At 48.9% G+C, this 72,089-nt stretch overlaps 1 protein-coding gene across 1 annotated transcript; it reads left to right on the top strand.

Annotated features, from left to right (window-relative positions):
* The first annotated feature begins 37,564 nt into the window (after positions 1 to 37,564).
* On the top strand, positions 37,565 to 38,831 carry LOC119279384 ((S)-8-oxocitronellyl enol synthase ISY1-like). The gene has a single exon (XM_037560630.1). It carries the CDS (start codon positions 37,565 to 37,567, stop codon positions 38,726 to 38,728), a length of 1,164 nt encoding a protein of 387 aa, XP_037416527.1. The 3' UTR covers positions 38,729 to 38,831.
* Positions 38,832 to 72,089: the final 33,258 nt, after the last annotated feature.

Consider the following 72,089-nt stretch of genomic DNA (forward strand, 5'->3'; position numbering starts at 1 on the left):
TATGACGCTATGAAAATGGCCCAACGTATTAATGGACCACAAACGGGCCGACTGTAACCATGGGCTGAATTTGGCCCACAAGCAGAAAATGATAGTAATGGGCCGTAAGTAAACGAATGCTGGAAATGAGCCCAAGAATAAATGGGCTCTGAGAAGGCCGAAAGATAACATGGGCTGGAAACGGCCCAATGGAATAACGGGTCGTTAATGGGTATAAAGTGATACGCTGTTCTTTACGGGCCAGTTTCACCACGGGCCGTTAATGGGTGTAAAGTGATACACTATTCATTATGGGCCAGTTTCACCATAGGCCGTTAATAGGCCAAGAGTTACATAGGGCCTCATATGGGCCGAAAGACGTCATGGGCCATACATGGGCCAGAAGTGAAAACAGGATGGAATCATATTGGATGGCCAAGATGACGCTACTGGGCCTAATTCAAATAGGGCGTAACGGGTCTTGGGTTAGCGGGTTGTAAATGGGCTATATGTGAACAGGTCGTTAACAGGCTTTCCATGGGCCAGCCCGCCACCTTTTGACCAAGTCAAACAGGCCGGCCTTTTCACAGGAATGGGCCTCTGTTGGGTCGTGCCACGTGTCGACGTATCATAGTCGCCTTCTATCCAATGAGTGGATGACATCTGTCCCAGCGATGAGCCGACATGTGTTTCCTCCATCCAATGATGATTTTACACGTGGAAAATCCCCATTGGTCGGGGCTGTTAACGGGTTATCGGATCCAAAACCTGACCCGATAGCTTAACGGCGTTCCGTTACGGTGGATGCCACGTGTCGGTCACCCTTGACGAAAGCACTTCTGTGACGCGCGATTTATCGTCATGGAAGTGGACACTTCCGTGATGATAATTTTGGTAATTTCATTGAACACTTCTACGACAGCATAGGTATGACTATCTTGATTCTGTCATAAAATCGTCATGGATGTACATGCATGACAGAAATCGTGACCTACTGTGACAAACACGTATCATCACGGAAGTGTATTTTTTTGTAGTGTAAGTTTTGCGAAGGTAATGAAGGAGGGATTTTTCTAAGTGTTGAAGATTGATGTGAACAAGTTCATATCAACCTGGGGCCTAATGTTGGGGATATAACTGTTGAGTATAAACCGCCCAGGACGGGCCGGATTATACTCATGATGATTACCAGTATTGAAGCATAGAAGATGGCGACTTATGAAGGAGACTTAATAATAAGGCCCAAAGCCCAGAGGCGGGTTAGGGCCCATAGACGTAAACCGCCATAGGCGTATGACTTGTATTGTAAGATAGGAAAGAGTAGATACCGAGCTGGATATGTTTATGAGACGGCCAGGATTCTATGAACCGTGGGACGTCAAGCTGTGTATATAAAGGGACGACCCAGAGGCGGTTTAGGGACAAGAAACAACAGATCGAGCGCCAGGTTAAGCGTATTCGCTCACTGGTCATCAAAACCTTAGCAATACCACCTCAAACTGGATTAGAACTTTACCTTCACCGCAAGGGGACGAACCAGTATAAACTCCTCGTGTCATTTGTCATGTTTAACCCCTTTAAGCTAATCTCATTGTGATGGCTCCACGACTAAGTCCTCACACTAGGACATCTGCCGTGACAATTCCACGACAGTAGTGGTGAGAGGCCATGTAGGAGTACATGGTGGGTTGTCTCATTCAAACTGTCCTCAGGAACTGAGTTCTGTGTTTATGATCCATGAACAGCTACTACCACACATTGCGATCCTTAATTGACTCTCTCGACTTATTAACCGCCCCTGTCCTCTGCCCAGGAGTTGCAAGTAGTTTCTGGTGTTTGTAGTATATTGGAGGCCGTGCGCAGTGCTGACCCGAGGGGTGGGCTGTGATGCGGTAGGCACATGGCACGTTGTACCAGGATGCCCGTTTGGTGCCTCGGGAACCCTGCACACATCATTCGGGGCCGTATGTGGAAACCTCGGCCGGACTCCCTGCGGATGGAACCTAAATAGGTGATAAACCTAGACTATGGACTTGTGTGGTTAGTCAGGTCGTGGCCGACACCCTCGCCAGGCTTCCGCTTGAAGGTTTCTGAGATACATAACGTGTACATGGCGGTAAGTGGCGAGAGCGTGTGTGAAGAAGTACACCCCTGCAGGGTTAACATCATCTATTCAAATAGCTGCGTCCGCAGTAAAGGACTTCTGGGTTGCCTGTACAGTTCATAGACAAGTGAAAGTGGATACTCTAAAATGCGCAAGATAAGCATGAGTGCTATGGATGGCGTTCTCGTAGGGAGACGGGAGCGGATCCATAGTGGTGTATTGATTGGTGAATATGTGGACTCGTGTGTGCCACCTCAAAAGAGTTACTTGCAGTCGTAGCTTAAGATGCATAGCGGACGGCTAAATCACGTGGAGAATGTCAAGAGAGGGCGGGGTAGACCGAATTTGACATGGGAGGAGTCCGTTAAGAGAGACCTGAAGGACAGGGGTGTGTAGAAGCTTGCTATCCATGTGCGAGAGCCATGAGTTGGTTGTGAGATCTTATGGGTTTCACCTCTAGCCTACCCCAACTTGTTTGGGACTAAAGGCTTTGTTGTTGTTGTTGTTGTTGTAGTCGTGGCTTAGGATAGCCACTGAGTCAAAGCTGGCTTGCTGTAGTTAAACTCCACCACCCCCTTTGTTGATACTGATGCATATGTAGCTAGTTCTGATGTAAGTCTTGCTGGGTACATTTGTACTCACGTTTGCTTAATTTATGTTTTTCAGAGAGACTTCAGTCTCACTAGTAGTTCCGCGTGGACTTTGACGTTTAGCTTGTTACCTTATCTACGATCTTGTACCCTCGGCAGGGTCTTTAGATAGTCAGGCTTCTCAGCCTTTTCATTTGTAGTTGTCTATACTCAGACAAGTTAAGCTTCCACTTGTGCTTATTGCTTGTATGACTTGAATGTTGGGTCATCAGACCCATGTTTGTAATATCTGGCTCTTCGAAGCCCAATGAATAAATACTTTGAGTTATAGAGAGCATCCCCAAGCTTAATTCCTGCTCATCCTCGAGTAGGTAAATGATAAAAACAGAATTTTTGATGTGGAATGCTACCTAACATATTTATCAATGTAATCTTTTAATGTGGCAAGAATATTCAGATCCATAAGATTCAAAACAAAAGTTTAATATTGACATGAAAACCATAATACTTCAAGCATACTAACAAAACAATCATGTCTTCTCGAAATAACATGGCCAAAGAAAGCTATCCCTACAAAATCATATAGTCTGGCTATGCTCTATCTTCATCACACAAAATATTAAAATCATGCACAACCCCGATGAAAAGCCAAGCAATTGTTTCATACTTTTGATGTTCTCAAACTTTTTCAATCTTCATGCAATACATGAGCGTGAGCCATGGACATAGCACTATAGGTGGAACAGAATGGTGGTTGTGGAGAAGAATAAAAGGAGAAGACAGTCTCACACCAACTAGGCGTATCAATGGGCTATGGAGATGCCCATCATTAGATATCAATGTGAGTGAGTAGGGATTGCCATGCAACGGATGCACTAGAGCTATAAGTGTATGAAAGCTCAAAAAGAAACTAAGTGGGTGTACATCCAACTCGCTTGCTCACGAAGACCTAGGGCATTTTGAGGAAGTCCATCATTGGAATATACAAGCCAAGTTCAATAATGAAAGATTCCCACTAGTATATGAAAGTGACAACATAGGAGACTCTTTATCATGAAGATCATGGTGCTACTTTGAAGCACAAGTGTGGTAAGAGGATAGTAGCATTGCCCCTTCTCTATTTTTCTCTCATTTTTTTTGTTTTTTTGGGCCTTCTCTCTTTTCTTTTTATGGCCTCTTTTTTCTCTTTTTTTTCATCCGGAGTCTCATCCCGACTTGTGGGGGAATCATAGTCTCCATCATCCTTTCCTCACATGGCACAATGCTCTAATAATGATGACCATCACACTTTTATTTACTTACAACTCAAGAATTACAACTCGATAGTTAGATCAAAATATGACTCTATATGAATGCCTCCGGTGGTGTATCGGGATGTGCAATGAATCAAGAGTGACATGTATAAAAGAATTATGAATGGTGGCTTTGCCACAAATACGATGTCAACTACATGATCATGCAATGCAATATGACAATGATGAAGCGTGTCATAATAAACAGAACGGTGGAAAGTTGCATGGCAATATATCTCGGAATTGCTATGGAAATGCCATAATAGATAGGTATGGTGGCTGTTTTGAGGAAGGTAATGGTGGGTGTATGGTACCGGCGAAAGTTGCGTGGCACAAGAGATGCTAGCAGTGGTGGAAGGGTGAGAGTGCATATAATCCATGGACTCAACATTAGTCATAAAGAACTCACATACTTATTGCAAAAATCTGTTAGTTATCGAAAAGAAGTACTATGCGCATGCTCCTAGGGGGATAGATTGGTAGGAAAAGACCATCGCTCGTCCCCGACCGCCACTCATAAGGAAGACAATCAAAAAATAAATCATGCTCCGACTTCGTCACATAACGGATCACCATACGTGCATGCTACGGGAATCACAAACTTTAACACAAGTATCTCTCAAATTCACAACTACTCAACTAGAATTACTCTAATATCACCATCTTCATATCTCAAAATAATCATAAGGAATCAAACTTCTCATAGTATTCAATGCACTTTATATGAAAGTTTATCCCTCTTGGATGCCCATCATATTAGGACTAAATTCATAACCAAAGCAAATTACCATGTTGTTCTAAAGACTCTCAAAACAATATAAGTGAAGCATGAGAGTTCATCTATTTCTTCAAAATAAAACTACTGTCGTGCTCTAAAAGATATAAGTGAAGCACTAGAGCAAACAACAAACTACTCCAAAAGATATAAGCGAGATCAATGAGTAGTCGAATAATTATGTAACTATGTGAAGACTCTCTAACATTTAAGAATTTCAGATCTTGGGATATTATTCAAACAGCAAGAAAAACTAAATAAAATAAAATGACGCTCCAAGCAAAACACATATCATGTGGTGAATAAAAATATAGCTCCAAGTAAAGTTACCGATGAACGAAGACTAAAGAGGGGATGCCATCCGGGGCATCCCCAAGCTTAGGATATTGGTTGTCCTTGAATATTACCTTGGGATGCCTTGGGCATCCCCAAGCTTAGTCTCTTGCCACTCCTTATTCCATAATCCATCGAATCTTTACCCAAAACTTGAAAACTTCACAACACAAAACTTAACAGAAAACTCGTAAGCTCCGTTAGTATAAGAAAATAAATCACCACTTTTGGTGCTGTTGTGAACTCATTATAAATTCATATTGGTTTATTATCTATTATATTCCAATTTCTCTATGGTTCATACCCTCCGATAATACTCATAGATTCATCAAAATAAGCAAACAACACATAGAAAACAGAATCTGTCAAAAACAGAATAGTCTGTAGTAATCTGTATCATTCGAATACTTTTGTAACTCCAAAAATTCTTAAATACATTGGTGGACGTGAGGAATTTGTCTATTAATCATCTGTAAATAAATCAACCTAAAATCACTCTCCATTAAAAAATGACAGCTAATCTTGTGAGCGCAAAAGTTCTGTTTTTTACAGCAAGATCGCAAAGACTTCACCCAAGTCTTCCCAAAGGTTCTACTTGGCACAAACACTACTTAAAACATAAAACCACATCTAACCAGAGGCTATATGAATTATTTATTACTAAAGATGAGCAAAAGGCAAAGAACAAAAATAAAATTGGGTTGCCTCCCAACAAGAGCTAACGTTTAACGGCCCTAGCTAGGCATGATGATTTCAATGATGCTCACATAAAAGATAAGAATTGAAACATAAAGAGAGCATCATGAAGATTATGACTAGCACGTTTAAGTCTAACCCACTTCCTATGCATAGGGATTTTGTGAGCAAACAATTTATGGTAACAAGGATCAACTAGCATAGGAAAGCAAAACAAGCATAACTTCAAGATTTTAAACACATAGGAAGGAAACTTGATATTGTTGCAATTCCTACAAGCATATATTCCTCCCTCACAATAATTTTCAGTAGCATCATGAATGAATTCAACAATATAACCATCACATAAAGCATTCTTTTCATGATCTACAAGCATAAAAATTTTATTACTCTCCACATAAGCAAATTTCTTCTCATGAATAGTTGTGGGAGCAAACTCAACAAAATAACTATCACGTGAAGCATAATCCAATTGAAAATTAAAATCATGATGACAAGTTTCATGGTTATCTTTATTATTTATATCATACATGTCATCACAATAATCATCATAAATAGGAGGCATGCTTTCATCATAACCAATTTTCTCATCAAAGCTTGGGGGACAAAAAATATCATCTTCATCAAACATAGCTTCCCCAAGCTTGTGGCTTTGCATATCATTAGCATCATGGGTATTCAAAGAATTCATACTAACAACATTGCAATCATGCTCATCATTCACATATTTTATGCCAAGCATTCTATGTAATTCGTCTTCTAGTACTTGAGCACAATTTTCCTTCCCATCATTTTCATGAAAGACATTAAAAAGATGAAGCATATGAGGTAACCTTAATTCCATTTTTTAGTTTTCTTTTATAGACTAAACTAGTGATAAGACAAGAAACAAAAAGATTCGATTGCAAGATATAAAGATATACCTTCAAGCACTCACCTCCCCGGCAACGGCGCCAGAAATTGCTTGATGTCTACTACACAACCTTCTTCTTGAAGACGTTGTTGGGCCTCCAAGTGCAGAGGTTTGTAGGACAGTAGAAAATTTCCCTCAAGTGGATTACCTAAGGTTTATCAATCCGTGGGAGGCGTAGGATGAAGATGGTCTCTCTCAAACAACCCTGCAACCAAATAAAAAAGAGTCTCTTATCTCCCCAAAACACCCAATACAATGGTAAATTGTATAGGTGCACTAGTTCGGCGAAGAGATGGTGATACAAGTGCAATATGGATGGTAGATATATGTTTTTGTAATCTGAAATTATAAAACAACAAGGTAACAAGTAATAAAAGTGAGCGTAAACGGTATTGCAATGCTAGGGAACAAGGCCTAGGTTTCATACTTTCACTAGTGCAAGTTCTCTCAACAATAATAACATAACTGGATCATATAACTATCCCTCAACATGCAACAAAGAGTCACTCCAAAATCACTAACAGCGGAGAACAAACGAAGAGATTATTGTAGGGTACGAAACCACCTAAAAGTTCTTCTTTCTGATCGATCTATTCAAGAGTCTGTAGTAAAATAACATGAAGTTATTCTTTCCGTTCATCTATCCTAGAGTTCGTACTAGAATAACACCTTAAGATACAAATCAACCAAAACCCTAATGTCACCTAGATACTCCAATGTCACCTCAAGTATCCGTGGGTATGATTATACGATATGCATCACACAATCTCATATTCATCTATTCAACCAACACAAAGAACTTCAAAGAGTGCCCCAAAGTTTCTATCGGAGAGTCAAGATGAAAACGTGTGCCAACCCCTATGCATAAGTTCACAAGGTAACTGAACCCTCAAGTTGATCACCAGAACATACATCAAGTAGATCACATGAATATCCCATTGTCACCACTGATAAGCACATGCAAGACATACATCAAGTGTTCTCAAATCCTTAAAGACTCAATCCGATAAGATAACTTCAAAGGGAAAACTCAATCCATTACAAGAGAGTAGAGGGGGAGAAACATCATAAGATCCAACTATAATAGCAAAGCTCATGATACATCAAGATCATGCCAAATCAAGAACACGAGAGAGAGAGAGAGATCAAACATATAGCTACTGGTACATACCCTCAGCCCCAAGGGTGAACTACTCCCTCCTTGTCATGGAGAGCGTCGGGATGATGAAGATGGCCACCGGTGATGGATCCCCCCTACGGCAGGGTGCCGGAACAGGGTCCCGATTGGTGTGTCCGGATAGGGTGACGACGAGTCCGGCGTGCATGTTATCTTCGGCAAGGCGGGTTCCTCCTCCGAATAATTTATAGAAGATTGTGAACACCAGGATAGTGTCCGGCTCTGCAAAAATAAATTCCACGTACCACCGTAGGGAGAATAATATTACACCAGTTCAATCTGCTGACGCGTTTTGTGGCGTGACATCACACCACTACCAAGCCTTTACTTGAATTGTTTTTATTGTACCACCTCAGCGCGTTTAGCGAAGCGGTTTCCTTGGCACGTCTTGTCAAAGCAGAGATCGTGTTCCCCTTATTCCGGGATTCCCATCAATACGGACGTGGGTAACCCAACCGCGCCCGTTGCCACGCCCCCTCCATCGAAGGCGGGTCCCATACGGTCACGGGGACGGCTCTTGGTATTCTTCCTCTTTATAATGAGACCAAGGCCCGTTCTTTTCCTTCAATCCTCTATCGAATCCACCCCTCGCCCCGAGTTCCAACACCCAGGGCTCCAGATTCGGGTACCTTCGATCTTCGACAATGTCCGTCCCTGACCTACGAGGCCGGTGGATGCCCTCCTCCGTCACGGAAGAGGACGTGCTAAAGCTGAGAGACGCCAGGTAACTAACCTACGAGATTTCGCATAGGCTGCCTGCCCGAGGGCAAGTTATTCCGACTCCCGAGCTTGGCGAGAGCGTCGTGTTCGTGTCTCACCTCCGTCGGGGTTTAGGCTTCCCGGCGGATCCCTTCGTGAGGGGGCTCATGTTTTACTATGGGCTGGAATTCCATGACTTGGCTCCGGAGTCCATCCTCCACATCTCATCATTCATTGTCGTCTGCGAAGCCTTCCTCCGCACTACCCCTCACTTCAGCTTGTGGCTCAAAACCTTCAACGTGGAGCCGAAGATGATTGAGGGGCGTCAGGCAGAGTGCAGCGGGGCGGTTATAAGCAAGAGGGTCGATGCTCCATGGCCTGAGGGCTCTTTTCAGGAGGAGCTCGCCTTGTGGCAACATGAGTGGTTCTATATCACCGCTCCCAGGGGCAGCAGACAGAGGCCGCCGCCCGTCTTCCGCTCGGGCCCTCCACAACAGCTGACGTCATGGGTCAACAGGGGGCATGACTAGGGGCCGTCCAAAGACGTACCCCTGTTGCAGGACCGGATTCGAGGCCTCCAAGAAAGGGAGATCAATCAGGTCGCAGTGGTACAGGTTAGGTTGATCCAGCGCCTACTGCCCTGCAAACATCGCCCCTCCGCCTGTGGGAATTTAATCCGGAGGGGCCACGAGCTCTTCAACACTTCATGGGTTTGACACCCGCGGAGATGTACAAACTGTTCTTCGGATCGCAAGAGATGCGTCCGGAATTGACCGAGGATGCTGGCCTAAGCTGCAATCGCCCGGATACCCAAGTAAGTAGCCCCGTGTCCGGACACATCGTCCATTTATTTACCGTGGGTTTGCCTTTTAACCAGCTATCCTTTGGACAGGAGTGGATAGCGCAAGCAAAACTGATACGGTGTCCGCCCCCCCTCCCTGAGACCATGCAGGATCCCGTGTTAATCAAAATGTTGGAGGTTGCACCTTTGGAGGAGGGTGAAGGGGGGCACAGGGGAACTACCACCTCCACCAAGGAGGCTTTCAGTAAGGGAGGAATCAAGAGTCCCTCCTTCCAGGGGGAGAAGAGGACCGCTTCCGAAGACCCGGAGGTCGAGGCCTCAAAGCGGGGAAAGAAATCTGTACCGGAAGGTCCTGTGCCGGGAAGAGCCCCGGCCGTACTGTCTCCTCGGAGGAATCAGCCCTCTAGCGAGCCGTAAGTAAAAAGGGGGGATTTTTTAATAGTGGACACCCCTGCTTAATTTCTAAGGGTAATCAAAGTTTTCACCTTGTAGTTCGGATCTCGGCCCATCTCAGCACAGCTCATCTTCGGGAGACCTTCGTCCGGAGATGATGGAGAGCGAAACGCCTCCATCTGCCGCCCCGTCGTGCGGGGCGGGCGACCCTGAGGTGTCGTCACGGAGGGTCTCCCTGATTCCGGCGGGGCCGGAGAGTTCGGCACCCATTGGAGTACAGCCGGTGGAGCTGCAGGATTTGCTCAAGAGGGCGTCTATCTCAGAAGATCACCGCACATTAATGAGTAGGGTGATCGAGAGGATCTCGTCCGCCGAAAGCGGGTTGTGTGAGGCCGTCGGAAGTTTGCTGACGGGGTTTGAGGTACGCAAAAAATGACATACCTTTTGACAGTTTTGCACATGAAGTGCGCCCTGTATAGATAGTAGCCCCTGAGACTTGGTATGCTGTCGAAAGCGACAGCGTGCCGAGGATCATAATCTCAGTTATAGATTGTCACCTTTCCTATGCAGGTGGTGGAACGTTTGGTGGCCAGCCAGACTGATGGATTTGCCGAGCTGAAGAGGCAACTCGAAGTTGCGGATGCGGACATCTCGCTGGTCAATAAACGACTTGATGAGTCACAAGGTATGTGGTTGCTACGCGATCGCCTAGTAAGGGAGCTAACGCCCATTCCTTACAATTTGTATGCTTGATGCAGATGGTGCTGCTCCTGTGGAAGACCTTCGAGCAGAACTTGCTCGGGCCAAGGAGTAAGCCAGAAAAAGCGAGGCGGCTGCCTCGAAGGCAGCGGAAGAGCTAGAAGCCGAGAAGGCTGCTCACTGCCGAAGTAGGGAGGAGATGGCCGGAATGGCCGCGAAATTAAAAGTTGCTACCGACCACCAGGAGGTTCTTGAAAGAGAATGTCGAGCGGAGCAAGAGGACCTGAAGAAGGCTGACGCCGAAGCCAAGGATGCCTGTAGTGCGATGCGGGCTATGAAGGAGGAACTGCGTCAGGTCGGAGACATTATGGCTGGAAAGCCCTTTATGCTGCGTAGGAAGTTCACGGATCCGAAGTATGCTCAGCTGGGCCGATTGTATGGTGTGGAGGATCCTTATCTGGACTTGGCAGCGAGTGCGGCGGACGCAGTCGTGCACTTCCGAAGCCAGAAGGATCACGAAATGGAAGAGCTTTTCTGGTCTCAATTCCATAGTCCGGAGCGTCCACTTCCGTTGAGTGATCGGCTGGTTGAGTGGGCTGAGCTGAATAGATTGTCCGGACTTGCCATGACGGATGTGGTCGCTCATCTGTGGCCGGGAAGGCCCAAGCCGAAGAGTTATTTTGGCTTGTTGCAGCAATTCCTTCGGGCGGTGCCGCATATTGGGGCGATGAAGCGGTCGGCATGTATAGAAGGTGCATGGATGGCTCTCGCCCGTGGTAAGACATACTGGGCGGAGATGGATGCCACCGCTGTTGCATCTCGGGGTTCGGACAAAAGCCGATTCCCCACCGAGCACTATTTTGAGGAAGTCCTGCAGGGCGCTCGTTCAATAGAGTCGCAGTGCTCGAAAAATGTTATGTTTGAATGACATGTATGATTTCTGAGATCATGTTTATAATGCAATAGCTTTTTATACTTGTGTGTTCAAGTATTGAACTATCTCCTATGCGGCTGTATATATATGTATAATCTGAAAGATGGCAGTCTTTGGCTTCAGCCCCCACGCACATGGTGCGGGGGTGTTTGCAAAAAGAAAAGCGCTTTTTCACACTTAATCCAACGTCTTGGTCCTTTTAAGGAGGTGATAGCGTAGCAAACTAGGCCACTGGACTATAATGCTTTATCACTTTCACTTAGCCATAGGAGCTCGAATGTGGGGCTACTATATAGCCCCTGGCGGCACGGCTCTTCTCCGAACTCGGGGCGCGTATGTGCCTGACCGGGAAGCGGTCCTTCGTCAAAGCGGAGGAATTCTAAACATTCCAATGGTTGATCGAGTGGTTGACCAGTCTCTCGCTATATCATGACAGTCAGTTTTCGGCTTTCTCTACTGAGGTGCTCGCCCGGCCGAACCGGGGCACAATCACAGTAGTTCTCCTGGTGCCGCGTTAGCCGATGATACAGAACCTAAGGTAGCAAAACACAGGAGCCGGGCAAACCCAACATTTGACCAAAGACATGATTCGAAGCTGATGCATATAAGGCCTAACTCGAGACGCCGAACACTCCCTGAGGTGTTCGGTCTTTATGATACCGGGAAGAACAATGCCCTAAGCCCCTAGTGTCCAGGTACAGGCGGGAACTTCTAACGTGGCCGATGCCAAAATGCCAGCCTCCTCCTCGGCTATGGTAGGAAACCGGGGGATGTGTATCAATAAGAGACAGTAAGAAAGGTTTACGCAGGGTCTTAATCTGAAAAGAATCCTTGCAACGAGTCCCTGCTGCACATCTGCGCTTGTGTCTCCGTTGTGCTGTATCCTGGACGGGTGTAGCACGTGCTTCATCTGTAAAAGAGAAGGACTTAGTTTCTAAGAAATATCGTGCAAAGGTTGTATTAAAATAAAGTATAATTTGGAAGATGAAGAAAGTTGAGCGTTATTGGCTCTCATCATTTATACGTGCGGCCCCTTATAAAGGGGGTATGTGGCTGGGAAGCCCCTTGTTTATTTACGCCGGACTCGCCTAACCGTGTCCGGGGTCTGAATGACCTGTTTTTAGGGGCCTTGACCTGCAAGGTCGGAGTGGCTGTCAAGGCAGCCCCACGCTCTCCGTGGTCGAGGAACACTCGGAGTTACTTTTTAATGAGATTATGCCGCGTGGACCAGGCATTGTAAGTATAAGAGACATGTAATGTGGTATTGCATTAAAGCGGGCGAAAGCTTTGCGTCCCAGTAGTGTTCGATGGCCACTGTAAAATGGGGCGATATGGAGAGTGGGCTTTTCGCAACGAAGGTTGTCGAATGAACCGAACACAACCTCTAGTGGTACAGAGCTCGTATGATTGGCTTGAAGGCCTGGCGTCACTCCTTTGAAGGAAGTGCTGTTATGGCGAATTTTGGTAGGGTCTATCCCCATTCTGCGGACGGTATCCTGGTATGGCAGGTGCCGCGCTGTGCTTTCGTGTTATCACATGAAGTGAGTTCACTGTTTTGACTTCTAGTGGGAAAGTCTTATGTTTTCCAGAGTGCTGCTTTTGGGGTTCGTCGCTTTCGCTTGGTGTGTCGAGCCCCTTGTGTTCGGCGTTAAGTCGGCCGGACCGCTTGAAGACCCTACAATCTCTGTGGGTATGGTTTGCAGGCTTCCCGGAGGTACCATGTATTTGACATAGCCTATCCAGAATTTTGTTTAGGTTGGATAGCTTGTCACTGTTGTCCTTGAGGGGCAGCGTTTTGTTGTTCGGCCGAGAGCTTTTGAATCCGGTGTTGACCGCCGTACTGTTTGGGCCATTTTCCTTATTCCGGCCCTGATCTTTTCTGCGTCGTGATTTCCCCTTTCCATCCCTGACTTCAGATGTACTCAGGTCGCTGGTGCTGCATCTAGCCAGCCAGTTGTCTTCCCCCGCACAAAAGCGGGTCATGAGGCTTGTTAGTGTGGCCATTGTTCTTGGTTTTTCCTGGCCGACGTCTGGCGAGCCATTTGTCTCGGACATTGTGTTTAAAGGCTGTTAAGGCTTCAGCGTCCGGACAGTCGACTATTTGGTTCTTTTTAGTGAGGAACCTGTTCCAGAATTTGCATGCTGACTCTTCGGGCTGTTGAGTTATGTGACTTAAATCGTCTGCATCCGGAGGGCGGACATAAGTCCCCTGAAAATTTGCTCGAAATGCATCCTCAAGCTCTTCCCAACTTCCAATGGTATTTTCTGGGAGGCTTTTAAGCCAATGCCGAGCTGGCCCTTTGAGCTTGAGGGGTAGGTATTTTATGGCATGGAGATCGTCTCCTCTGGCCATATGTATGTGTAGGATATAATCCTCAATCCAGACTCCGGGGTCTGTTGTTCCGTCATATGCCTCTATGTTTACGGGTTTGAATCCCGCTGGAAATCCATGATCCAGTACCTCGTCGGTGAAACATAGTGGGTGTGCGGCGCCCCTGTATTTGGGTGTGCCGTTGTCTTCAAATGCTCGGCGGGTTATGTTGCTTCCTGGAGTCTTCTTTTTTGGCCCATAGATAGACCTGGCTGGGTCATCCTTTTTCCGAGGATCTTTAAGCTGATCGTGTGCCGGCTTGTGTGCGGCGCCCCTTGTTGCTCTTGGCCTGTCATCTGGTCGTCTATCCGGCTAGGCGGCTTCTTTCTTTTTTGACTGCGGGGGCTCTAAGGCCTCCTCGTCAAATTCGGGCAACAGCTTGCGCTTCGGGTAGCTCTTTGTCTGGTGACTAGCGCCATATTTATCTGCGGTGTTGAGTACTTTGCTCCATCTCATTCTGAGTGCGTCCTCCGCTGTTTTGAGCTTCTGCTTTTGCTTCTTCAAACTTCTTGCAGTGGCGATGAGCCTTTTATGAAGGTTCGTATGCTCTGGTGATGTGAGATCGTCTTCGCCGGGGATGGGTTGCTTGTCCAGTTTATCATGTTTGGATGGCTGTTTGGTGGCATGTGCGTCGTCCACTGCTTCGCCCTGCTCTAGGGCCGGGTCCGTATGGGTGCCGTTTTTATCGAGGCCGGTCTTCGGGCGGCGATTGCGTTGCCGTTTTGGTTGTTTGTTGGGGGAGTTGTCCTTCGCCACGTCCCGTTTTTCCTCATTGTCGCTTCCTTTTGGTGTATCCACCATGTATACGTTGTGAGTTGGGGTGGCTTTCCAGTGCCCGTTAGGCGCTGGTTCTTGGTCGTCTCCGGCGTCGTCGTCCATACTGTCGATGTCTTCGGAGTCATAATCTAGCATGTCGGTTAGATCGTCGACATTGGCTACCAAGTGGGTGGTGGGTGGGCTTTGAATTTCTTCGTCGTCCGCATCCAACCGTCCTGGCCGCAGTCCGGCCAGGGCTCTCCTGATAACGAGAGATACTTTAGCGAACTCAAGATGTCGCCAAAAGGTGAGTGTTGAAAGATGTCCGCTGCGGTGAACTCTATGATCGGCGCCCAATCGGATTCGATCGGAGGGGCGCGGGAGGTTCGGAGTCCGGGAAAGAGTCCGGTACCTCGGAGTCACGAGCTTCATGAGGGACAAGGTCAGTGTTCGGCTCTATCGTCGTAGAGGTTGTAGCCCCCGAGGCGGTGTCTAGCCATCCATCCTCGACCTGCGCAGCTAGCTCCGAGTTGAGGATCGGAGCGGGTTCAAGAGCGGCCTCCAGGGTACTGTCCGGCTGCAGAGCTAAATCATGCTCGCCGTGAGAGTGCAGCACGCTCGGCTGTGGCTCGAATCCATCGAGGATCAAGTCCCCGCGGATGTCAGCCGTGAAGTTCAAACTTCCAAATCTGACCTGACGGCCAGGGGCGTAGCTTTCGATCTGCTCCAGATGGCCAAGCGAATTGGCCCGCAGTGCAAAGCCGCCGAATACAAAGATCTGTCCGGGGAGGAAGGTCTCACCCTGGATTGCGTCGTTGATGATGATCGAAGAAGCCATCGAGCCTATTGGTGACGGCACAGAGGAACTCTCAATGAAAGCACCAATGTCGGTGTCAAAACCGGTGGATCTCGGGTAGGGGGTCCCGAGCTGTGCGTCTAGGCGGATGGTAACAGGAGACAAGGGACACGATGTTTTACCCAGGTTCGGGCCCTCTTGATGGAGGTAAAACCCTACGTCCTGCTTGATTAATATTGATGATGTGTGTTACAAGAGTGGATCTACCACGAGATCAAGGAGGCTAAACCCTAGAAGCTAGTCTATGGTATGATTGTTGTTCGTCCTATGGACTAAAGCCATCCGGTTTATATAGACACCGGAGAGGGCTAGGGTTACACAGAGTCAGTTACAATGGTAGGAGATCTACATATCCGTATCGCCAAGCTTGCCTTCCACGCCAAGGAAAGTCCCATCCGGACACGGGACGAAGTCTTCAATCTTGTATCTTCATAGTCTTGGAGTCCGGCCGATGATGATAGTTCGGCTATCCGGACACCCCCTAGTCCAGGACTCCCTCAGCGGGTTCCTCCTCCGAATACTCCAAAGTAGTCTTCCGAACACAGGAACTGTATCCGGCTCTGTTAAACAGTTACAACCCATAACCGCAAGGGTATAATACTTAATCAAAAAACATGTCATGTCTTCACTGACAGTTTTACCGGTGAGACATTACGTCTAGCCACTTCCTTATTTTGAATCGTTTTTTGACCTCCCGTTTCGCGTTTCGAGATGCAACCTCTAGCGACACGTCTTGTCAAAGCAGAGATCGTGTCCCCTTATTGCAGGATTCTCATCAATGGGGGCTTGGGTAATCCATCCACACCATCCACACGATCCCTTGGGAATAGGAAATTTTTAAGGCTTGCGCGGGGTCGCTTGATATTCATTGCCTTTATAAAGGGATAAGAACCCATCTTTTTACCCCATGCCTTCTCCTTCCTCAGCCCTCCCATCCTTGAGCTCCAGCGCCCAAGTCTCGATCTTTCTCCATTGCCACCACGTACTCCGACCATGTCTGGATCCGGCTCTCAAGGCAAGTGGGTGGACTCTTCCATGACGAAGAAGGATATCCAGGGACTCTGGGAGGCGAGGTACTTGACCACGGTAATCGCACACAGGCTCCCGGCCAAGGGGCAAGTCATCCCTTCTCCAGAGCCCGGCAAGAGGGTCCTGTTCATCCCTCACTTCCTCCGCGGGTTAGGATTTCCCCTTCACGCCTTTGTTCGCGGCCTCATGTTCTACTACGGGCTAGATTTTCACGATCGATCTAGCCCCGAACTCCTTCCTCCACATCTCGGCGTTCATCGTCATGTGCGAGGCATTTCTCCGCATCCCCCCACACTTCGACCTATGGCTCAAGGTCTTCAACGTGAAGCCGAAGGTGGTCAACGGGGAACACGCGGATTGCAGCGGCGCCATGGTGAGCAAGCTTCCCCACGCTACCTGGCCTCAAGGGGCCTTTGTGGATACCGTCAAGACATGGCAGCAAGAGTGGTTCTACATCACCAAACCTCGCGGCACCAAGTGGGCGGCCACTCCTGCATTTAGATCCGGACCCCCACTACGGCTCGCGTCATGGACCAACAAGGGTCTAGACTAGGGATAGTCCGATGAGGTGTTGATGCTGCAAAAGCACATCAAAAGTATCATAGAGAAGAACATCCGCCTCACTAACGTGATCCAGGTGATGCTTGTCCGCCGAACCCTTCCCTACCAGTGTCGGCCTCTTCGTTTGTGGTAGTTTAATCCGGAAGGGCTGCAAACTCTGCAACAATTCTTTGAAACGACGCACAAAGAGATCTGGAAACTGCTCTTTGAATCTCAAAAGTCGTGGCCGGACACGTCCGAGGGCATCGGCCTTGACTGCAACCATACGGCCACCCCTGTAAGGGTTAAGCTTCCGCCTATAGCTTGGTTCATTAATCCAAGGGGATACACTGATAATTCCACCCTTTAAATAGGTCTGGACAAAGAAGGCGAAGCGGATCAGGTGTCCGGCCCTCCTCCCCAAAGACTCAGCTGATCCTGTCCTAATGAGGATGCTGGTCCCGGCGCCATACCAGGCGCCGAAAAAGAAGGACAAGAAGAAGAACAACAAGGAGGCCGAAAGTGGGCTCCACCACAAAGGTACTTCAGACGCTATGTCCGAAGGGACCGAGGTTCCCTCCTCTCACGAGGGAGACGAAGTCGAGGAGGAGGAGGAGGAGGAAGAAGATAACCCTCCTCTCAAAGGGAAAAAGAGGGCGGCCTCCGCGATCCGGAGGCGGGGGCGTCCAAGAGGGGAAAGTTATCCCTTTTGGATGACTCGGATTCGGACGCCGAAGATATCCCCAAGCCCTGCCCCCAGGCCAAGCCCCTTGCCGAATCGTAAGTTCCCGAGGATGCTTTACATACATCCAACCCTTTACAAATTGCAAGAATAATATTAAATCATGTGTTTCAGTCCAGCCCGCGATCTCCCTCAACAATCCTCCTCGTTGGGGGATTTGCCGCCGGAGATGATGGAGAGAGAGACGCCTCCGCAAACTTCCTCGCCCCCTAGGGCGAGTGACATCGAGGTGTCATCCCAGAGGATTTCTTCGGATCGCCGGGAGGTGCAGGGACTATCGGTGTTCTGGGAACGGGGGTACCTAGACTTGCCTGCCTGCGGCCTGCAGCGTAGCTCAAGGAGTGGCCCAGTACGGCCCATCTTTGTCAACACAAGCTCAAGACCCTCGCGAGGGGCCATGCCTCGTGGGGCGGACGACAGGAAGCTTCCTCAGACACAGTCTCGTCAGGCTGGCTCGCGAGGAGGCGGAGAGATCAAGTCGGGGTACCTCACGAGGTGCCCGTGACGTAAGCCATGATGACCGAAGCTAGGCGGGCGCCGGCCTGCGCAATGTCCTTGTTTCCCCTTCGGTGCAAAGGGGGCAAGCACAGGCCAAGGCATCAGGCAAAGGTTACCATTTCGGTGCAACAAGACCAAGACCAGCAGAACGGCGGGACGAAGGTCATCGTGGAGCCCAGGAAGGCGTCATCGTCAGAGTCTTGGCAGGCGAGGACCAACTTTAGTCAGGATAAGTGTACTAGATGTTCCCCTTCAAAATGGCCAATTGTTGGCGCCCTTCCCGCTCAATATTTGGGAAGAGGACCAGGGCCTTGCTCTATAAATAGGACTAGCCACTCTCAAGGCAGGGGAGGGAGGATCAACCCAATCGAACCTTAGCCAGAACCACGAACACAAGAACTCCTCCCCTCGCGAGGCAGTTCTTCCTTTGTATTGTTCATCGTCAGCCCCTGAGGCAATCCACACACCACACACTGGAGTAGGGTATTACACCACAATGGTGGCCTGAACCAGTATAAACCTTGCGTCTCTTGTGTTGTTCTTCGTGTAGCCTAGATCCTTTGCGAGGCAACGAGACGTGAGCCGGTAGGGGGTGATCTTCGTGCACACCCCAGAGTTCGAACCTTAAGGGTCTACTGGAACCCGAAATCTAACATTTGGCGCGCCAGGTAGGGGTGCGCCGGGATATTTCTTCCGCCGCCTCGTGTTCCGTTGCATCGTCATCATCATGTCCGGCGACCCGACGGGCAACCCCGACCCTTGGGCGGCCTGGCCCGCCCGCACCGAGCCACCCGCCCAGGGCGACCTCAACCTTGTGTCCCAGGCAGCCCGCGCTCCGCAGGGCGCTGTGGGCCACGGGCGATGCGACCAGACGTCGCCTGCTCTCACGCCGCGGCAGGTGCGGTCAGCAGCAAGGGCTTCAATCCACGCCGCAGCCACAACACCGTACACCCGACGGGAACAGGCGAATTCAAGGGCCGCGCTCACGGTGGCCCAAGAACTACTACGATGCAGGCTGCTGGAGGGCGGCCGTGACGTGCTACTGAAGCGGGTGGCAGAGCTCCTGGGCTCCGCCGCCTCGGGAGCTCATCCCTTCTGTGCCTAGCTGCCACCCCAGGTCCAGAGCGGACCGTATGGAGTCCCCGAACGCGCCCATGCAGCTCCGAGCGGGTTCCAAGGCCTCCCCAGCGCTAACCTGGCCATCAGCATCGGGCGACCAGCAGTGCCGGCTCCACCTCCGACCGGCAAAGGGGCATTCGCTGCGGCCCACGGCCCCGGCAGACCACCACACTACCACCCCCAAGACAGCACTTCGAGCAGGACTGCATGGCACGTGGGGCACTACAACGAGGCATTCGGGGGGAGCGGCCCTGGAAGCTTATGTGCCCCACATGGTAGATCAAGGGCGCGCACTGGAAGAAGACCATGGCTCGTTCCTTGGCCCAGGCTGGGGGGAAGAGATGCCGGAAGCTGAGCTCTTTAGGGAACCTCAGGAGGGCCTCGACGACCGTGCTGGTGGCGGCAACTATCGGGTACCGCTAATTCCTCAGGAGCAAGCTTACGCTAACCATGGGTCACATGAGGTACAAGTAGCCTCCGTAGATGGCTGCCCCAATCCAGCAGCTTCCTACCCCTCAGGAGGAGGGCACCAGGGGGCTGCCGGAGAGGGGCCGAGATCCGGCTTCACCCCCACGGTGCTCGGAGCAAGGCGTCCTCAGGAGATAGGCCCTCTGCCGGGGTGGTGCCCTAGGACCTGCCCCCGGCGGAGGACCTGTGGTCGTCGGGGGAACCGCTGGCGACCGCTCTATCCCATCGGTGGCGTCCTCGGTCTCCAGACGTCATCGATGGCAATAGAGTGCTGCGCAAGGCGGGCCCCTCGTCTGGCGATATGAAGCAAGGCCAGTACCTGTGAAGAAGGCCCAGTGCCTGTGAAGCTCGCCGCCCCGTGACACTCTCATGTAATAATGAGTGGGGCTGTACACGCCCCGGAGTCTCAGGAGAGCCGCCCTCGGGCCTCGGGGGCTCCCGCCCATGCCCAGTGGAGCACTTAGCTCCGCGCTAGTGAGAAGACATCGAAGACTAGACTAGGTGTTGGACGCGGCTTTTTTGCTTTTTTGCCTTTCTCTTGGTTGTCGAGTTTCCTCGGTTTGAATTTAAGTTGGATTTGAGCTTCAGACTTGCGTGTGTTCGGGGAAGGGGTGTTTCGTCTCGTTCGAGCAATCTCTCGCGTTCTGGTTGTCGCTTTGCGTCCAATCAGCATCAGCTGCCTCCCCTCGCGAGCCCCTCGCGAGTCGGGCCAGGTCAGGCACGTATGCAGCCCGGACTGCTGTCACTGCGCCCTCTCAGGAGGTTCTCGTCACAGGATTAGTGGGTCCACTCAGGAGACAATCGGGGCACTGAAACCCCCGCAGGATCGCTCGGGGCCCGTCCGGGGCAAAGGTAAACAAGTCAACTGTCCCATCATGGGGCAATGGCTCAGCATAAGCGTGCATGTGGCGTTATGTCTACAAGAACGCCGACCGCAAACCTTTACACGAGGGGCTCCCCCTCCCAAAATGCTCTTACAATCTTCAGGGCCAAGCCCGACTGTTTTCACGCAGGGTAAATAGCGGAGGAGACGCGCGGTCAATCAGACAAATCTCCCAATGCATCTTCAGGGGCACCTATGGAGTCATCACTGGCGTCTCTGGCCTCACCATCACCCACGCCGTCGCCGTCATCGGCGTCCGGATCGTTCACCACGCCGCCTTCATCGGCGGCCACGACCACGCCGTCGTCATCACTGGTGAAGGCCCTAACAAGGGCGTCCACGTTGTCTTCCACCCACTGCGCCAGATTGCCCCGGATGGCCACGGGTACCGGTGCGATGGCGGCGTCGAAATCAAAGTGGGGGTCCCTGTCCTGAAGATAACTGAAGACGCGAGAGAAAGCACATCCAAGCAGGGCACGGCTCCTATCCTCCACAAGCCCGTCGGCCCTGCCCGACCGAGTCTCCAGCTGCGTCACCACATCTGTGAAGAACCGAAGGTTGCCGGCATAGTTAATCACACGGGTCTCCCCAACGGCCGCCTCATAGATGTTGCCCAAGGCCGCGTTAGCCCTTTCCCGGAGCGCGCGGAGCATGGGGCCATGCACGTGCTCCAAGGTCTGCCGCTGACGTATCTCGTCCTCGTTCTGCCGCGCAACGGCCTCAGCCCCATCAACCCTCTGATGAAGAAGGAGCACCTCGGCGCGGTAAGAAGCCAGCTCCGTCTGCGCTGCGCCAAGGGCAGCCCCGGAGGCGTTCGCACACCGCGTCACTTCATCCAGCTTGGCCTTAAGGGCGGCGGTCCTGCCCTCCGCTTCGACCCTGATCAGCTCCACCCTTCCTCCGTACTCGCATTCAAGATTTGAGCGAGCCTCCGCCATGCGACGGTCAACCTCTTCTTGGACTCGGGCTTCCCGCCCGGTGACATCATCCTCCGCCTGTCTCACTAGGCGCTCCCTCGTCTACAACCACTCGAGATCAAGGGTGCGCTCAGCGGCCTCCAGCGCCAGCGCCTCCTCATGTCTCTAGAGCACCGCCTGGTCGACGGAAGCCCCCTTCAGCGACACAAGGGCCGCCTGACGCAGCTCCACTTGCTACTCCAGGGAGTTGCCCCAGGCCTAGAGCTCCCACGCACGCTCCTCTGCAGCCTTGCGCCGTCGGTCTGCCTCCCGAGCCTCCTCGACGGCTTGGGAGCAGGCCTCCCGCAAAGCCGCCAGCGATGCTTCGGCCTTCGCGTTGTCAAGGTCACGCTGATGACGCGCAAGGGCGACGGCTACCTTCAGCTTGCGCCTCTCCTCAGCAAGGTGCAGGCCTTTAGCCTCAAGGTGCGCGTCCTCGCTTGCAAGCTCCACGCCGAGCTGGCTCACTGCATCAGCCGCCCTCTGAAGAAACACTTGGCGAAGGGCGCGGCGCTCCCGAGCGCACCCGAGCACGTCTCCGGTGTCATCCTCCGCTGCTGGCGAATGCAGAGGGCCCTGAGGTGGCGTGTCCCATTCCCATGAGGGGCTGGGGGCTGGCGCCCCAGCAATCGCTGGACGGGTCCCGCCAGGAATCCAACCTGACACCGGTCCACTCCCAGAAGGGGAACTCAAGGCCGACCTCAGCCAGTCACCACCCACGACCAAGGGAGGAGCTCGGGGCAGGCTAGATGTGCCCAGGAGAGCTCGCGAAGGAGGGGCATGAGGCGCGCAGGTTCAAGATGCCCTGCTGGACGGCTCACTTCTCCGACTAGCCCCGCGGCAAGAGCGGTACTCGAGCTCGGGGCGCTCAAAATCGGTGGAGAGGGCGAAGCTTGAGGGGATGGCTCCTCAGCCGCCTCCATGAACTCCGCAGGAAGGGCCCTGAAAGGCAATGGTCAGCCGAAGCAACGGGAAAGTAAGGAACCAAGAAAGGAGAAGACTTACTCGTCGATGGCAAAGTACTTCCTGCACTTCAATAGGCGGCAGGGGTGATCATCGCCACCCAAGGCTTCCTTCCTCTTTTGGAGGGCCTTGAAGTCCATGCAGAAGCGGCCTAGGCGCTCGACGCAAGGGCCCGCCTGCGGCGTGGAGGAGGCGTCAGGGTGATCAGCGCAAGGGGAATCGACCTGGAGGACACCACCAGGCGCCGCCTCGTGAGCCCCAGCCGGGGCCTCACAAGCCCCAGCCTCAGGAGCCAAAGGCCACGACTCCTCGCCTGCCGTTGCCCCAGGACAGGCTTCGGGAGATGCCACCTCTGGGGCTCCGCGTAGCGTCAGCCTCTCGACATCACCCCCTTCGGCTCCCAGCGGTTCCTGTCTCCCTGCTCCATCACCTGAGACGGAGCCGCTTGGGGCGACCGGAAGGGCAATCACAACGACGGGATTCTCGCGGGGCCCCGTGAGGCTAGCCGGGCGCAGACCCCACTCGTCAAAGCTGGGCATCTGCTTCACAAAGTCGGCCCTTCCCGAGCAAAGATACAATAGGGCAGCCCCTTGCCTAAGGCTGCCTGGGGAAGGATCGCCAGTCAGGATCATAAGGACCTTCCTCAGCACTTCGGGCGCCAGATCTTCCTCCTGGAGCCTCATGCGGTCTTCATGCCCTGCAAAGGCCCACATCCGACGGGAATGACGCTGGAGAGGAGCAATGCGGCGCTGAAGGAACTCCTTCACCACCTTGGGCACCATCACATCGAGCGCCCTTAAGTTCCTGAAGCGACGCCAGACGAAGGCGAGCCGGGGGCTCGTGAGCATCTCATGGCCCCATCCCGAGTTGGGGACAACGGGCAAGGTTGGGTGCGAGAGCAGGGGGCTGGGCACTCCAACATCCATGTACAGCCACCCCTCTCGGAACCCAGCCGCAGGCGGAGGAAGGCTGAAATCGACCCCTGAAGCAGCCGTCTTCAGCACAGCAAGAAAGCTCACGCACCCCGAGCATTGAGTGGGGTCACTCAGGCGCAAAGAGAAGAAATGGTGCAGCAGGGCAACTGAAGGAGGAATGCCCAACATTGCCTCGCAAACAAAGGCAAAAACGGCAAGAAGAGTAATGGATTCGGGACCCAAGTGCATCATGTGGATCTGATAATGGGAGAGTACAACATTGAAGAAATCGGAAAAGGGGGGAACTAGACCCGCCCATAGGGCATCGGCGAAGAATCGGACCTCGGTGACTACTCTGTCGAAGGAGGAGTGAGATGCAGGCCAGACCGTCGTCCTCCCGCACTCGTTAAAAATGGTGGCGAGGGCAGAGCTGACCTTGTCCAAGGCTTCTAGATTACGTATGATCGACCGATCGACGGCGGGAGCCGCCGATGGCGGCGAGCGGGGCGAAGGCGCGGGCTTCTTCCCCTCTCCTTCTTCGTCGATGCCATGGTGATGGGAAGGGGGAAGAGTTCGAGGTTGGATTGGAAGAAGAGGTTGGAGCTCAAGGGGGAGGAAGAACAGGAGACGTGCGAACGGCGAAAAGGGGAATGATTGTGTGCAACCACGGGTCCGCCTAGCCGGGCGCGTTATGAGGGGCGTGGGGAACCGGGGACGCCCACGTCCAATCAACCGCCACGCGTCGCCCAAGGCCGCAGGCTATTGGGGCCCGCGGCGCTTCGCACTCGCCCCTTCGCTTCTCCGCTAAACCAAGTTCGGGCGCGCCTTGGGCCCGGGGGCTACTGTCGGTGTTCTGGGAACGGGGGTACCCAGACTTGCCTGCCTGCGGCCTGCAGCGTGGCTCAAGGAGTGGCCCAGTACGGCCCATCTTTGTCAACACAAGCTCAAGACCCTCGCGAGGGGCCAAGCCTCGCGGGGCGGATGATAGGAAGCTTCCTCAGGCGCAGCCTCGTCAGGCTGGCTCGCGAGGAGGCGGAGAGATCAAGGCGGGGTACCTCACGAGGTGCCCATGACGCAAGCCATGACGACCGAAGCCAGGCGGGCGCCAGGCGGGCGCCGGCCTGTGCAGTGTCCTTGTTTCCCCTTCGGTGCAAAAGGGGAAAGCACAGGCCAAGGCATCAGGCAAAGGTTACCATTTCGGTGCAACAAGACCAAGACCAGCAGAATGGCAGGACGGAGGTCATCGTGGAGCCCAGGAAGGCGTCATCGTCAGAGTCTTTGGCAGGCGAGGACCAACTTTAGTCAGGATAAGTATACTAGATGTTCCCCTTCAAAATGGCAAATTTTTGGCGCCCTTCCCGCTCAATATTTGGGAAGAGGACCAGGGCCTTGCTCTATAAATAGGACTAGCCACTCTCAAGGCATGGGAGGGAGGATCAACCCAATCAAACCTTAGCCAGAACCACCAACACAAGAACTCCTCCCCTCGCGAGGCAGTTCTTCCTTTGTATTGTTCATCGTCAGCCCCTGAGGCAATCCACACACCACACACTGGAGTAGGGTATTACACCACAATGGTGGCCTGAACCAGTATAAACCTTGCGTCTCTTGTGTTGTTCTTCGTGTAGCCTAGATCCTTTGCGAGGCGACGAGACGTGAGCCGGTAGGAGGGTGATCTCCGCGCGCACCCCAGAGTTCAAACCTTAAGGGTCTGCCGGAACCCGAAATCCGACAGGGACCATCAATATGGCGCCAGAGGGTAACACCTCGGTCGTCGAGCGCACGGGGGGCGCGACCCCCGTGAAGACCGGCGATGGGGGCCATGGATTGTTCGACCCCTAGCCGAATACCGCTCCGGAGACGGATCCGGCATCGAGTGAGCGGCCCCCTTCAAGGGAGGGGAGCACCTATTCCTATGGCGACCTCCATGAATCTAGAGGCGTCGAACACTCTGATGGACGTATTGCAGATTGCATCCGTCTTGGAGGAGCACCGTACCTTCATGGGTATGGTGGTTGAGAAGATTTAGTCCGCTAAAAGCGAGCTGAATGAAGCCTTTACGAGCCTACTAACAGGCTTTGAGGTATGCGATGTAATGTCTTTAGCCACTTTTCATATGAAAAATATGCCTATATATAGATAGTAGCCCCTAAGACTCTGGTCGGCCCATGAAGAAGGGTGAACAGAGGATTTATAGATATCCGCAGGAAGTAACATACTTATTTGAATGGAAAAACATGCTTCACTGTTAGCGGCAACCGCCCAGGCCGTGGAGGTTTCTGAACTGAAGCGAAAACTAAAGCTGGCCGATGAGCACATTGTCCTTATTGACAAGCGGCTCGACGAGGCACAAGGTATGTTTCGAACATCCCGTTTGTGCCTATGTGAATGTGTGAATGCTAAGTTGAAACTTAGACGCTGTTACGTGCATAATTTTAGATGGCGCTGCTGAGGTCAAGACCCTCAGGGGTGAACTTGCCCAGGCCAAGGAGCAGGCGAGGGTGAACAATGCGGCCGCTGATAAAGCGGCTGCAGATTTGAAGGTCGAACAGGCCACCTGGCGCTAGTTCGAGGAGCGGATATCTGCAGTAGAGCAAGAGCTCAAGGACGCCACCCGCAAGTGTGAGTCCCTCGAGGGGGAGAATAAAACCAATGTTGGGGAACGTTGCAGAAAATAAATAAAAAATACGCTTCACCAAGATCAATCTATGGAGTTCATCTAGCAACGAGAGAGAGGAGTGCATCTACATACCCTTGTAGATCACGAGCGGAAGCGTTCAAGAGAATGGGGTTGAGGGAGTCGTACTCATCGTGATCCAAATAACCGATGATCCTAGTGCTGAACGGATAGCACCTCCGCGTTCAGTACACGTACGGTTGGGGAAGATGTCTCCTCCTTCTTGATCCAGCAAGGGGGAAGGAGAGGTTGATGGAGATCCAGCAGCACGACGGCGTGGTGGTGGAAGCAGCGGCGATCTCGGTAGGGCTTCGCCAAGCTCGGCGAGAGGGAGAGGTGGTACGGGGAAGAGGGAGGCGCCAGGGACTAGGGTGCGGCTGCCCTCCCTCCCCCCTCTTTATATAGGGGGCCTAGGGGGTGCGCCGGCCCTGAAGATCCCATCTCCAAGGGGGGCGGCGGCCTAGGGGGGGGGACTTGCCCCCCAAGTCAAGTGCCCCCCCACCCCTAGGGTTCCCTTCAGGGGAGGCCCAAGGGGGCACACCAGCCCACCAGGGGCTGGTTCCCTTCCCCTTTCAGCCCACGTGGCCCTCCGGGATAGGTGGCCCCACCCGGTGGACCCCCGGGACCCTTCCGGTGGTCCCGGTACAATACCGGTGACCCCAGAAACTTTCCCGGTGGCCGAAACTGGAGTTCCTATATAGAATTCTTTACATCCGGACCATTCCGGAACTCCTCGAGACGTCCGGGATCTCATCCGGGACTCCGAACAACTTTCAGGTTTCCGCATACTAATATCTCTACAACCCTAGCGTCACCGAACCTTAAGTGTGTAGGCCCTACGGGTTCGGGAATCATGCAGACATGACCGAGACAGCTCTCCGGCCAATAACCAACAGCGCGATCTGGATACCCATGTTGGCTCCCACATGCTCCTCGATGATCTCATCGGATGAACCGCGATGTCGAGGATTCAAGTAATCCCGTATACAATTCCCTTTGTCAATCGGTACGTTACTTGCCCGAGATTCGATCGTCGGTATCCCAATACCTCGTTCGATCTCGTTACCGGCAAGTCACTTTACTCGTACCGTAATGCATGATCCCATGACCAAACACTTGGTCACATTGAGCTCATTATGATGATGCATTACCGAGTGGGCCCAGAGATACCTCTCCATCATACGGAGTGACAAATCCCAGTCTCGATCCGTGTCAACCCAATAGATACTTTCGAAGATACCTGTAGTATACCTTTATAGTCACCCAGTTACGTTGTGACGTTTGGTACACCCAAAGCACTCCTACGGTATCCGGGAGTTACACGATCTCATGGTCTAAGGAAATGATACTTGACATTGGAAAAGCTCTAGCAAACGAACTACACGATCTTGTGCTATGCTTAGGATTGGGTCTTGTCCATCACATCATTCTCCTAATGATGTGACCCCGTTATCAACGACATCCAATGTCCATAGTCAGGAAACCATGACTATCTGTTGATCAACGAGCTAGTCAACTAGAGGCTTACTAGGGACATGTTGTGGTCTATTTATTCACACATGTATTACGATTTCGGGATAACACAATTATAGCATGAATAATATACAGTTATCATGAACAAGGAAATATAATAATAATCATTTTATTATTGCCTCTAGGGCATATTTCCAACAGTCTCCCACTTGCACTAGAGTCAGTAATCTAGTTACATTGTGATGAATCGAACACCCATAGAGTTCTGGTGTTGATCATGTTTTGCTCGCGGAAGAGGTTTAGTCAACGAATCTGCGACATTCAGATCCGTATGCACTTTGCAAATATCTATGTCTCCATCTTGAACATTTTCACGAATGGAGTTGAAGCGATGCTTGATGTGCCTGGTCTTCTTGTGAAACCTGGGCTCCTTGGCAAGGGAAATAGCTCCAGTGTTGTCGCAGAAGAGGGTGATTGGCCCCGACGCATTGGGTATGACTCCTAGGTCGATGATGAACTCCTTCATACAGATTGCTTCATGCGCTGCCTCCGAGGCTGCCATCTATTCCGCTTCACATGTAGATCCCGCCACGACGCTCTGCTTGCAACTGCACCAGCTTACTGCCCCTCCATTCAAAATATCCACGTATCCAGTTTGTGACTTAGAGTCATCCAGATCTGTGTCGAAGCTAGCGTTGACGTAACCCTTTACGATGAGCCCTTCGTCACCTCCATAAACGAGAAACATATCCTTAGTCCTTTTCAGGTACTTCAGGATATTTTTGACCGATGTCCAGTGTTCCATGCCGGGATTACTTTGGTACCTTCCTACCAAACTTACGGCAAGGTTTACATCAGGTCTGGTACATAGCATGGCATACATGATAGACCCTATGGCCGAGGCATAGGGGACGACACTCATTTTTTCTCTATCTTCTGCCGTGGTCGGACATTGAGCCGAGCTCAATTTCACACCTTGCAACACAGGCAAGAACCCCTTCTTGGACTGATCCATATTGAACTTCTTCAATATCTTATCAAGGTATGTGCTTTGTGAAAGACCTATGAGGCGTCTCGATCTATCTCTATAGATCTTGATGCCTAATATGTAAGCAGCTTCTCCAAGGTCCTTCATTGAAAAACACTTATTCAAGTAGGCCTTAATGATGTCCAAAAGTTCTATATCATTTCCCATCAAAAGTATGTCATCCACATATAATATGAGAAATGCTACAGAGCTCCCACGCACTTTCTTGTAAACGCATGCTTCTCCATAAGTCTGCATAAACCCAAACGCTTTGATCATCTCATCAAAGTGAATGTTCCAACTCCGAGATGCTTGCACCAGCCCATAAATGGATCGCTGGAGCTTGCATACCTTGTTAGCATTCTTAGCATCGACAAAACCTTCCGGCTGCATCATATATAGTTCTTCCTTAAGATAGCCGTTAAGGAATGCCGTTTTGACGTCCATTTTCCATATCTCATAATCATAGTATGCGACAATTGCTAACATGATTCGGACGGACTTCAGCTTCGCTATGGGAGAGAAAGTCTCATCGTAGTCAACCCGTTGAATTTGCCGATAACCCTTAGCGACAAGTCGAGCTTTATAGATGGTAACATTACCATCCGCGTCCGTCTTCTTCTTAAAGATCCATTTATTTTATATCGCTCGCCGATCATCGGGCAAGTCTGTCAAAGTGCATACTTTGTTTTCATACATGGATCCTATCTCGGATTGCATGGCTTCAAGCCATTTGTTGGAATCTGGGCCCGCCATCGCTTCTTCATAGTTCGAAGGTTCATCGTTGTCTAACAACATGATTTCTAGGACAGGGTTGCCATACCACTCTGGTGTGGAACGTGTCCTTGTGGACCTACGAAGTTCAGTAGCAACTTGATCCAAAGTACCTTGATCAACATCATTAATTTCCTCTCCAGTCGGTGTAGGCACCACAGGAACATTTTCCTGAGCTGCACTACTTTCCGGTTCAAGAGGTAGTACTTCATCGAGTTCTACTTTTCCCCCACTTACTTCTTTCGAGAGAAACTCTTTCTCCAGAAAGGACCCGTTCTTGGCAACAAAGATCTCGCCTTAGGATCTAAGGTAGAAGGTATACCCAATGGTTTCCTTAGGGTATCCTATGAAGACGCATTTTTCCGACTTGGGTTCGAGCTTTTCAGGTTGAAGTTTCTTGACATAAGCATCGCATCCCCAAACTTTTAGAAACGACAGCTTAGGTTTCTTCCCAAACCATAATTCATACGGTGTCGTCTCAGCGGATTTAGATGGTGCCCTATTTAAAGTGAATGTAGCTGTCTCTAGAGCGTATCCCCAAAATGATAGCGGTAAATCGATGAGTGACATCATAGATCGCACCATATCCAATAGAGTGCGATTACGATGTTCGGACACACCGTTACGCTGAGGTGTTCCAGGCGGCATGAGTTGTGAAACAATTCCACATTTCCTTAAGTGCGTACCAAATTCGTGACTTAAATATTCTCCTCCACGATCTAATCGTAAGAACTTTATTTTTCGGTCACGTTGATTCTCTACCTCATTCTGAAATTCCTTGAACTTTTCAAAGGTCTCAGACTTGTGTTTCATCAAGTAGACATACCCATATCTACTTAAGTCATCAGTGAGAGTGAGAACATAACGATATCCTCCGCGAGCCTCAACGCTCATTGGACCGCACACATCAGTATGTATGATTTCCAATAAGTTGGTTGCTCGCTCCATTGTTCCGGAGAACAGAGTCTTGGTCATTTTGCCCATGAGGCATGGTTCGCATGTGTCAAATGATTCATAATCGAGAGACTCTAAAAGTCCATCAGCACGGAGCTTCTTCATGCGCTTGACACCAATGTAACCAAGGCGGCAGTGCCACAAGTATGTGGGACTATCATTATCAACCTTACATCTTCTGGTATTCACACTATGAATATGTGTAACATCACGTTCGAGATTCATCAAGAATAAACCATTGACCAGCGGGGCATGACCATAAAACATATCTCTCATATAAATGGAACAACCATTATTCTCGGATTTAAATGAGTAGCCATCTCGTATTAAACGAGATCCGGATACAATGTTCATGCTCAAAGCTGGCACTAAATAACAATTATTGAGGTTTAAAACTAATCCCGTAGGTAAATGTAGAGGTAGCGTGCCGACGGCGATCACATCGACCTTGGAACCATTCTCGACGCGCATCGTCACCTCGTCCTTCGCCAGTCTCCGCTTATTCCGCAGCTCCTGCTTTGAGTTACAAATACGAGCAACCGCACCGGTATGAAATACCCAGGAGCTACTACGAGTACTGGTAAGGTACACATCAATTACATGTATATCACATATACCTTTAGTGTTGCCGGCCTTCTTGTCCGCTAAGTATTTGGGGTAGTTCCGCTTCCAGTGTCCCTTTCCCTTGCAATAAAAGCACTCAGTCTCAGGTTTGGGTCCATTCTTTGGCTTCTTCCCGGCAACTAGTTTACCGGGCGCGGCAACTCCCTTGCCGTCCTTCTTGAAGTTCTTCTTACCCTTGCCTTTCTTGAAACTAGTGGTTTTATTGACCATCAACACTTGATGCTCCTTTTTGATTTCTACCTCCGCTGATTTCAGCATTGAAAATACTTCAAGAATAGTTTTCACCATCCCCTGCATATTGTAGTTCATCACAAAGCTCTTGTAGCTAGGTGGGAGCGACTGAAGGATTCTGTCAATGACCGCCTCGTCCGGGAGGTTAATGTCCAGCTGGGACAAAGCGGTTGTGCAACCCAAACATTTTGAGTATGTGCTCACTGACAGAACTATTTTCCTCCATCTTACAATTGTAGAACTTGTCGGAGACTTCATATCTCTTGACCCGGGCATGAGCTTGGAAAACCATTTTCAACTCCTCGAACATCTCATATGCTCCGTATTGCTCAAAACGCTTTTGGAGCCCCGGTTCTAAGCTGTAAAGCATGCCGCACTAAACGAGGGAGTAATCATCAGCACGTGACTGCCAAGCGTTCATAACGTCTTGGTTCTCTGGGATGGGTGCTTCACCTAGCGGTCCTTCTAGGACATATGCTTTCTTGGCAGCTATGAGGATGATCCTCAGGTTTCGGACCCAGTCCGAATAGTTGCTGTCATCAACTTTCAGCTTGGTTTTCTCTAGGAACGCGTTGAAGTTGAGGTTGACATGAGCGTTGGCCATTTGATCTACAAGACATTTTTGCAAAGGTTTTTAGACTAAGTTCATGATAATTAAGTTCATCTAATCAAATTATTTAATGAACTCCCACTCAGATTAGACATCCCTCTAGTCATCTAAGAGATACATGATCCGAGTCAACTAGGCCGTGTCCGATCATCACGTGAGACGGACTAGTCATCATCAGTGAACATCTCCATGTTGATCGTATCTTCCATACGACTCATTTTCGACCTTTCGGTCTCTTGTGTTCCGAGGCCATGTCTGTACATGCTAGGCTCGTCAAGTTAACCTAAGTGTTTTGCATGTGTAAATCTGGCTTACACCCGCTGTATGTGGACGTTGGAATCTATCACACCCGATCATCATGTGGTGCTTCGAAACAACGAACTTTCGCAACGATGCACAGTTAGGGGGAACACTTTCTTGAAATTATTATGAGGGATCATCTTATTTACTACCGTCGTTCTAAGCAAATAAGATGCAAAAACATGATAAACATCACATGCAATCAAATAGTGACATGATATGGCCAATATCATATAGCTCATTTGATCTCCATCTTCGGGGCGCCATGATCATCTTCGTCACCGGCATGACACCATGATCTCCATCATCATGATCTCCATCATCGTGTCTCCATGAAGTTGCTCGCCAACTATTACTTCTACTACTATGGCTAACGGTTTAGCAATAAAGTAAAGTAATTACATGGCGTTTAATCATTGACACGCAGGTCATACAATAATTAAGACAACTCCTATGGCTCCTGCCGGTTGTCATACTCATCGACATGCAAGTCGTGATTCCTATTACAAGAACATGATCTCATACATCACATATATATATCATTCATCACAACTTTTGGCCATATCACATCACAAGGCATATGCTGCAAAAACAAGTTAGACGTCCTCTAATTGTTGTTGCATGTGTTTTACGTGGCTGTAATAGGGTTCTAGCAAGAACGTTTCTTACCTACGTAAAAGCCACAACGTGATATGCCAATTTCTATTTACCCTTCATAAGGACCCTTTTCATCGAATCCGCTCCGACTAAAGTGGGAGAGACAGACACCCGCTAGCCACCTTATGCAACTAGTGCATGTCAGTCGGTGGAACCTGTCTCACGTAAGCGTACGTGTAAGGTCGGTCCGGGCCGCTTCATCCCACGATGCCGCCGAAGCAAAATAAGACTAGTAGTGGCAAGGAAATTGACAACATCTACGCCCACAACAAATTTGTGTTCTACTCGTGCAAAGAAACTAGGCATAGACCTAGCTCATGATGCCACTATTAGGGAACGTTGCAGAAAATAAAAAAATTCTACGCTTCACCAAGATCAAACTATGGAGTTCATCTAGCAACGAGAGAGAGGAGTGCATCTACATACCCTTGTAGATCGCGAGCAGAAGCGTTCAAGAGAACGGGGTTGAGGAAGTCGTACTCGTCGTGATCCAAATCACCGATGATCCTAGTGCTGAACGGACAGCACCTCTGCGTTCAACACACGTACGTTTGGGGAAGACGTCTCCTCCTTCTTGATCCAGCAAGGGGGAAGGAGAGGTTGATGGAGATCTAGCAGCACGACGGCGTGGTGGTGGAAGCAGCGGCGATCTCAGCAGGGCTTCGCCAAGCTCAGCGAGAGGGAGAGGTGGTACGGGGAAGAGGGAGGCGCCAGGGACTAGGGTGCGGCTGCCCTCCCTCCCCCCTCTTTATATAGGGGGCCTAGGGGGTGCGCCGGCCCTGGAGATCCCATCTCCAAGGGGGGGCAGCGGCCTAGGGGGGGACTTGCCCCCCAAGTCAAGTGGGGCGCCCCCCCCCCCACCCCTAGGGTTTCCAACCCTAGGCGCAGGGGAGGCCTAAGGGAGGCACACCAGCCCACCAGGGGCTGGTTCCCTTCCCCTTTCAGCCCACGTGGCCCTCCGGGATAGGTGGCCCCACCCGGTGGACCCCCGGGACCCTTTCGGTGGTCCCGGTACAATACCGGTGACCCTCGAAACTTTCCCGGTGGCCGAAACTGGACTTCCTATATAGAATTCTTTACCTCCGAACCATTCTGGAAGTCCTCATGACGTCCGGGATCTCATCCGGGACTCCTAACAACTTTCGGGTTTTCGCATACTAATATCTCTACAACCCTAGCGTCACCGAACCTTAAGTGTGTAGGCCCTACGGGTTCGGGAATTATGCAGACATGACCGAGACAGCTCTCCGATCAATAACCAACAGCAGGATCTGGATACCCATGTTGGCTCCCACATGATCCTCGATGATCTCATCGGATGAACCACGATGTCGAGGATTCAAGTAATCCCGTATACAATTCCCTTTGTCAATCGGTACGTTACTTGCCCGAGACTCGATCGTCAGTATCCCAATACCTCGTTCAATCTCGTTACCGGCAAGTCACTTTACTCGTACCGTAATGCATGATCCCATGACCAAATACTTGGTCATATTGAGCTCATTATGATGATGCATTACCGAGTGGGCCCAGAGATACCTCTCCGTCATACGGAGTGACAAATCCCAGTCTCGATCCGTGTCAACCCAACAGATACTTTCGGGGATACCTGTAGTATACCTTTATAGTCACCCAGTTACGTTGTGACGTTTGGTACACCCAAAGCACTCCTACGGTATCCGGGAGTTACACGATCTCATGGTCTAAGGAAATGATACTTGACATTGGAAAAGCTCTAGCAAACGAACTACACGATCTTGTGCTATGCTTAGGATTGGGTCTTGTCCATCACATCATTCTCCTAATGATGTGACCCCGTTATCAACGACATCCAATGTCCATAGTCAGGAAACCATGACTATCTGTTGATCAACGAGCTAGTCAACTAGAGGCTTACTAGGGACATGTTGTGGTCTATTTATTCACACATGTATTATGATTTCTGGATAACACAATTATAGCATGAATAATATACAATTATCATGAACAAGGAAATATAATAATAATCATTTATTATTGCCTCTAGGGCATATTTCCAACAACCAAGGCCACCAAACTCGCCAAGGCCCTTCAGGAGGCTAAAGAGGCGCGGTCCGAATTTAGAGCGGCTCGCGAGGAGATCCGACAGGCTGGACACATAGCAGCTGGTAAGCCCTTTCTTTTATAGACTAAGTTTGGTGGTCAGAGATATGCCTTGCTTAATTGACTGTGGAGTTCTCCAGACGCTTTTGCGGATCTTCCGAAGAGTGCCGCCGACGCCGTGCAATTCTTCCGGGCTCAGGAGGGACATGCGAAGGAGAAGCTGTTCTGGTCACAGTTTGCGGTGCAGGAGCGCCCGACGCTGCTAAACGACCAAATGGCGCAGTGGGCCGAGCTGCATAAGATGTCTGAAGCGGCCATGAAGGACGTCATAGTTCGGCTATAGCCAGCCGAACCCATTCTGAGCAACTATTTTGGCCTGGTGCGGCGACTCGTCAATGCACTACCCCAAATCGACGCAGTCAAGCGGTCAGTGTGCATAGAAGGTGCACGGATGGCCTTCGCCCGCGTCAAGATGCACTGGGCGAAGATGAAGGCCGCCATTGTGGCAGTCGAGGGCCCTCCTGGAGGCAAGGACCACTGCACGCGGGAACACTATTTGGAAGACGTCCTAGAGAGTGCTCGCTTGATAGAGGGTCAGGTCAATGCTCAAAGGACATTATGTTCGAATGAATGTACCTGAACTGCCCGAACGTTTTTATTATATATTAAGGCTTCGTGATATATTTGTGCCGTTGTCTGAAAGTTCTTTCCTCCTGTGCGGCCGTTTTTGTATTCCTGGGAGTTTTCCAGTCGTCGGCTTCAGCCCCCATGTAGATACTACGGGGGTGTTCGGAATAGCACATGATCACACTTGACCCAACGTCTTGGTCCGTAAAGGAGGTGTCAGTGCGGTGAACCAGGCAATCGGACTATGTGGCTTTACCACTCTCACTTAGCCATAGGAGTTTGACGATGGGGCTATAAGATAGCCCCTGGTATGTACGCAGCTATCCGAATGCGGATGTGTTACGCACGTGACCGGAAAAAACCAGACCTTCGTGTAATACGGAAAAAACCGCTAGAGATTTAGTAAGTCGCCGAATGGCTGACCAACTCTCGCCGCATCATGACAGTCAGTTTTTGACTTTCTCTACTGAGGTGCTTGATCGGATGAACCAGAAACACAATCGTAGTAGTTCTCCATTTACTACCCTAGCCAAACAAACGGAACGTAAGGTAGCAAACACAGGAGCCAGACAACCCAAGTATTGACCAAAGACATGATTCGGAGCCGGTGCATATAATGCCAAGTTCGGGACACCGAAGTGTGCTATAAAGCTATTCGGGCTTTTGTTTGGCAACACATGTGTGGCCATATAGAGCCCCTGGGAATTTGTGCCTAGATGTGTGAGTGAAACAACTGAGGAGACGAAATACAATTTATGAATGAAGTCGATACCGAATAAAAATTGTCGTCACTAAATCTGATTGATACGTCGAAACGTGATCGTACAGAGTTGACCATAATCATCAAGGCCATTTTACATGTCGGGGGTCTAAGAATAAGGGAAAAAGCTCTACACAGGTCCTTGAATAAAGTTTGGTCTACAAAATCCTTTGGACATCATTAATACTGCTATTGCTATTCAAAAACTCGCAGGGGCACCTGCTTAGCCGTGCTCGATCGCCCGATTGCCTGGGATCCGCAAAGTTGTTTGCCCCGCACAGGAGCACAAACAAGCTTTAAAATTCACTTGCTGAAACTTACGATTTTGTCGGCAACTCGTATTAAGTTTCAAAAGTTGAAACTTATTAAATTTTTAAAAACTCATCCAAATGTATTCAAAATAGATCTCGTTTGAAAGCTCTCGTCACCAGAAGTATGAGTATGCAAACAAAACTTAGTTTAAACTTTTGATTCAAAAGATACGAACAAATAAAAGTCGAATGCCAAAAGAAAGAAAACGGGGCTGCGTATACAGCTAAGCTAGCTGCTGCGCCGGCCCGGCTTGGCTGACTTGGAGTGGCTGAGTCTCAGCTACAGTAGCCTGACTTAGCCACTGCGAAGCGTCCGATCCAAAAAGAATGGTCCAGATAGATTCACTGTACAAGAGACTGTTCACCGATGTAGCAGTGTACTGTTTTGCTCCTGTAGGTGTTGTACTGTAGCATCGTACTGTAGCGTCATCTGGTGCGTTGAACAAAAATCTGGCGGTTCAGGTTAGGCAAAGGTAGCGGCACCGTAGCGTGGCTACCTTAGCCACGCAAAGACAGCGAATCCGGAGCGTGCTGCGCGCATTCGCGTTTACTTGTGCTATGGTAAAAACAAATTGTGGTAACAGGGGAAAGGCTGTTTACTTTCGCCAGCGCGCCGTGGCGGCGTGGCGAAAAACATCTTCGCGCGGCGCGTGCGTGTTGCAGTGGCTCACCGACGACCGGAATGGCCCACGGATCCCCCTACCCCTGCGCACCCCCGTCACGCAAAGCCGTCACCACGCTGGAGGTCATTTCAGGGCCCACAGGGCAGCGACCATTGGCACAGGTGCGCGACGGCGGCTAGGTGGCTGCTACTTCCGTAAACAGGTCTCTTCCTCTCCCTCTATGCGAATCTGTTCACAGCAGACGATCGCAGTCATAAAGCAAAACCCAGAACCCAAAGTCCCAAACTCCCCACCTGCTCTGCTCCTCTCCTCTCCTCTTCCCGATTCATCTTCCTCGATCCACCGCAAAATCAATGTTGAAGTGGTGGTGGGTGGGAGCGTTCGGCGCCTTCATGAAGCGCCGGAGCGGCCGCGCCCGCGCCGCCGCGCCGCCCCCCGAGAACGTGGCCCTCGTCGTCGGCTCCACCCTCCTCGACATCGTCGGTGCCGCCCTCCTCGACATCCTCCCGCTCCCCGACACGCCCGGGGGCCCATGGAAGGTCTACGCGCTCTCCCGCCGCCCGCTCCCGCCCTGGTCCGCCGCCCTCCCGCCCGCCGTCTTCCACCACCACCTCGACCTCGCCGACCCCGCCGCCGTCGCCGACGCCCTCGCGCCCCTCACCGACATCAGCCATGTCTTCTACGTCACCTGGGACCCTCGCCCGACGCACGGTGAGGGCCGCGAGGCCAACGGCGCCATGCTCCGCAACGTCCTCTCCGCTATCGTCCCCAACTGCCCCGGGCTGCTCCACGTCTGCCTCCAGACCAGCCGCAAGCACTACGTCGACCTGTTCGAGCCTCTCAGCGGCGCCCCCCTCGCGCTCCGCCCCTACTCCGAGGACCTCCCGCGCCTCGATTGCCCCGACCTCGAGGACGTCCTCCTCGACGGGCTCGCCAGCAGCAGGCGCGTCACGAGCATCTTCGGCTTCTCCCCACGGAGCGCAAGAAACGCCATCGCCAGCCTCTGCGTCTACGCCGCCATCTGCCGCAAGGAGGGCCTCGTGCTGCGTTGGCCAGGATCCCGCGTCGCCTGGGAGGGCTTCAGCGACGCCTCCGACGCAGAGCTCGTCGCCGAGCACGCACTCTGGGCGGCCATGGAGTCCAATGGCAAGAACGAACCCTTCAACTGCAGCAACGGGGACATCTTCAAGTGGCAGCAGCTATGGCCGATCCTCGCCAACCAATTCGGCGTGGAGTGGACGGGGTACCCGGGGGAGGACCAGCGCTTCATGCTGGAGGAGGCCATGGCCGGGAAGGAGGGCGTGTGGTCGGAGATCGTCAACGAGAACGGGCTCGTGGAGACCGAGCTCAACGAGATCACCAACTGGGGCTGCATCGACGGTATGATCAACATGGAGCGGGAGAACCTGGACACCATGAACAAGAGCATGGAGTACGGATTCTTCGGGTTCTGGAACAAGGTGAGGTTCTTCAATACCTGGATCGACAAAGTGAAGGTTGACAAGATTGTCCCCTGATACATGCCTCTGTTTTACCTGCCAATCGCGTCTTAGAACTTCACATCATGCTATTATCTGATCATCTTGCGACATTGTCCAGTTTACGTGCATCAAATTTTACTTGATACTAGTAGCATATTAGCATGGACAGAGTGTTATGTTCGTTTTGACAAGGTAGTGAATGAACATCTAGTTACTCTGCGTTTTAAGCTTTGAATCATCTGTTGATCATTTTACTTGTACCAGTGAGCAATGTTTTGTTGATCACTTTCGCTCAATGCATATGATCTGGTAGTTAACCATCTTTCATGCATTATGCATATTCTTGTCAGGTTGGAGCTGTGTTGAATGTTTCTGTTGTTTTGGCATCAGCACTTGCATTGCATGCAGGTCAAGTATTCTGAATTAGTAATCTATTGTAATGATTAGCTCCATTTGTGATGCCAAAATTAGGATCCAATCTTGCTATTATCTGATCATCTTGTGACATTGTCCAGTTTACGTGCATTGAATTTTACTTCTAGCATATTAGCATGCCGTGTTGTGTTTGTTTCGATAAGATACTGAATGAACATCTAGTTACTCAGCATTGGGAAATGTTTTGTTGATTGCTTTTGCTCAATGGACATGATATGGTAGTTAACCATCTATGTTACCATTTCATGCATATTCTTGTCAGGTTGGAGCTGCGTTGAATGTTTTTGTTGTTTTGACATCAACAGTTGGCTTTAATTTAAGAAGTTGCATTCAGGTAGAGAATTCTGAATTAGTAATCTATGGTAATGATTAACTTCATTTGTGATGCCAAAATTAGGATCCAATCTTGCATCAAATTCATCTAAAACTCTGGTCAGGTTTATTTCAGCTCTCTTTCAGAGTGAGAGCGTTTACCACCAGTCAAGTTTAGGTTATGATCTACTACAGTACAAGTCGGTTTCATCCAGTACCAGTCCATCAAAAACTGAACACATTAATTTCGGGAGTGTTCAATTGATTAAGTTTCCATCCTGGTGATTGTTAGTACTAGTTGTACTTGGAGGAGGCCTGGGATATGGCGCAGCAGCGGGGATTAATCCATTTTAATCTGATTGCAAAACGTTTCTCATCCCAACACACCGTGTGGTTCCTTTTTGGTTGGACCTGCACCTCGTGGTTCTCTTGTTTTGTTGAAAAATGGAATCGAATGCACTGTTTCTCAGTAGAGGAATATTCCTGTTTTTTGCTTATAAGTTGGTTAAATTTCGTGTCACCTTCCTCTGAAAAAACATATACTCCCTCCTTACCGGTTTATAAGGCTCATATCTGAAATCTCACCAACCAAGGGAAATGTCTATTGGCTGGGATGAATTGAGCTGGTTTAGAAAGTGCCCAATAAGCTTTGGGCTTTTTCTTCGCGAAAACTGTGCGCGCCGCAGTATTAATTCTCGGCCCGTTCGATTCCCGACACAATAACTCCAGCGCCCGCGTGCTCTATGCTGCGCGCTAACGGCTGCATGCGCGCGCTCTCTCCCGCCTCCGCTTTGAACTTACTGCATGCGCGCGCTCCCTCCCGCCTGACCTCAAAACTAAACCGGCCCATGCGCAGCGTGGTCTCTCCCACCTCTCTCTCTCATCTGCATGGCACATGCATAGGCTAGTTTCATTTTCATGGTTTGCATGCACGGCGCCAAACAACAAATGAAAAAAGGACCGCCAAAATCCTCTGGTGCCATTAGCTCAATTTTTGGTTTTTCAGCGTTGGCGCCGCGAACTCAAACACTGCCTCTCCTGCCATAGCAAATCGTACATGCACTGCAGTATAAAGTGGTGGGCAGCAAGCAAGTTTAGCCACACCATTCTTCTCCCACATCTCCATCTTCTTCCCGGAACCATGGTCCTCATTGACCTAAACGAGCCACCACCAGAGGGGAATGAGAGGTTGGAAGCTGGCATAGGTGTTGGTTATGGTGATGCCGGGCGTGGCCATGGAGTTCACGGGCTCGCCGGCGCCGTTCTAGCGGGATTCTATCAAACTGCAGTTCGGCACGCCGGCGTGGCTGACGACGGAGTCAGTAGCGCCACTGCAGGCCGTGTTCCCAGCCGGCTAGGCCTGTCAGGCCGCGGTATGACTGCCGGGTGGTCCGCTGGTGCGGGCCTAACCGGGCAAGCACGAGGTCCGGCGCTCGGCCTCACAGGGCGCGGGCGCAGCCTAGGCGGTGGAGGTGGCCGTCGAGAGTGCTACGACGCTGCCGTACATGGCCGCGGACAACGCAATGATAACACGGCTGTGGGGGGCGACGTTGGCCATGGTGCTGGGCATGGCCTTGGCGTTGGGCGTGGCGCAGGAGGTAGTGCTGTCCGTGGCGTTGGGCGCGGCGCCGGTCGTGGCGTCGGTCGCGGCGTCGACCAGGCTGCCGGCCGTGGCGTCGGTCGCGGCGTCGACCAGGCTGCCGGCCGTGGCGTTGGTCGCGGCGCCGGTCGTGCAGCAGGACGTGGCCGTGGAGCCAGAGGTGGGCGTGGGCTGGGCAACGTCCAAGAGGCCGTGGTCATTGGTGTCGGACATGGCACCGGGCCTAGCGTCGGGCATGGAGCCGGACGTGGCCGACGCATACTAGGCCCCTGGTACGGAGAAGGTGATGCTGCCGGCGACGCTAGCATGGACGAGGACTCGGACAGCGACAGCGACAGCGAGAGCGAGAGCGACTCGGACAGCGACAACAACACCCAAGCTCGAACGGTGGACCTAAGTACGAACAACGTTTTGTTTTTCATTCAGATTGTGTGTATACATTACTCTCGGCTACAATATTATGTACATTCTCGTTAGTATTATTCATGTAATTTGAGGTTTCGCCAACATGCAGATCATTTGGCGAACATTCGAACCAGATCTCAGTACAGCAACAAGGACAAGCGACATGTTTATAACGTGCTGTTACAGAAAAATGGTCGACTAGGTCGGTTGAAGCATGGAGTGAGCAAGGCCGTGGCACTTCAATGCAATATGTCACGGAGGAGTGTAGTGCGGATATGGAAGGATGGCATGCTTGGTGGAGGTGTAAACGCTGTGATCAACAAGAAGAAGAAGCGATGTGGCCGCAAACGGATTGAGATTGACACCGTCGCCATGGAACAAATACCACCGCAAGAAAGGACAACACTTGAATCCCTTTCGAAGGCTATGCGCATGTCCGTTTCAACCCTGCACCGATGTCTGAAAGAGAAGAAGTTTCGGCGCCATAGCAATGCCTTGAAGCCGACACTAACGGAAGAGAATAAGAAGACCAGGGTACGTTATTGCCTTTCTATGTTGGAGCCTTCGATTTCAAGTTTGCATGAGAAACAACTCTTCAAGTCAGCATACAACATAGTTCACATTGATGAAAAATGGTTTTATCGCACCCGGGAAAGTCAATGGTTTTATTTGACGAACGAAGAGCCCGATCCAGAGAGACATTGCAAGAACAAGGGGTGGATCCAAAAGGTGATGTTCCTTGCTGCTGTAGCTAGACCAAGGTTTGATAGCAATGGGAATTGCATTTTTGATGGCAAGATTGGAGTCTGGCCATTCATTGAGTGGAAGCCTGCTGAAAGGGGCAGTCAGAACAGGTTAAGGGGAACTTTGGAATTGAAGCACATTAGTCCGGTCACTAAGGAGGTTCGCCTTCATTTCAATTTTCCAATTTCAGTGTATAAGATTTGATGGTTAACTAATGATCATTTTTTTCTTCAAAATGCAGGTTAGCAAACACTTCCTCATCAACGCTGTGTTGCCAGCAATCAAGGCTAAATGGCCAGACCGCGGTAGTACAATTTTTATACAACAAGATAATGCAAAAACTCATGTGCGCGTCGATGATCCGGATGTTGTTTATGCTATGCAACATGGTGGATGGGACATTAGGTTAACATGCCAGCCACCAAATTCCCCAGAAACAAATGTAAATGATCTAGGGTTTTTTGCATCATTGCAGGCATCGTTTCATAAGATGATGCCGCGGAATTTGGAGGACATATGCAAGAAATTACAGAAAGCTTTTAGAAAGTACTCTCCTAAGAAGTTAAACCGAATTTTCTTGACGCATATGACATGCATGAGAGAGATCATTCGGCATAAAGGATCAAATTTCTACAAGATTCCTCACATAAAGAAAAGATCACTTGAGAATAATGGTGGACTCCCGGATCAATTAGGTTGCGAGCAGGAGTTTGTGGCTGCGGCAGAAGAGTACTTGAACACGGTTGAATAGTTTAATTTTCCAGGGATGATGTAGTAGAAATTGTAATGTAAACGATTGAATGATGAATGCCATTTCTGATTTGCATTAGAAAAAGGATTTCTGAGATGAAGTTTGCATACATGAATCACTTTGCATGCATAAATTTAAATTAAACTTTGCATACATGAATCATTAAGCATGCAAACATACTAGTAATATTCCAGAAGCGAAATTCCAAAAGTTTTTGCGTTCTCCATCACCTTCTTCAAAAGCAAACATACTCGAAAAGCATGAAAACACCATCACTTATCTCCCTTACCTTCTTCCTCCGGGGACAATTCCTTCAAATACTTCAACATGTCAGCAAAAGTATAGCGCCGCTGAGGCCTTACGACGACTTCATCTTCTACGAAGCCATCGCTACCCAGCGTCACGGAGGACCTCCCCGGCTCTGGGAAGCCGTCGCCCGTGCGCTGGGTGATCGTGAGCTGGTGCACGAGCTACTCGACCTGGTCGAGGAGCGCTGAGAAGTTATCGACGAATGCCTCGACTTGGTCCAGAAGCGCCCCCAGTTCATCATCAACATCGTGCTGACCCTCGCCTCTGGCGGGAAGCTGGCTCTCCGCGTCTGCATCAAACACATCATTAGCGGCGGACTGTGCGGACTGCGTCTCCGCCTCTGGATCACAGACAGCATCAGGGGCGGACTGCGTCTCGGCGTCTGGATCACACACCACCTCCGCGCCCGTCTGCATCTCCACGCCTTGGTCGGCGACGAGGATCTCGTCGGTGGTGGCACGGGCCGCGCCCACCACAGCGCCGACGCCGTTGACAGCTGCGTCAGCAGCGCCCATGGCTACGGCGCCGCCGGAGTTCTCCGTGCCCATCACCAACGGCTGGAGCTCCTTCTCGACGTCCGGAATCCAATCTGACATCGCTTTGCTGCTCTCGTTTCGTATGTGGATGAAAAGAGCAGAGGAGGGTGGGTGAAACATGAGTGCTTCGAGTCGTTTTAAAGAAGTGGGTGGTGCATGCATGCATGCATGCAGCGAGGGAGAGGAAAGGAGTAATGGCCATTTCTCTTCGTACGAGAACAGCAACCAGCGAATTAATTGCGTGCGTAGGGATCGAAACGACCGCAACGCTTCAACCAAGCGGACCACGAATTGAGCCTTATGTTATGGAAATCTAGCGATTTTGAAATGAGCCTTATAAACTGGTAAGGAGGGAGTAACTTCTCTCTGATGTTGTTAGTATACTTTTAATTCTACACAGATGCTGGAGGAGGAGGAAGTGGAAGTTCCAGTTTCAGCTACAAGTGAGGTGCCAAAGGATGCTAACAAAATGGAGACAGATGTTACTGATGTCAATATGCAGGAACCTAAAGATACAACAGACACTGCTGAGGGTGCTACTGCAGATTGGGCACAAGATTCAAAGGAAAAATCTGCTCCTATGGATACTGATGCCAAGGTATCGTCTTCTTATTTTCTCTAATTGACAAAGTTTTGGATTATTATGGTCTTTTGCTCTTGGCATGTTAAGGAGATATTGCTCTATGTGGCTCAGATTGATGCTTACCACTATTGTGTATGGATTTGTCTCATATTACTGGGAATTACTCACCACTGCAGTATTTTTGTGAAGTTGACAATGGATTAGTGGTTCACCATTCAATTGTTAGTCATCCATTCTAATCTATCCAATAATAAACCTCCTCATACTGATTCAGATACTAGTGGTATCTTAGATGTTCCATATGGTATTTACACCAAATGAATCATGATTTGTTCTTGCTAGGAACAGACTAGTGCTGTAGTTTCATACTGATTCAGAATGTTACTAGTGCATCTTAGATGTTTCATATGGTATTTACACCAAAGGAATCATGATTTGTTCTTGCTAGGAATGCTACCCTTGCTTGTGCTGCCTCATGAGCTCCCTGCCAAACCGTTCTTTGATAATTTTGCTGTTGATGTCTGCAATACAATTCTGACACTGGTAGAGATCAACTGGTTTTTTTTTTCAGGATGAGCATACTACTTATAAGCAGGTGGAGCAGATGGCTTCTCTTTCTAGCTCTTCAACTTTGAAGGTATGTGGCAGAGCCCTTTTGCACAAAATTACTTTACTCTGCTTGTCTCCAAGCTGTGTTTCTGAAATAGCTGCCTCCTCTTTAACTCTATTTCAATTATATAGTTGTATACCTGCACTTTATTGTTGTTAAGATTGGTCATCACTCATCAATTGTCCTGCAGTATTCAATAACAAGACACCTACGACAACATGGTTCAAAAAAAGGGGACGCACTCATGTACCTAAATTGTTCAGTACTTGTGTACGGCTGGTTCACTGTGATTTTTATCTAATCAAGATATAAAGATTGTTAAGAATATGTTAATGCAATCAACCTGCTACTCTATTTAAGATCCTTTTGATTTCATTTTCCCACCATTTCCTCGGAACAGGAGATTCTGACAGTACATCCCAAACTAAGCAAATAGTGCATGCAAGTATCACTTTTGTAAGGAAGAGAATGTGATCATAGTTAATCAACATTTTAATCCATTTTACGTATAGCACATTATTATGGTCATCCATTACATTCATTTCCTATTTCAATTTTTCGCTATTTGTGTATCACTGGAACATTATGGTTCAAGTATTAAGAAAATAGTACTTGATCTTTAATCTGGAAAATAGTTGTGTAGGGAATTAGTTTATTTGATTCATTTTCAATGCAGCTGACTATTTGCTTGTTTTGGTATTACTAATTTAGTTTGTATTTTTTTCATGTGACAAATAGGATAAGGTGCCACCGGAGATCCCAGACAATATTTCTAGGTGCCACCGGAGAGTTCCATCAAACCAGCATAATAGAGGAATAGCTGTGTACGTTACTGCCATCTTAATGACTGTGTTGAGCGTAATCACACCCTCTGCGTCATATCCTGTACCTTGTGACACACCGAACCTGTCAGACAACATTGTCCGGTTCTGTAATTCAACAGCTAGAACCATCGACTGTTGTGACCCAATTGTCTTTTCAGTAGACTTTGGGGGCGGAATCGAATGCTTATGCATGATAGCACATACCCCAGCTGTAGTCGCAGCTGGTCATAACTTCAAAGCACTGCTGACTTCGTATGTGGGCTGTGGGGGCCTCCACCCCGAAGCATCTCATGAAGCAAGCATGGATTACTGTCAAGGTATGCTATATCTATATACAGACCGAGTAGTAACATTTTCTTAGGAGAGTGATAATATATGATGTTTATTAATGCACTACATGCAGCAGATACACCGCCACCACCACAGCAGGCGCACCCGGCACCACCCCCGCCACACCAGACGATGCTACCCCCGCCAACCTCTAAAGCAGACTCCAGGTCATTAAACTGGGATGGCTGGAACGATTGGGTCCAGTGGCATGATGCTTTAGGTCTGCCATGGTCCAAGTCCGCAATAGAATTACTTTCTGCTGCAAGTTTTGCTGTCTTGGTTATGGCTGGGCAAAGGTTTCGGGCTTGTGTACATTGGATGGTCCGTTGGGTCGTCCTGTGGATGGTACGTGCACTGGCTCGTGGCTTACAACGTATGGGCCTGCAAAGAGGTTTGCATCTAACCTGCAGTTCTAATTGTGGATACTGTGTTAATAGTATCGCAGTCTTATGTTTCTTCTTCTTTCAGATCCTGAACGGATGATTCATCAGTTTGAATTAGCTGTTTTCCCTCCTGGCGTGTGAGTAAGTTCCTTACCAGCACAACAGAACTAGTATAGTTTGCTGAATGCGACATAACTGATTAGTTTGCTGAATTTTACTAACTGAATTAGGCATACCTCGCTGATTGTTTTTGCTGAAATGAGATCTTTGATAAGCATATCTGCCTGCCTGACTGCACATCAAGTCATGCATAAAATGTTCGGTTGCATGTCTAACTGGTATCTGGACTTTGTGATCTTCGTGGAATGTTAGTCTGTAGCTGGGTTAGTGATTTCGTGTGTCATTGTCTTCTTTCTTCCTATGTGTATTCTCTTAGCTGTTAGTGATCCTGGTGGAATATTGTTAGTTTGTAGCTTGTTTTTCACATTTGAGTAGTATATAGTGCATTCTCCCGTTGAGGTTGTCTTAACTGTTTTCTTGTTTATGTTATAATACTGGTCAGGTCTGTTCAAAGATGAGGCTATTCATCAGAGTCCACAGTGAAGTTGACGGAACCTATGACTGTTGATCCTGTACTTACGGAGTACTTCGCGAGGCTTATGTTTCCTGAAGATGTGTCAGATCTGTTTATGCTTTCTTTAGGCCGCGCTTGGTTCCTCGTTTCCCAGCGATTTACACATGTTAAACATACTCCTCGGAGTACCCTTGTAAAAAGAATCGACTGTAACTAAATTGGGCGCTTGGATCATCGTTTTTGAACTGTATTACTTACACTTGTTTTCCCCAATACACCGGTTTTGAGGAAAAGTGTGGCATTTCCTCAAATTGCCCGTATATGGAACACTGCTCCGCCCACCCGATTTCTTTACACATGTATTCTCTTTCGTGGGAAAATTAGACAAGGAGGGGACGCGCGGCCGCTTGCCGCCGGCGTCCTCGCCGTCGGAGCGAAGGAAGGGTGCGAGGCGTCGCGGCGGGCGTCCGCGCCGCCCGAGCCCAGGAATGGGGCTACGCGTCGCCGCCGGCGACCGTGACCGTGACTGTGAAAGGGATGAGGCGCCTCCGACCGCGACAGGAGGAAAGCGCCGCCGCCGGCCACTAGCTCTCTCCTCCTCTTCCAAGCGGTCGTGATCCCGCCGTCCGCCATCGGAGTCTGAGTTCGCCAACCGCATGCGAACCCGCAGGTCTGCAGGGCTTGATGACAGCTCTATCCAAACAGCAATTACAGTTGTGTTTCTTCTTCTTTTTTTGCAGGGAAATTACAGTTGTGTTTCTTTCCACCTGTATATCTTCAGTGCACAGCAAAATAGCCCTGTAAAGTTTTACATGTGGAAAATTTATACGACGTCCCAAGTGGGGCTGGATTTTTTTTTCCGTTGCGTACCATAGCTTTATAGAAAAAGAGAATATCAAATACAAGACAACTATCACTCGCTGTGAACAACGAGCGTAGCACAACTCCACATCTGGCTAGCCACAAACATCCACACACGACAACACAACATAGCCTACCAAAAACCGAGAGCCTCGCCGCGTCTCGATCGACGTTAGTCACTTCCGAAGAACAGTAACTCCAGAAGAAGGCACCGTCTTGGAATCATCAGCGACGACCGTACATTGCGCCGGAGCAGAACGATCAGGGTAACGGCAAACACCGGAGGAGCGCAACATAGAATCATCAAGTCTCCTGGCACGATGCTTTTAACAGAGGGACGACGTCGAAGACGCCGCCATCGTGTCGACCCAGCACAGAATCAAGGCTTTCGTCCGGAGACAACTGCCAACCCCAAGCAGGCGTGGGGGATGGCGACACACTCGACAACGCCTCCGAGGAGGAGAACGACACCCACGGGTGCCATCGCCGCCGGCCCGGTCAGAACCGGACAGGATTTTCATCCGTAATGTCGCGCATCTCCACACCTCCAAGGTTACGGTCATCATTGACTCAGGTGCCTCGCACCGCCGTCACCGCAGCAAATTGCCGTCGAAGCCGCACAACCGTGTTCCTCCCCACCCGCACTACAGGGAGAATGCGGCCCAATCCACCAACCACAACCAAGGAGCAGCAACATCCAACCATGTCGAGCAAGTGCCAGAGCCACCACGCCGGCCTTCACCCACATCAGGGGACTGCCACAGGAATGGATCTGACCCACGCCTCCGACCACTCCGGCGCCAACTCCTTCGAGGCATCACCGCCCGCCCCTCGAGCGGAGGCGGCCGACCGCCCACTGCCAGCCAGGATCTCCTTCATGGCAGGGCCTCCTCAGCGACACCGCCTCCATGGCTGAGCTAAGGATGCTGCCACCGTCAGAGCTGGCACACCACCCTCCTCCACTTCCTTGTTGCACACCTCGCCTGGATCCGCCACACCGCCGCGCTCCCCGCCGTGCACCAGCGGCCACCACCGCGAAATGCGCCGCCGGCCACCCCACCACCATGGCGGAGGGGAACATGGAACCATCCACACCTCCATCCTGACGGAAGGACAACAGCCAACCAACACCACCGGCAGGGCAAGGGTCGCCCGCCCATTGGACAACCTTGCAATGCCACCGACACCCACGCCCCAGATTGGAATCGAGCAGGCCCAGATCTGACCCGCCCCACCGCGGACCGCGCCTCCACGCCTGCATCGCCAGGAGAAGAACGCAGCTCGCCATACAACCCATCGATGGCTGGACGCACGCTGCTCGCCAGGGACCTCCTGGCCGAGCCTCTCTGCGCCGCCATGGATCTGGCCTGAAGCTCGCGCCGCCACCTCGAGACCACACCGTCGCGCCCGTCCTCCACCAACACACCGCTGCCCACGCCCGACCGCCACCACCACACCACTCCTCCACGCCCCCCTCCACGCGCCGGCAAAGAACCGCTCCGCCGCCTGCGCCAGCCCCTGCGCAGCCCTACGGACAGCCCGCCTCCGCGCGAAGGAGTAGCCATCTAGGACGCGCCGCCTCGCCTGCCGCCTTTTGACGATAGGGCGCGGCCGCCACCACCGGCGCCGGCGGCGGCAGCGGCCGAGGAGGGGGCAGATCCGGAGCCTTTGCTCTAGGGTTGGGGGTCCTCCGGAGTCGCTCGCGCGAGCGACCCGGGAGGAGCGGGTTTGCTCGGTTCCCAGAAGGGTTATTTTTTACAATGAAACTGGGGCCGGATCTTTGGGAGACTAGTTCGGTTGCAGTGCTGGGGTCCGACATGGGGATCCTATATCCCCGCTTTTGTTTAACACTAGCAAGATGCCCGTGCATTGCACAGAATATCAAGATGCATTTTTTTGTAAAACACCTGTTGTGTTTGACCCATGCGGAAGTAATGATATCTCGAGAAAGAGAGATAAGGTGAGGGGGAGTGGGGCGTGGTGGTGCTTGGTGGTCAGACTGAGCGGAGGCATGGGGATGGACGATGGCGGCAGCGGCCACCATCCAGATTGTTCCATAGGTTTCCTTTTTTAATTGCTCAACAATGAGGTTGTGGGAGATAAGGATGAACGAGGGAAGGCCTTATCTGCAAATATGGAGAGAGGTGCAGGTATCTTTTTGCAAAATTGCCATAGTTTGCTTTCTATCCGCCAGATATAGATCGGATGGTCTATATTGCAAGATGGCAGGCACACCATCATCACGAATTCAGTTTTTCATAAGAGTACATATATTAGTCGATGCGCTGGCATCAATTCTCGACCACGCCAAGGCGGCAAGCCATATATCCGGGGTGGCTTCGAGCATTATCCTCGGAGGGTTATCACACTTATAGTATGCCAACAACACACTTATATTCATCAAAGACTTGAAGAGGGAAATTATGAATCTAAATTTCTTGTTGATGTGTTTCGAGGAGATGTCGGGTTTGAAAATTAACTTTGCTAAAAAGTGAGGCAATTGTCATGAGAGGCGATCTTGAATCCAACTTCGGGCGGCGCACATGATGAACTGTGAATTGGGCTCTGTAGCAAACAAATATTGTTAATCTCTTCGAGGGCAATAACAATGGGTGATTTGCAACCTGTAGTAGACAAAACAACGGCAAGGGTAGAACCTTGGTAGGGTAAGCTACTAGCCACTGAGGGACGGCTGGTACTCATAAACGATTGTCTTACAAATATTCCATTGTTCGTAATGGGCTTCTACCTTCTCCAGGATGGGATCCACGAAAAATTAATAAGATTCGGTCTCGCTTCTTCTGGGAGAAGGAGAATGGGAAGCAGCGGTACCATATAGTAAGTTGGGAGAATATATGTCAACCCAAAGAGGTGGGTGGTTTGGGGGTTGAAAGATCGAGGATGTCGCCTAGAGGGGGGGGGGGTGAATAGGCGCTTTAAAATAATTACGGTTTAGGCTTGAACAAATGAGGAATAAACCTAGCGGTTAATTTGTCAAGCACAAAACCTAAAACAACTAGGCTCACCTATGTGCACCAACAACTTATGCTAAGCAAGATAAGAAACTATGTGATAGCAAGATATATGACAAAGAACAATATGGCTATCACAAAGTAAAGTGCATAAGTAAAGGGCTCGGGTAAGAGATAACCGAGGCACGCGGAGACGATGATGTATCCCGAAGTTCACACCCTTGCGGATGCTAATCTCCGTTTGGAGCGGTGTGGAAGCACAATGCTCCCCAAGAAGCCACTAGGGCCACCGTAATCTCCTCACGCCCTCGCACAATGCAAGATGCCGTGATTCCACTAAGGGACCCTTGAGGGCGGTCACCGAACCCGTACAAATGGCGACCCTTGGGGGCGGTCACCGAACTCGTACACTTTGGCAACCCTTGGGGGCGGTCACCGGTATCCGTCAAATTGCTCGGGGCGATCTCCACAACCTAATTGGAGACCCCGACACTTTCCCGGAGCTTTACACCATAATGATTGAGCTCCGAACAACACCAACCGTCTAGGGAGCCAAGGCACCCAAGAGGAACAAGCTCTAGGGTTTCCAAAACACCCAAGAGTAACAAGCTCAAGGGTACCAAGCACCCAAGAGTAATAAGCTTCTCAACTTGTAACTTCCATGAATCACGTGAAGAACTCAAACCCATGCACCAAATGCAATGACAAGGGCACACGGAGTGCCCAAGTCCTTCTCTCCCAAATCCCACCGAAGCAACTAATGCTAGGGAGGAAGATGAGACAAAGAACAAGAAGGAGAACACCAAGAACTCCAAGATCTAGATCCAAGGGGTTCCCTTCACATAGAGGAGAAAGTGATTGGTGGAAATGTGGATCTAGATCTCCTCTCTCTTTTCCCTCAAAAACTAGCAATAATCCATGGAGGGATTGAGAGTTAGCAAGGTCAAAGAAGGTCAACAATGGGGGCAAAAACGAGCTCAAGAGATAGGGAACCATTGGGGAAGAAGACCCCCTTAAATAGGTCCCCACGAATCTGCCCGTTATGTTCAGAATAACATAGGAGCGGTACAACCGCTATGAGCACCGGTACAACCGGTAACAGGCAATAAGCGGTACAACCGGCCCACAACCGCCCAACAACCGCACCACAACAGAAACTAGTCTGGTGGTAGAGCGGTACATGGCCGGTACAACCTCCGGACCAATTCTAGAGCGATACAACCGCTCCAAACGCCGGTTGTACCGGTCAACCGGTACAACCTCTCTATGGGGTGGTACAACCTCTCTATGTAAAACAGGCAATATCAAAATAGCCACAACTTTTGCATACGAGCTCCGAATTGAACGAAATCAAGTTTGTTGGAAAGCTAACGACATGGGATAACACAATCTTGATAGAAGTATCAATAAGAAGCAAATGAGAAAAGACCCATAAGAAAATGGTGAGAACCCTTCCTCGGATAAGACCGGTAAAACCTCCAACACCGAAAACATCATAGAAAACACATGCGAACTCCGTTTTCGATGAACTCAAGCTTTTCATCAAGATGACCATAAGCTCTAAGACTCACAAAGAGAACCAAACAAGAACCAAGAAACATGATGCAAGGATGCAATGGTTTGAGCTCTCTACTAACGATACGATCAAGCTACCAACTTGAGAGCCCCCCTTGATAGTACGGCAAACGATCCTATAACCCGGTCTCCCAACTACCACCACAAGACCGGTAAAATAGAAAACCTATCAAGGGCAAACCTTTGCCTTACACATGGTCCACTTGAGCTAGATGATGACGATCTTGACTCCCTCAAGTCAGACCGCCTTTCTTGATTCCGTTGGCTTGATGAAGACTAGATGATTGCTCCCCCATAGTCCACTATGGGTGATCCACTCTTCGGCACATCTTCACAAGTCCATTGACACCACAATGGATGGCAAGATTCAAGAAATCGATCTCTTCGTGATGCTCCACTTGAACTTGCACATGGAAATCTTGATGACGATCACCACTTGATGTCATCCTTTCCATGGGTTGATGATATCTTCCTCTTGACGCAAGCCCATGGACATGTACCATACCATGGGATCACTTTATCCCTCTCGGTACATCTTGATGTCATCCTTTCCACGGGTTGTATGATATCTTCCTCTTGACGCAAGCCCATGGACACGTACATAACCCCACATAGAACTCTCACATAGACCATGGGTTAGTACACAAAGTGCAATGGACAATGCTTACCATATCATGGGATCACTTGATCCCTCTCGGTACATCTTCTATGCTTTGTGAGTTGATCAACTTGATTCACTCTTGACTTAGTCTTGATCAATCTTGAATCTTTCCAACTCTATGACCAATCTTTGGATAATGCACCTTGGTTAACTCATACACTCCTTGAAACCAACACATGGACTTCAAGAAAAGCCTATGGAAAAATCCTTCAAATATAACTCAAGATAACCATTAGTCCATAGAGATTGTCATCAATTACCAAAACCAAACATGGGGGAACCACATGTTCTTTCAATCTCCCCCATTTTGGTAATTGATGACAATCACTTTCAGGAGAGTTTATATAAGGAATTATGCATCACAATGCAATGCAACAACCAATAATGCATGCGTAAGAGATGCAAACGCTTGGGAACACAACTAAAGCAAGGAACCTTCTCCACAAAACTCTCTGAAACTTCTCCCCCATTGGCATCGATTGCCAAAATGGGAGAAAAGCTTAGAAGGCCAATAAATTGTGTTTCTCCATAAATTGTGTATTTATCAATAGGAGAGTGGAATGCAATACACATATCTAACGGTTAATACTTGGAGGAAGACAAATTATATTGAGGCCCAAAGATTGCAAAAGAATGATATGACACGAAGACATAACAAAGAGAGAAACAAGCAATCAAGAGATACCAATTGAAGCAAGCTATCAAAAGATACCAATTGAACCAAGTAGACCAATGATCCTACGTGCCACGAGAATAGAAGATATTATGATATGAGCAAAGGAGTGTTCTATAGAAACTAGAGAAGCTCCCCATGATTTGTGCACAATTTAGTTTTGTAATTGGATACAACGAGCACAAAATAGGATCGTCACTCTCCCAAGATCAATAGAACCTCACGGCAAGTGCAAGTGAGCTTGTAGGAAACAAAGCCTAGCACTTGCAACAAACAAATGGTTGAGCAACATGTAAAAGAGGCAACTTAAGAATAGGCTCAACCAAAACCGATGTGTGTGAGTCATGGCAAAGCACTTGAGAAGACTGATATACGGATGAGCATTAAGCATCAACATAGTCTTGGATAGTGGAGATACAAGGTGCATGACATTTCCTCCCCACACACACCAAGCAAAAGGGTTCACAAGCACACTAAATATGCAAAAAGTAAGACCAACACTTGTGACAACCCATGGTGAAGATAGAAAGTGAAAGCCTCATCAAGACGAGGGATACCAATTAAGATGGTAGCCTCGTCAAGACAAGCATGAGGAAAATAATCTTCACCACACAAGAGTGCATCAAGATGCAACGAGATAAGATATGCACTCGAAGCAAAAGCTTTCACGGAGCCACCAAAGAAATAACATAAGAAAGACAAGGTGGACATGAAAGAAAGGATATCATCAAGATATGCAAATTCTCTCAAGTGTATAAGATTCTAGGTAGACGAAATCATGATGATATATATCTACAAAGAAGGATGTAAACCCGAAATAGTTACAACATGAAGGAACAAGATATCCAAAAGGAAGTCATAAATATACCAATAAGATATTTGCTTGAAGGCATAACACATGGCTAGATATGGTCTTATTGTATATAAATGAGTTCCAACCACACGAGCATCATAGACATCACAACTAGCAACAAGAGATCATTGTTGGGATGCAATGAGAAAGGAAACAAATATCACAAGAAAGAATGAATTGCATGCCATGATACAACCTACACAAGGTTGATGCAATAAATGTGTGCATGAAGTAGATGAAGATACTTGTTACCGTGATGCCATTGGAAGGATGTAGTAGATACCATTTGAAGGTAGATAGTAGTTCATTGCTCATCCTAGCTTGACTCCAATAAGCACATGGTGAAAACACCTTCCTTGTGAGTGAGCCAAATATCCAATGCATCTCCAATTGTTCCTAGAACAACAACACAAACAAAATGGTACCCGAACTCATTGGGACCAAAGAGTTAGAGACCCAACAATACATAGGACAAACTCCACATAACTATGTGCATATAGATATGAAAATGAATTTCATGCACATCTCATCCAATTTGAGACTTGGTGGAGTTTGCCGTATAAATTGGGTCAAAGAAAGAAAGCATGCCAAAGAAACTACATGAAGTAAATATGCATGCTCAAATTTTCAAGAACCGACACCAATTGACAAAGAAAAAAAACAAGAGAAGAAAAGATACCAAATGAATAAATCATTACCTGGAGGATATCCACAATAGATACATCGAGGAATGAGATATCCATTGATACACACTAACTAAAAGATGTCAAACTCCCAATGAGAGGATGGTTCCAAACAAACCAAGCTCTCAATAAAGTTTCATGATGGCACAAAGTACCAAAAAGAAAGCGGCTTGCCTTCCACCAACACACACTGATAAGGATCACAAGAAGAGTGTTTTAGAGAAAATAGGATAGCTCCCCCACGAGATGTGCATTATAGAGAATTTGCATTTGAATACAAAATGCACAAGGTGGGATCACCACTTTCACTATATCTACAAAACACTAGACAAGAACAGGAAAACAAGATCCACAAGTGGTATGGAAGACAAAGGGAGTTGACACTAACCTTGGCAAGATATAAGGCAAATAAAAGCAAAATCCAATGTAAAGATGATCAATAAATTCTACCACACATAAGTGAGTACCAATTGTCAAAAGACAATAAGTAATTGGAAATAATTCCTGGTGGTAGATAACGAGGATATCCAACATCATCTTCACAACAAACACAAGCAAATTGCAACTTGTAGAGCTAACATGTCACCTAGGAACAAGATAATTAATAATATCAACTCTAAGTGACAATATCTCCAAATTTACACATTTTCTAGGCTTGTAATATGCACATAGCATATTACTCCCCCATAATGTGATACCAAGAAAACTTAACAAGAGGCAATAAGAGGAACCAACAAGAAATAATCAATGGACTTTTTAGAATTTGAATTTCTCATGAGAGATATACCACCTAGCGACTAGATAATCTTATAATATTAATACTAGATGGCATTCCTCATGAACACACATTTATAGGATTGTGAGGTGCACAAAGACATCACTCCCCCAAAAAGGGATGTTCCATTAATCTCTCACACGAGCCAACTAGGATACAAACAAGAAGCATAAAGGCTCAATGCACGACATGCAAGTACATGATGTGCAAACCAACACACACAAACTTGATTGCTCAAGATAATCAAGTTGGAAGAACAACATATACAAACACATGCAAGGTACAAAAGCACAACATGCTTAGGGGCAAGTAACTATCAATGTAAACAATTTAAGTACGAGTTACCGCAAGGAGGAACATTGGATATAACATAGAAACTTGATAACCCAATTGACTTGGCTTGAGACAATAAGAATGATGAAGTCCCCTTAATTCTTCATAATGTAGCCAAGTCTCCAATGCCCTCCAACAACACCTATTGATCAAGTTTGAGCTTGTTGGTCCCCAACCAAGTTGGGTCCTAAAAGGTTAGTCACAATAGGCTTGGTACCCAAATGGTTCTTTTCTTGACACCACTTTGAGTACCAACAAACTTGGCAAACACATTGCCAACCTTATCCTTCCCAAGAGAATAGATATCATCAATAATAGTTGGGTTGGTAAGTTACCACTAGTGCATGAAGAAGCGACGTGACCTTTCTCACAACATAAGTAGCAACGTCTACTCTTCACTTTCTTCTCACTTGATTTCTCAACTTGAGAAGCATTAGCTTGAGTATTCTTGGGAAGTGGCAATTCTTCAACTTGTGGTTGAGGATGAGATTGAACCTGTGGCCGCTTCCCTCGTTGCTTGTCACTAATGGCCTTCTTCTTCAATGGGCAAGATCTCACATGATGCCCTTCAATTTTGCACTTGAAGCAAACAATCTTGGCCGAATTCTTGACTTGTTCTTGGCCCTTCTTCTTGTTCAACTTGGACTTCTTCTTGTTGGAGTTGAATCCAACTCCACCTTTGTCATTGGGGGATTTTTGCGCACTCAAGATATTGTTGAGTGTGGATTTCCCTTCATGACTCTTTTCCAAGTATTTCTTCAAAGAGCTGACTTGGGTCTTCAGCTCTTTGATTTCCTCTATATGGTTAGTCTCAACACAAGTACTAGAGGAAGTATAAGCTTCATCATTAGAGCAATAAGGCAAGGAAAGCAATTCATCACAAGATGTACCAATGTTATGCATAGATGAATTACGGGGACTAGCACAAGGCAATATAGCATTTTGACTAAAAGTAGTGCTAATATCCACATGAGGCTCACTATATCTTACCTTAGAAATCATAGCCTCATGAGCTATTTTTAGCACATTATGGGATACAAGAAGATCATCATGAGAGCTAGAAAGCTTTTCATGACTTTCTTCCAATTTCCCATACTTGCTAGATAGCAACTCAAGTTGAGCCCTTAGCTCAGCATTCTCCTTTAAAATGGATGCTTCACAAGAAATAGAGTTAGTAGCACAAGCATCATAATTAACAACAAGAGGAGAAGGCAACTTGGAAAGCTCTTTTAAATAAGAAGCTTCAAGTTGAGCATGAGACTCGGTGAGTTTGATGAGCTCACCCTTGATGACCCTTGAGCCATTTTTGAGGTGCTCAAAATCCTCAGGGAGTCTAGCATGAGCAACTTCAAGCTTAGCATTTTTAGTTTGGAAAACATTGGCCACCTCAAGAGCTCTATCATTAGATTCCTTCACTCTAGATAATTCTAGAGCAAAAGTCTCCTCAAGAGATTCCTTGGTGGTTTGTTCAAGTTCAAGAGCTTGAGAGAGGTCCGCAATCTCATTAGCGTAATCATGCTCATGACCTTCCATTTTATCAATGGTGACCTCATGCTCCTCAAGACGAGATTCCAACTCATCAATATATTTCTTGCTCTCAATAGCAATCGACATGATTTCCATGAAGTTGGAACGAGCAATTTTATTCTTAAGAAGGGATTTAAAAATCATTTCCCCCTTAATTTTAAGGAGGCAACATCATCATTCTCTTCATCATAATCGACATCATCATCACTCTTGCCATCATCAATATCATCACAAGATATATTAGGATTCAAAGTGGGAGATACCTTTGAAGCCTTGGCCATAAGGCAAAAAGCAATAGATGATGATGTAGGATCCCTTGAAGCACAATTCCAGACCACATCTTGTTCCATGGAGTGTTCGGTTTCCTCTACATTGTTAGCATAGCAACTCGAGGAAAAACATGCATTTTTATCATGGAAACAAGATATAGCAAGCATATCATCATGAGATTTAGTCAAGCAATTTCTACATGATATGCAAGAACTATCAACACAAGCATGTGAAACATTTGGAGTGCTCGAAGTGATGAAGTCCAAAGATGAAGCATTGCAATAAGAAAGTGATGAAGGATTATCAACAATAAGCCCACTATCATCATTGCAATGAACACCACTACTCACCATGTCATTACCTTGTGGCAAACCACATGTAGGTGAAGTAGAAGAAGTTGAGAACGCAACACGGCCGGAGGTGGAGGGAGAACGATCATCCTTACAAATCTTGGACACACCATATTTATCTTGAAGCTTTGTCCACAACTCATGAGCATCCCGGAACGGCATGAGTTGAAATATAACTACATTGCTCAAAGCATCGAAAAGAACATTAGAAGCTTGAGCATTGAGATAACAGTTTTTCTCATCCTCTAAAGATAGTCTTTGGGGACCCTTTGGAGGAGAAAAACCCATATCTACAATTCGCTCTAAATTTGGGTCCATGACCCTAATGAGATTAAGCATGCGAATTACCAAACATCAAAATTTGTGCCATCAAAACTAAGACTGTCAGAGAAACCTAATCCCTTAGTCGACATCTTTACTCTCTAGGAGGTTAAGCCCAACAAAGAGAGACAAGGCTCTAATACCAATTGAAAGATCGAGGATGTCGCCTAGAGGGGGGGTGAATAGGAGCTTTAAAATAATTACGGTTTAGGCTTGAACAAATGAGGAATAAACCTAGCGGTTAATTTTTCAAGCACAAAACCTAAAACAACTAGGCTCACCTATGTGCACCAACAACTTATGCTAAGCAAGATAAGCAACTATGTGATAGCAAGATATATGACAAAGAACAATATGGCTATCACAAAGTAAAGTGCATAAGTAAAGGGCTCAGGTAAGAGATAACCGAGGCACGCGGAGACAACGATGTATCCCGAAGTTCACACCCTTGCGGATGCTAATCTCCGTTTGGAGCGGTGTGGAGGCACAATGCTCCCCAAGAAGCTACTAGGGCCACCGTAATCTCCTCACGCCCTCGCACAATGCAAGATGTCGTGATTCCACTAAGGGACCCTTGAGGGCGGTCGCCGAACCCATACAAATGGCGACCCTTGGGGGCGGTCACCGAACCCATACACTTTGGCAACCCTTGGGGGCGGTCACCGGTACCCGTCAAATTGCTCGGGGCGATCTCCACAACCTAATTGGAGACCCCGACACTTGCCCGGAGCTTTACACCACAATGATTGAGCTCCGAACAACATCAACCGTCTAGGGAGCCAAGGCACCCAAGAGGAACAAGCTCTAGGGTGTCCAAAACACCCAAGAGTAACAAGCTCAAGGGTACCAAGCATCCAAGAGTAATAAGCTTCTCAACTTGTAACTTCCACGAATCACGTGGAGAACTCAAACCCATGCACCAAATGCAATGGCAAGGGCACACGGAGTGCCCAAGTCCTTCTCTCTCAAATCCCACCGAAGCAACTAATTCTAGGGAGGAAGATGAGACGAAGAACAAGAAGGAGAACACCAAGAACTCCAAGATCTAGATCCAAGGGATTCCCCTCACATAGAGGAGAAAGTGATTGGTGGAAATGTGGATCTAGATCTCCTCTCTCTTTTCCCTCAAAAACTAGCAAGAATCCATGGAGGGATTGAGAGTTAGCAAGGTCAAAGAAGGTCAACAATGGGGGCAAAAACGAGCTCAAGAGATAGGGAACCATTGGGGAAGAAGACCCCCTTAAATAGGTCCCCACGAATCTGCCCGTTATGTTCAGAATAACATAGGAGCGGCACAACCGCTATGAGCACAGGTACAACCGGTAACAGGCAATAAGCGGTACAACCGGCCCACAACCGCCCAACAACCGCACCACAACAGAAACTAGTCCGGTGGTAGAGCGGTACATGGCCGGTACAACCTCCGGACCAATTCTGGAGCGGTACAACCGCTCCAAACACCGGCTGTACCGGTCAACTAGTACAACCTCTCTATGGGGCGGTACAACCTCTCTATGTAAAACAGTTAATATCAAAATAGCCACAACTTTTGCATACGAGCTCCGAATTCGACGAAATCAAGTTTGTTGGAAAGCTAACAACATGGGCTAACACAATCTTGATAGAAGTATCAATAAGAAGCAAATGAGAAAAGTCCCATAAGAAAATGGTGAGAACACTTCCTCGGATAAGACCGGTAAAACCTCCAACACCGAAAACATCATAGAAGACGCATGCGAACTCCGTTTTTGATGAACTCAAGCTTGTCATCAAGATGACCATAATCTCTAGGACTCAAAAAGAGAACTAAACAAGAACCAAGAAACATGATGCAAGGATGCAATGGTTTGAGCTCTCTACTAACGATACGATCAAGCTACCAACTTGATAGCGCCCCTTGATAGTATGGCAAACGATCCTATAACCCAGTCTCCTAACTACCACCATGAGACCGGTAAAATAGAAAACCTATCAAGGGCAAACCTTTGCCTTGCACATGGTCCACTTGAGCTAGATGATGACGATCTTGACTCCCTCAAGTCAGACCGCCTTTCTTGATTCTGTTGGCTTGATGAAGACTAGATGATTGCTCCCCCATAGTCCACTATGGGTGAGCCACTCTTCGGCACATTTTCACAAGTCCATTGACACCACAATGGATGGCAAGATTCAAGAAATCGATCTCTTCGTGATGCTCCACTTGAACTTGCACATGGAAATCTTGATGATGATCACCACTTGATGTCATCCTTTCCATGGGTTGTATGATATCTTCCTCTTGACGCAAGCCCATGGACACGTACCATACCATGGGATCACTTTATCCCTCTCGGTACATCTTGATGTCATCCTTTCCATGGGTTGTATGATATCTTCCTCTTGAACCAAGCCCATGGACACGTACCTAACCCCACATAGAACTCTCACATAGACCGTGGGTTAGTACACAAAGTGCAATGGACAATGCTCACCATACCATGGGATCACTTGATCCCTCTCGGTACATCTTCTATGCTTTGTGAGTTGATCAACTTGATTCACTCTTGACTTAGTCTTGATCAATCTTGAATCTTTCCAACTCTATGACCAATCTTTGGATAATGCACCTTGATCAACTCATACACTCCTTGAAACCAACACATGGACTTCAAGAAAAGCCTATGAAAAAATCCTTCAAATATAACTCAAGACAACCATTAGTCCATAGAGATCGTCATCAATTACCAAAACCAAACATGGGGGAACCGCATGTTCTTTCAGGGGTGATCAGCACTAAAGTCATGAATTGGTGTCTCATGACAAAGTGGGCGTGGAAGATATTAACGGGACATGGAGGCCTTTGGTTAGATATAGTTACTACCAATTTTTTGGTCCAGGGTGGTGTGGACTTTAGATGAAACATCAAAATGTCTCAGTTTGTGAGGGATATTAGGAAAGTACAACCTCTACTATGATTGGGGACCAAATTTACCATTCATGATGGTAAGACCGCGTGTTTTTGGACCGATATTTGGTGTGGGAGGACCGGTTATCATTGGCATTCCCAACGCTATCTGCCATTGCTTCTCATCAACATGCTAAAGTGGCAATGTATGGAGGCTTGGGTAGTGGGCGCCCCAGTTTAAACGACCATTAGGGGTGGTGGAACACGCGGAGCAGGAGGACCTCCACAATAGATTACAAGGGCACCGACCGGGACAAGTAAAGGGCGAAGTGGCATGACGCTTGAAACCATCTGGACTCTTCTCCACTGGTTCTCTATATAAAGAGATCTTTAAATCTACGACACCATGTGACTTGTCTGGGATTTGGAGGGCCCGGATCCCGGCAAAAATAAAAATCTTCCTTTGGCAAGTGGCGCGTAACCGTATCACTAGTGGCGACCAGGTGCAAAAGAGAAGAGGCCCGGGCGATGGCAATTGCATCTGGTGCGGTGAGCATGAAGACCGTGATCACATCCTCTTTCGATGTATCATGGCCAGATTCATGTGGAGCTCGGTTAGAGCGACAACGGGATCATTGTGGAATCCAAGTGGGTTCTCACATTTTTATAGACTGGTGTCGTCCACTACCGGACGGGATAGACGTATGGCATGGCTAGGATTTGGTGCTATGGCCTGGTCACTATGGACTACGAGAAATAAGGCGTTGATAGAGGGACAATTCATCAAACATCCGGCTGATCTGCCATACAAACCGGTGTCTTTCTTGCAGTTGTGGAAGCCACTAACAAGGGCGCACGACCCAAGGCACATGGAGGAGCTTGCCTCAAAGGTGCGGGCAAAGTGTATGGAGCTGCATCGACCACCATAGGGGACATCACCGACTTGACGTTGCCCCTTGCTACCACGAGAGCCCCGATTTCGTATCAGCGATGCTTCGCTTGTTCTTGCCCACGGGCTTGTATCGCATGACTTTAGCTTTGTAAGACAATAGGTTTGGGGAAACCGGCACAACCCTCTAGGGGTGGCCTATCATATATATATATATATATATATATATATATAATGAAGGGGTACAATGTTACATCATACATACACATATACGGGAACTATACAGTCTAACACCCTCCCTCAATCTTAGCCACTTCCTAAAGAATGTAGAAGGGTAAGATTGCGCCGACAAGTCTCGAACTCTGGTAGAGGCAATGGCTTGGTGAAGATGTCTACAAGTTGATCCTTGGAAGAGATGAACTTGATCTGTAGTTGCTTCTGAGATACACGTTCCTGTACGAAATGATAGTCAACTTCAATGTGTTTCGTTCGGGCATGAAATACCGGATTAGCAGATAGGTATGTAGCACCGATGTTGTCACACCAAAGAATAGGAGACTGTGATTGAGATATACCCAATTCCTGAAGCAAAGACTGTATCCAGATAATTTTTGCAGTTGCATTAGCCACAGCCTTATACTCAGTGAGGGAGTCCTGGATTAGGGGGTGTCCGAATGGCCGGACTATGACCTTTGGCCGGACTCCCGAACTATGAAAAATACAAGATTGAAGACTTCGTCCCGTGTCCAGATAGGACTTTCCTTGGCGTCGAAGGCAAGCTTGGCGATACGATATGTAGATCTCCTCCCATTGTAACCGACTCTGTGTAACCCTAGCCCTCTCCGGTGTCTATATAAACCGGAGAGGTTTAGTCCGTAGGACGAACAACAATCATACCATAGGCTAGCTTCTAGGGTTTAGCCTCTCTGATCTCGTGGTAGAACAACTCTTGTACTACCCATATCATCAATATTAATCAAGCAGGAGTAGGGTTTTACCTCCATCGAGAGGGCCCGAACCTGGGTAAAAACATCGTGTCCCTTGTCTCCTGTTACCATCCGCCTAGATGCACAGTTCGGGACCCCCTACCCGAGATTCGCCGGTTTTGACACCGACATTGGTGCTTTCATTGAGAGTTCCACTGTGCCGTCGCCATCAGGAAGGATGCCACGTCCCGTCTTTAAAGACGACACTGTTGCTAAAGGAGCTTTGGCTATCGGCCAAACTCTCCAGCTAGGCGGTTTTCTTATGACCGCCTGTTCGGCCGCCGCGCCGCCGAGGACTTCTCGGGTCATCAAAATCAATCTCCACGTTGACTCGGAACTCGTCGAGCAGTTAGATCCGATGGATCTCTCTTCCTTAAACGAGCTCTTGGATCGCATCGCCGCCCTGGGAGTCGCTACAGACTATGATCAGATTGGGCTTAAACCCGATCCAAGAGAAATTGACTCTCCCCAGGTCACCCACCACGTCGCATTGGTGGAGGAACAATGCAGCGAATCTATACCCATCTTAAGGACCAAATATGTCCGGATTACCGACCCCCCCAAGACGGATACCCACGGAGGGGAGGACATCACTCAAGCCCTGAACCTAAAGTCAGGCAGCGGGCCGGATTCATTGGACGACATCCAAGAACCCAAGCTTCCGGATTCGGAAACTCCTTGGCCCCTGAGCCTCAGATCGGACGAGGTTCCAGATTTAACTAAACCCGCCCACCCTCACATAAGGGATCTATCCCAAGTTCGGCAAGAGCCCACGGAAACAATACATCATTACTGGGCCAGATTCCTCCTGGTTATGAACATGATAGAGGACTGCCGCGAGGAGGATGCAATTTCATCCTTCTGCAATAATTGCGCGGACATCGGAATCCTCAACGCCATAAGTCACCGTGATATTACACGCTTCACTGACTTGGCATCCATGGTACGAAAATACTGTGCGATTGAAAGCATCCGGAAAATCGAAATAAAATTCTGGGACGATCCGGCCCTGAATACAACCCCAGTCCGAAATAAAAGGGCGCATTATTGCCATGCACAGGGGTTAATCACCAAAAAACAAAAACCCTCTATAGGGTATGGAACCATACCAGAGGGATGGCTCAATGGACCCTGTAAAATTCATAGTACAGAGGGCGTCACACCAACTCATAGCCTTAGAGCATGTTGGATACTCCGGCAGGTGGCCAGAAGTGGCGAGGAGCTTCTAACTCCAGAATCCGCAGAGCACCACCCCAGGAATACCAGTACGGTATCAACAGTCTTCAAGACTTTCGCATCAAACAATATGCGGAAACGAACACTCCGCAGCCTTACCGAAGTCTACCAGGTAGCAACGATAAACCCATGGAGTGACACGGCTATTACCTTTAATGCTAGTGACGAACCTAAATTCCGAACAGCCCGAGCACCAGCCGCATTGGTCCTCAGTCCGATAGTGGACGGCTTTCGACTTACCAAGGTGCTCATGGACGGTGGCAGCGGATTGAACCTCATTTATGAGGAAACCCTTCGAAAAATGGAAATAGACTGGAGCCACATTGAGCGAAGCAACACAACCTTTAGAGGAATAATCCCTAGTCGGGAAGCATGCTGTACAGGAAAAATCACACTGGATGTGGTGTTCGGCACGCCGGATAATTATAGGTCCGAGGTCTCAAGTGGCCCCGTTCAGCAGTGGATTCCACGCTCTGTTAGGGCGAGAGGCATTCACAATTTTTCAAGCTATACCGCATTACGGGTACATGAAGCTCAAAATGCCCGGACATAGCACTCCGCGTCGAAAACAAGACAGCCGCACTAGCCCTTGAGGCATTATCCGAAGCCCTAGCGGCCGAGGAGCTAACTGCGCTGCGCTCCATGGTGGACAGGGATGACGTGATACTCGACAAAAGATCCAAGTCCACCTCTTTTAAACTGGCAGACGAAATAGTCAAATTCCAAGTCCATCCAACGGACCCTACAAAAACGGCCTCCATCGGGGCACAATTAAACCCTGATGTAGACGCAGCACTACGAGAATTCCTACACGAAAATTGGGACATCTTTGCCTGGCACCCTTTAGACATGCCAGGAATCCCACGTAGGCTGGCCGAGCACAGCCTAAACATCCTAAAAGGATTCAAGCCTGTTAAGCAGGCTCTTCGGTGTTTCTCTGAACCTAAGAGACAAGCCATGGGAGAGGAGCTAGCCAAACTACTGGAAGCCAGATTCATCAGAGATATAAAACATCCGGACTGGCTAGCAAACCTGGTGATGGTACCAAAGAAGGACAAATGCTGGCGCCTATGTGTCGATTTCAAGGACCTCAACAAGGCTTGCCCAAAGGATCCCTCCCCCCTCCCCCGCATTGATCAAATCATCGATGCTACCGCAACACACGATTCATTGTGTTTCCTCGACGCATACTCTGGCTACCATCAAATCAAGATGGCAGGGCCAGACCAAGCCGCAACGGCATTTATCACCCCATACGGCCCATTCTGCTTCAACACAATGCCCTTCGGGCTCAAAAACGCCGGCGCAACATATCAGCGCATGATTCAGACATGTCTGGCCAACCAGATCGGCAAAACAGTTGAAGCATATGTGGATGACGTGGTCGTCAAAACCAAGCATGTCAAAACTCTAATAGACGACTTGAGGCTCACGTTCGATAACCTCCGAACATATGACATCAAGCTTAACCCGGAAAAATGCGTTTTCGGCGTACCAGCCGGAAAGCTCTTGGGCTTCATTGTATCCGGTAGAGGAATTGAAGCAAACCCAGCCAAGATCCGAGCTCTGTCACAATTGGATATTCCAAAGGACCTCAAACAAATGCAAAAATTGACTGGATGCGTGGCAGCTCTAAGCCGCTTCATCTCCCGCTTGGGAGAAAAGGCATTACCCCTTTATCGCCTCCTCCAGTGCACCGAACACTTCGAGTGGACGGATGCTGTCACGGCCGGACTCGAAGAAATAAAAGCCATATTGGCAACAAACCCAGTCCTGGCCGCGCCTAACATCAACGAACCAATGCTATTATACATTGCGACAACTCATCAAGTTGTAAGCGCAGTGCTCGTCGTCGAACGAGAAACGGACGGACACAAATTCCCCCTTCAAAAACTAGTTTACTACGTGTCCACCTCCTCACTCCATGCATGTCACGGTACCTGCACTACCCAAAGATAGCGTACGCAGTGTTCATGGCGTCCCGGAAGCTACGACACTACTTTCAAGAGTGTTCAATAACAGTAGCCTCCGAAGTGCCCCTTAATGATATTATAAACAACCGCGACATGATGGGCCGGATTGCCAAATGGGCCATCGAGCTCCTCCCGTTCGACATAACCTATAAGCCACGGCGAGCTATCAAGTCGCAAGTTTTGGCCGACTTTGTCGCTGAATGGACTGAGGCCGAACTCCCTAAAGAGTACGACACATACTCCAACTGGATCATGCACTTCGACGGCTCCAAAATGCTAGCGGGTCTGGGGGCTGGTGTCGTTCTGACATCCCCAACAGGAGATACAGTTCAATATGTACTCCAGATAGTGTATACGGACTCTAACAATGCAGCCGAATACGAGGCCCTTCTACATGGTCTACGGATGGCAGTCTCCATGAGCATTCAACGCCTAGAGGTGCGTGGGGATTCGAACCTCGCGATATCCCAAATAAATGGAGACTTTGATGCCAAGGATCCGAAAATGGCAGCTTATCGCAATGCCGCCCTAAAAATGTCAGCTCGGTTCGAGGGGCTCGAATTTCACCATATAGCCCAGGAAAATAATCAGGCAGCAGACGTCTTGGCACGCATCGGCGCAAAGTGCGATGCAGTCCCCCCCAACATTTTCTTGGAGAGGCTATTCAAGCCATCCGTCCAATGGGAAGGGGAGTCCGGAAATAACAACCCGGACTCAGCCGCACCACCTGACACCGAACATTCTGACACAACGGGAGGCTCTGCCAACGAAGTAACATCCTCAGCCCACGTAATAATGGCAGTCATTGCCCCGTGGACAGAACCATTCTTAGCCTACCTAACTAGGCAAGAACTCCCCGAGGACCAAAACGAGACACGCTGCATAGTGCGGCGATCTAAAGCCTACAAAGTCCACGAAGGAGAGCTTTATAGGAAAAGCACCACCAGAGTCCTTCAAAGGTGTATCTCCGAAGAGGAAGTGCGGAACCTTCTGGCTGAAATTCATGCCGGAGTAGGCGAGCACCACGCCGCAGCCCGGGCCCTCGTAAGCAAGGCCTCCCATACTGGATTTTATTGGCCTACGGCCCGGGCAGATGCTCAGGACTTAGTCCAACGATGCGTCGGTTGCCAATTATTCGCTAACCAAAGCCACATGCCACCCACCGCCCTCTGAACTATACCCCATCACCTGGCCCTTCGCGGTCTGGGGGCTTGACATGGTTGGACCCCTTAAAGGGGGAACCCACAAGCAAAAATATTTATTGGTCATGGTTGACAAATTCACCAAATGGATAGAAGCCAAACCTGTCAAGACGGCCAAATCCGGACCAGTGATAGACTTCATATCAAGGGTCGTACACCGTTACGACGTCCCCCATAGCATCATCACTGATAACGGCACGAACTTTACGGCCGACGAGGTAAAACTCTGGTGCAAAAACATGGGCATCAAGCTCAACTACGCTTCAGTCTATCACCCACAAACTAACGGTCAAGTCGAACGGGTAAATAGTCTAATCATGAGCGGCATCAAACCCAGGTTAGTGCGGTCCCTTAAGGAATCTAACACGCACTGGGTAGAGGAGCTCGACTCCGTACTCTGGGGGCTGCGGACCACGCCGAATCGCACTACCGGATTCACACCATTTTTTATGGTATACGGTGCAGAGGCAGTCCTGCCCTGCGACATAATTCATGACTCAACTCGCGTGCGCTTTTATGAAGAAAGAGAAGCCGAACTCGATCGGCAGGACATCTTGGACGCATTGGAGGAGGAGCGCGACGTGGCGAAAGCCCGTTCCGCATTCTATCAACAACAGGCTCGAAGATACCAAAGCAGAGAAGTACGGGCCAAAACTTACAATGTTGGCGAATTAGTTCTACGCCTGCCGGACAAGAAAAAGGACAAACTCAAGCCCAAATGGGAAGGTCCCTTCATAATCGACCAAGTCCTGACTGGTGGAGCGTACCGTTTGTGAAATGCATCAGATAACCGACTCGAGCCGAACCCATGGAACGCAACACGCCTACGAAGATTCTACGCCTAGTGTCGGACTCTGTGTTCGTCTCATTCCTCTGTCTATTTTTTACACATTAGCTGTCTTATATTTATCCCCTTCTCCCTCTTTTTCTATTACAACCTTCTAAGGGCTCGTTTGCGCCTCGCTCGCACACAATTGACGCGCTATCCGCGCTCACTATACCTGGGGGCTTCTTTAATAGAAGCTTGTTTATACGGGCTTCGCGCCCAACACATGTGTCACACTTCCGCATGTACCTTTTATTCACCATTATATGCATCGATATGACTTAAGTTTTGGCCAAGCTGGGTTGCCTGGCTCCTGTGCTTACCCCTACGTTCCCGATTGTTCGGCTAGGTGGTAATGGGGGCACCTCAGTGATTGTTATTGCTGGATCAGCCAGATGTGTACCTCAGACTGGGTGAAGCCAAAGCTAGCATTCTTAAGAGAATATTCGGTCGGTGAACTAAAAGATGATTTTTACCCCGTTTATTTATCCGCCCCCAGATGCTTTTCTGCTTTTTTCGCAGTTCGGACATGCACTTTAGGGCATGCCTCCCAGGGAAAGGAACCCCTAACGGAACTATTCTCCCTGGAAGATGTTTCTTACTAACCATGTAATATAACATAACTAGTTGGGCACTTGTCTGATAAAGCACTAATGACCCCTACGCCTGGTCTCCACGCATGCCTCGGTTCTTACATAACCGAGAGGGTATTCGGACACACTCCTGACTATCGGGTCCCGAGGTTGAAGCGAAAAGGTCTGCTATGACAAACGATCTACAATCCGGCTAGAAGGCATTTTACATGTCATTTTAAATTACATAGTCAATTTGACTGAGTATATTCCTCTTCAATACCATCCAACAGGCTATCTAGTTTACAGTCCTATTGGGAATATTTTGCGGCCAACTCTACCTGGCCGTACACTAAACAGACAGGGATCTCCTTCCCATCGGGCCCCACAGGTCCGACCTCGGCCATGTGGTTTGGGTCAGCCTTCGTGTACCACGTCTTCACCATGCCCCAGGCCTCCCTGGCGCCTTGACGGCAGGCCGATATCTTCCATAATCGGAAGCGCCGCCGCGCTTCCTTCAGCTTCTCTACAAGCTCTCCAAGGCCTTCGGGCCCGGAGATGGATGGCCACAAGGCCTGGGCGACGCCTTGCATCACCTGCCGAACTCATTCATGCAGTTGTGAGAGCTCGGGAAGTAGGTCACCCGTAGAACCGGGCATTTCCTCCGCAGATCGACCTGTCAGCATACCTACATACATAGCGCTGTCAATTCGACTTCCTCGCCGAACTCTTCTTTTCACAGTTCGTTCAAGCACTTACTAAAAATGCCGCGTCGAAGCCGCTGATTCTCCTTCACGAAGTCCGACAGCTGAGCACGAACATCCTTTAGTTCCTCGCCCAGCTGGGTGTTGGTATTTTGAAGCTTGTTCTTCTCTTGCCTCACCCTCGTAAGCACGCTCTCGCCGGCCTTTAACTGGCGCAAGAGTTGCTGCTTGTCCGGATCCACTCTGGTGCCCTTTGCACTGCTATTGTCAGAATCGCACACATGCCGCACTTCACAACATACTTATCTTTCGAGGCGTATATTACCAGAGGGGGTATCAGTGGCCTTCCCTGTTGCGGCTAGTGAGGCCTCAAGTTGGGCTTTGCACTCTTCCAGCTCCTGGGACAGTTGGGTGTTCTTTTCGGTAAGATCCTGCATAACAAATGATCCTTAAATCAGTTGTTCTAACTGTTTCAAGTCTCGGGGGCTACTGACATATATAACCATCAAATTTTCTCACCCGTATGTCTTTTACATACTGCTCTGTGGCTCTGAGCGGCACGGAGGTACGCATCTCCTGTATTAAAGGCGTCCAATGCCTCTTGGGAAAAACAAGCGTCACGAAGAACAGTCCGGCGACGCCTGTGGTTCATGGCACTCTCCACCTTAGAATTGGTGGCAGATAGTGAAAGAACATGCGGTGCCCCCATGTTTGGTTTGGTAATTGATGACAATCTCTATGGACTAATGGTTGTCTTGACTTATATTTGAAGGATTTGTCCATAGGCTTTTCTTGAAGTACATGTGTTGGTTTCAAGGAGTTTATGAGTTGACCAAGGTGTTATTAAGGAATTATCCAAAGATTGGTCATGTGAGTGTTGAGCTTATTGCAAGCATGTCTTGAAGAAGAAGATTGTGTGATCATTCATGTTTACCTTCAAGACATCATCCAAATGAAGAGAGTTGGAAAGATTCAAGGTTGATCAAGACTAAGTCAAGAGTGAATCAAGTTGATCAACTCACAAAGCGTAGAAGTTGTACCGAGAGGGATCAAGTGATCCCATGGTATGGTAAGCTTTGTCCATTCCACTTTGTGTACTAACCCATGGTCTATGTGAGAGTTCTATGTGGGGTTAGGTACGTGTCCATGGGCTTGCTTCAAGAGGAAGATATCATACAACCCATGGAAAGGATGGCATCAAGTGGTGAGCGTCATCATGATTGCCGTGTGCAAGTTCAAGTGGAGCATCACGAAGAGATCAAGTGCAAATCTTTCCATCCTTTGTGGTATCAATGGTCTTGTGAAGATGTGCCGAAGAGAGGCTCACCCATAGTGGACTATGGGTGAGCAATCATCTAGTCTTCATCGAGCCAACGCAATCAAGAAAGGTGGTCCAACTTGAGGGAGTCAAGATCGTCATCATCTAGCTCAAGTGGACCATGTGCAAGGCAAAGGTTTCCCCTTGATAGGTTTTCTATTTTACCGGTCTCGTGGTGGTAGTTGGGAGACCGGGTTATAGGATAGTTTGTCGTACTATCAAGGGGGGCTCTCAAGTTGGTAGCTTGATCGTATCGTTAGTAGAGAGCTCAAACCGTTGCATCCTTGCATCATGTTTCTTGGTTCTTGTTTGGTTCTCTTTGTGAGTCTTAGAGCTTATGGTCATCTTGATTACAAGCTTTAGTTCATCAAAAACGGAGTTCGCATGCGTCTTCTATGATGTTTTCAGTGTCGGAGGTTTTACCGGTCTTATCAGAGGAAGGGTTCTCACCATTTTCTTATGGGCCTTTTCTCATTTGCTTATTCTTGATATTTCTATCAAGATTTTGTTAGCCCATGTCGTTAGCTTTCCAACAAACTTGGTTTCCTTGAATTCGG

This window comes from Triticum dicoccoides, chromosome 3B, assembly GCF_002162155.2.
Source record: "Triticum dicoccoides isolate Atlit2015 ecotype Zavitan chromosome 3B, WEW_v2.0, whole genome shotgun sequence".
Lineage (NCBI taxonomy): Eukaryota > Viridiplantae > Streptophyta > Magnoliopsida > Poales > Poaceae > Triticum > Triticum dicoccoides.

What these genes read in the sequence shown, in the direction of transcription:
- LOC119279384 (XM_037560630.1), top strand. Translation starts at nt 37,565, where the DNA reads ATGTTGAAGTGGTGGTGGGTGGGAGCGTTCGGCGCCTTCATGAAGCGC.